The sequence below is a fragment of the Phacochoerus africanus genome, chromosome 4 (assembly GCF_016906955.1).
Source record: "Phacochoerus africanus isolate WHEZ1 chromosome 4, ROS_Pafr_v1, whole genome shotgun sequence".
Classification (NCBI taxonomy): Eukaryota; Metazoa; Chordata; class Mammalia; order Artiodactyla; family Suidae; genus Phacochoerus; species Phacochoerus africanus.
In genome coordinates this window covers 45,682,557-45,754,645 of record NC_062547.1, presented here as the reverse complement: position 1 = coordinate 45,754,645, position 72,089 = coordinate 45,682,557, and the positions used below count along the sequence as shown (strand labels likewise).

The window sequence follows — 72,089 nt, the reverse complement described above, 5'->3', positions numbered from 1 at the left end:
AAAAAATATGGGCATTAGAGGAAAACATAGGTAGAACACTCTTTGACATAAGTCACAGCAATATCTTTTTGGATCCACCTCCTAGGGTAATGAAAATAAACAAATGGGATCTAATTAAGCTTTTGCACAGCAAAGGAAGCCACACACACACACACACACACACACACTCACACAACCCATAGAATGGGAGAAATTATTTGCAAATGAAGCGACTCAAAGGGGATTAATCTCTAAAATATAGAAATAGCTCATACAGCTCAACATTAAAAAAAATGGTCAGAAGATCTAAATAGACATTTCTCCAAAGGAGATAGACAGATGGCCAAAAAGCACATGAAAAGATGCTCAACATCACTAATTATTAGAGAAATGCCAATCAAAACAAAAATGAGATAGCACCTCACACCAGTCAGAATGGCCAACATCAAAAACTCTACAAATAGGAAGTTTCCATTGTGGCTCAGTGGTAACAAGCCATCCATGAGGATGCAGGTTTTATCCCTGACCTTGTTCAGTGGATTAAGGATCCGGTGTTGCCATGAGCTGTGGTATAGGTCGCAAACACAGCTGCAGCTCTGATTCGACCCCTATCCAGTGAACTTCCACATGCTGCAGGTGCAGCCCTTAAAAAGCGAAAAAAAAAAAAAAAAGTCTACAAGCAATAAATGCTGGAGAGTGTATGGAGAAAAGAGAACCCTCCTACACTGTTGGTGGGAATGTAAACTGATGCAACCACTATTGAGAACAGTGTGGAGGTTCCTTAAAAAACAAAATATAGAACTACCATATGATCCAGTAATCCCACTTCTGGGCATATATCTGGAGAAAACCATAATTCAAAAAGATACATGCATCCCAATGTTCACTGCAGCACTATTTACAATAATCAAGATATGGAAGCAACCTAAAAGTCCATCAACAAAGGAATGGATGAAGAGGACATGGTACATATACACAATGGAATATTACTCAGCCATAAAAAGTACAAAATAATGTAATTTGCATCAACATGGAGACACCTAGAAATTATCATACTAAGTTAAGTAAGTCAGACAAAGACAAGTCTCATTTTAGATTACTAAACTGTGGATGCTAATTAAAAATGATACAAAAGAATTTAATCACAGAGCAGAAACAGACTCACAGACACAGGAAAAAAAACTTATGGTTACCAAAGAGGAAACATTGGGGGAGGGGTAAATTAGGGGGTTTGGATTAACATATACACACCACTATTTATAAAATAGATAAGTAACAAGGACCAACTGTGTAGCACAGAGAAATCTATTCAATACTCTATAATAACCTATGTGGGAAAAGAATCTGAAAAAGAACAGATATATGTATATGTATAACTGATTCACTTTGCTGTACACCAAAACTAACACAGCATTGTAAGTCAACTATACTCCAATAAAATTTTAAAAAATTTAAAAAAAATTTAAAAATAATACCATTTGCATCAACATGGATGCAACTAGAGATTCTCATACTAAGTCAGAAAGAGAAAGACAAATACCATATGATATCACTTACATGTGGAATCTAAAATATCGAATCTATCCACAACTCAGAAATAGACTTATGGACACATAAAACAGACTGGTGGTTGCCAAGGGGGAGGGGAGATGAAGTGGGATGAATGGGAGCTTAGGGTTAGTAGATGCAAACTATTACATTTAGAATGGATAAGCAATGAGGTCCTGCTGTACAGCACGGGGAACTACATCCAATCTCTTGGGATAGACCCTGATAAGAAAAATTATACATATAAAAAACTGGGACACTATGCTGTACAACAGAGACTGACACAAAAACATACACATCCTTTGACCAAGTAATTTGATTCCCTGTAATTTAAACTGAGACGATAATTCAGAAAAAGGATAAATTCCTATGTATGAAGCTTTTCTTTGTAGCATTCTCTAAAATAGCAGAAATTGAAAACACCCAAACATAAGACAGTAGAAACTGTAAAAACAGTGAAGGAAATTACAGTACAATAACTGTTCAGATTATTCTCTATCTTTCACAATAATAACCATAAAGAATACAAGATATGGCAAGGGGTTGTTCAAAACACTGTTTCATAAAACCAAATATCCACTAGTTTTTTTTTTTTTTACTATAATTATGTAAAACATGAGAGAATGTAGGAATTCTCTGGTGGCCTATTGGTTAAGGATCTGGCATTGTCACTGCAGTGGCTTGGGTTGCTGCTGTGGCATGGGTTTGATCCCTGGCCTGGGAACTTCTGCATGCCCTGAGCACTGCCAATACACACACACACACACACACACACACACACACACACACACATACACACACACATATATATATATATACACACACACATATGTATATATATATATATGTAGACAAGGACTATATAGGAGGAGAAAAAATAGATTGTATTTGCTCCTGCTTCTTTTTTTCAAAATATGAAGTTAGTAAAGTTTCTTTCTGACAGCTACACATCCCTCTAACATCATTGCTACCTCTTTTTCACAGCTCCTTCTTATTTATTGAGTTGATTCATACTGCTTCTGGGTACCTGTGTCACACATACAAAAAGGCCACAGATAAATTTATTCCTTAATTATAGAGGCTTTATTTTGCGTTTAGCACTGGGATTCAATCATAGTTAAGATCCCTCCCCTCTGCCTAGTGAGCCCACACTTTGCACACAGGTGGATATGGAGATATTTGCATTACACTATGGAAGCTCACAAAGTTGTACAATTAAAAACAAAAAAAGAAAGAAACCAAGTGGGAACCAGGATCCTCGGGAGTCAAATATTTTATCTCCTTCAAGGGATTCTACATTTAAAGGGGGCTTAGGGAATTTGTTTTAGTAATTCCACTTTTGTCCACATCACTGAATATTTCCCTTTTCTGTCTCCTCCCTGAGAGACATAAACGTACTCAAATCTCTCCTCCAAGGCAAAAATAACTGTTGACTCCACACTCCTCTCTTATCATCTGTTCTATAACTCTCCCTCCTTTTCACTCACATTCCATACTTCTTATTTTTAATTATGTACTGATCAGTAACTGCTTAGCCTGATATTAGTTGTGATAATTAAAACCACAAGAAAAAGGAGTTCTCTTGTGGCTCAGCCAGTTATGGATCTGGTGTTGTCACTGCAGTGGCATGGGTTCAATTCCTAGCCTGGGTAGCCTGGAAACTTCCACATGTAGCCAAAAAAAAAAAAAAAAAAAGAAAACAAAAAACCCAACAACAACCCACAAGAAAAGGTAAATTACATAGGAAAATATGGGGCTCATGTAGTACAGGTGGAGGAGACAGAAACTGCACAGGGAAGGAGGGACTCAGTGTGTCCAGACCAGAGAGCAAGCCAGTGTGTCTACAGCACGGTGAACACAGTGTGGAATGGCAGGAATTGAACCTCAGATGTAAGCAGGAGCCCCGCCATGCAGGTGGGGTCCATAGGTCTGAGTAGAGTTTGCACTTTATTTTAAGGGCAAATGAAATGGCATGGGAGCCCTGGAGCAGAGAAACATCTCTGCTGTTTCTTCTCTCCCCTCAAAACTGCGTGCATAGCATCTTCATGAACCCTGATCTTTATGGCAATAATAGAAAATGAGCAGATTAGGTGACAAACCCATTTGATAGGTAAGGAAACTGATATTTCACCAAAAGTACGTGACTAGTAAGTGCAAGAAGAGTGCAAATGGAAACATTAACTGGTCTGGGAATCCAGGGATAAAAGTTTTGGCCTTTTCTTTGTCACTAATCCAGGGAGGTGACCTTTCCCACAGGGTCTGTTGCTTCACCTGAGAACCTTGCCCTGGAGGGGTCCTTCCAGCTCTCCACTATGAAATGATAAGATCTCTCCATTTCCTCTCACAGCCTCCTCACCAGGGGAGCTTCACAGCCCTGATACACAAGTCATAAACCAGACCTATTTAATCAGCATGTGGAGGAGAGGGTTGAACTTGGGTATCTGCATTTTGTTAAGATCCCATGAGATTCCAATGAGCATACCAAGGTTGAGAACCAATGTTTAAGAAGTCCCTGCAGGGCAGGCATGAATGAGGGCCACCCTGATCTGCCTTGTTCTGCCCCTCCCTCCAATATCCTCAGGTGCCTCCTCCATGTCCTAGGGCTGCTGCTGATATCAGAAAGATGATACCAGAATCTGGGTTCTTGTTCACAGCAGTCGAAGAATGAACTCCTTGAACACACAGGCAGCAAGCAAGCAAAGTTTTTATTAAAGGAAAGCAAATAGCTCCCAGGGCTGTTGAGAAGGGGGAGAAGAGCCCTCTTTCTCTATTGTCCTATAGGGGTTTTTATTCCTTAAATGTGGGGAGGGTATCAATGTGGGGTCCAGAAAGATGTGGTTTTCTCCCATCAGCCTTGCCCAGTTACCTATATCAGTCCTTGTCCAATAGGGTCTTAGGGGTGGAAATGTCTCATAGTTCCTTTGTCCTTTTCTTCCCATAGACTGAGTCACAGGGCTTTAAGGATTAATGTCCATCTGGGCTGTAGGTACACTCCCTATAGTAAACAAGGCCTGTGGGGATGTCACTCCCCAGAGCCCTTAAGCCACAAATGTTAATCAATGGCCATATCAAAGAATGTGTCGAAGCCCATGCTCCTACACTGACTACCTGAGTTAATATTCTGCCTCATTACTGAAGCTGCAGTCAGGCCACACCCCTTAACTACTTTCCCACAATATTCACTGTCCCCTCTCTGTTGACAGTTCTAATGGATCCTGGAGATTAGATAATCCCAGTCACCTTGAGATGCCCTGGGATTACCCTGTCAGACAATGGAAGAAGCTGCCCTCGCTCCCAGTTCTAATTGAATAATAAGCTGAAAACATCCTCCCTTTCCCAGAGGAGCCCAGGACCCTTAGACAAATGGAGGTGAGCAAGGGCTGCCTCTACTGGGATGAAGGAACAGAAATGATCTTTCCAAATGGAGTGGGTGTCACAGCAGCTGCTGTGACAAGTGAGAGACACTGAAGACTTCAAGTTCTTCTTGTAAACTAGCCACTCTGGTGGGTGGTACAGGCAAGAGCCCAGCAGAACCCAGACTGCAGGTCCAGGGTGGGATTTCCCATTAGGACAGGCCCCAGGGAAGGTGATGAGTTTTCCTCTTCTCTGTTCACTTCTTATATCTTTCTTCCTCTTCCCCCTTTTCCCACCCTTCCTATACATCCTCACCTCTTCTCTGCCCTAGTATCTGAAAAAATTTGTTGGAGCCTTATCCCTACTCAGTTTAAGAGAGAAGTTCTATTCTAACCTTTGCTCTGGGCTCAGGTGTCCTCTGTAGCGTATGGGAGGATCTGAGATTAAGATGCCTGATTCTACCTGGCACTGGTACCTTCCTGGGGACCAGGACTCTGAGGAGTCACTGACCAGGGAATATTTTCCATCAAGAGGGATGCTGCACAGCTTTATCTTATTTATTTATTCATTATTAATTCATTCATTCAACAGATATTTATTTTCAATAAGAACAAGGTGAATCCCGTGTTTCTTTTCCAAGTTGTGTACAGCCCAGCAGCAGAGATAAATATGTGTTACGGCAGGACACTCACTGGAGTTGTAGCTCAGATGCCACATAGATTGCCTTGTGAACATACTCAAGTTCATGTTCATTTGGTCATTGGAGACCATATCAGTTGACAGAAGGAGACTTCTGGGAATAAAGAGAATTGGGTTATGGCCATTCCCTTGGTGCATGTTCAAACACATTGGTTGGACTGGGACTGTCCTAGTCAAGATCAGAAAACAGGAAAAAGACATGGCAATGAGAATGTATGTGAGCACCCAGAAGTGACTTGGCCTGATGGACTTGGCCAGCAGGAGGAAATGCTGCTTCTGAAAATTGTGTGCTACTGGAAACAGAAAAACCCTAAAGGAGCACCACAGTGCACACTTGGGGAAGTGAAGAAGCTGTGTGAGGATAACTCAGAGTTGTTACAGCAGCACCTTAAGTTTGCATCTCAGAGGAGAAGTCTTTCTTGCACTTAGAAAAAAGACATCAGTGGCTCCTCGATGCCTGGAGCTGTGAGTTACAACCAAGGCAGCCTCGCTCCCCAAGAGGAAGGTGCAGGCAGCCCCCCTAGGAAATATTATTCATGCCCAATCTTCAGGTTGAGAAAAACAGCCATGGTGACTCACTTTTAAATCATGTTTCCTAATGAGAATGCCTCAGAATCATTAATTATGTTGTCACAGAAATAGGGTGAGTACCACAGTTAAAAGATAAAGTCCACTTAGCAAGGCATAGAGAGCCCCTCACAATTAATTTCAGTCTACTTTAGCCTCTTCTCAAGCCTCTGGAAAGTTTTCTCCCTAATGTCCATGCTGCTCAGGAGCTTTGTGGTTTGGGTGAAAATGGTTCTCCCTCCTGAAGCTGTAAGGGTGAGTGCAATGGATTTTAAACCATCACAAATTTTTATATATCTTCCCATCAAGGGAAAGGACTTGATCTGACCAATATAAGGTGACAGAAATTAAGTCACACAGGTCTCCAGTTTGGATGTCAAGGGGCCGTCAGCCTCTGTTCTCACCCTCATGACGTGCTCTGGGCATGAGCGCATGCCCCAGCTGACTGGCTGGGAGGACACAAAGAAGAGAAGTGAGGCAGCCCAGACAACTGGCAGATGTAGGACTGACACCATTCAGGACCAGCTGGCCCAGAGCTGACTTGCCAAGTGACCCTAAATGCATGAGTGGACCCAGTCAACACCACATGGAAAAGAGTGAGCCCAAATTCTTGACCCACAGATTCATGAAGAAATAAAATGCTATGGTTCTGAGACACTAAATTTTGGAATATTTTGTATGTGGCAAAGGCGAAGCCCATTAGGGTGAGCCCTACCTCGTGTCACAGTTGATCCAGAACACAGGCCAAGTGATCAGTGCAGGCTCAGGGGAGATGCAAACAGTGAGAACCTCAAGAACTTGGCTGGAGTTACCTGGTAAGATTGTTCCTTGCTATTCTATGTGCCATGAGGTGATGCTGGACTGTGTGACTACTTTGCCACTGTAACAGAAGCAGCCCCAGGAGGAACACTTACATGAGAACTCCTCCAGAAAATGCCGGAGAAATGGCGTGAAGGTTCTTGACCAAAATCTCTGTCAAACTACATGGGAACCTCACATCTTCTCTAGGCTTTCAGAAATCCTTGGATTACTTGGAACATTTGACCTCAGCTTTGGTTATTTGCAACTGAAAAGTATCCAGCTAATACACTAACAAAGCTCTCTACCTGTGGTTTTCATTGTTCATTTCCCCAGTGAAATCCTGCTTTCCAAACAAAATTCTGAGCTAGGATAAAATGAAAGAGAAGGTGTTGAAGTAGCAGTGAGCAGCCCCAAATCCTGAGGGCAAATTCTTAACTCCCTGTATTCAATCCCTAGGGCTGCTGTATGCAAGTACCACCAACTGGGTGATTTACAACAACAGAAATGTATTGTCTCCTAGATCTGGAGGCTAGACCTCAGACAGCAGTGTGTCAGCATCGCTCTGTTCCTTCTGACACCTGCAGGGGAATCCTTCCTTGCCTCTTTCTAGCTTCTGCTGTTTGGCTGGCATCTTGGCATTCCTGGGCTTATAGATTCATCACTCTAATCCTCCATCTTCATATGGCTCCACAGGGTTATCACTGTGTCTTTTTCCATCATGTAACTTCTGCGCCTGTCTGTTTGTATCCAAATTTCTTTTTATAAGGACACAGGTCATATTGGACTTGGGCCCACACTAAGGACCTCAGTGCAACTTGATTAGTTCAATAAAGAACCTGTTTTACAATAAAGTCACATTCTTGTTAAGACTTTAACTTACCTATTTTGCAAGACACAACTCTATCCATAACACTATCCAGCTCACAGAAGTACAAATGGCAGCCATACAGGACACTGGCCAGGTTCTGAGGGAGACACTATGTTTTCATCCATCTCTACCACTTCACATTCTGAACCTCTTCCCAAATATTCTCCTTCTTCTTCTAAATTCAAGGCTGAGATTGGATGGCACCTACTCTTTCTGCTTCCCTGTCAAAGGCAATGTTCCCTCTGTTGTGTCTCATAGCATTTGTTCATACCTCCAAAGACTTATAACATCTCAAAGGTTAAATCTGTATTTATGTGCTATTTCCATACTGGGCAATACCAATGGCAGTATTGTCACCTGCATGTAACTTCATGCCTGGCATATAGTAGATATTTGGTAAGTGTGGAATGAAATAAAATTGGCCTGACAAGTTTTATTAAGTTTTAGCATTATTTATAAAGTAGAAAAATTGGTCTTTTCTATTGTCTTTTAAAGGATAATGACATGGCAATAGACTCAGGATTGCTGGCTTCAGACCATGACATCAAAATGGTTCTGGAAGTGAGTAGGTGGCAGAGCTATTGGAATGCTGAGTGAAAGTCGCCCTTGTCTTAGATTTCCCTCCATGCGACTTTTCCTTGATTTAGGACCCCCTCATTAGAATGCCTAAACATCAAGTGTACCACCTTGCAATTTTTTTCTACTTTTTTTAAATTTAAATTTAAATTTTTGTTTTTTGTCTTTTCTAGGGCCAGACCCGCAGCATATGGAAGTTCCCAGGCTAGGGGTCTAGTCCGAGCTGTAGCCGCCGGCCTACACCACAGCTCACGGAAACGTCAGATCCCCAACCCACTGAGCGAGGCCAGGGAGCGAACCCGCGATCTCATGGTTCCTAGTCAGATTCGTTAACCACTGAGCCATGACAGGAACTCCAACAGTTTTCTATTTTGTGACTTATAATTTTTGTTCATTGGTGCTCTTGTGATATTCATGTAAGGGTTAGTATGAAAATGGCAAATTCCAACTTGCAGACATTGTGCTTCTGCCCAGTGGCAGCTTCACAGTGTTTGGGGAAAAAGAAGGGACACACTTTATATCACCTTAAGGAATTAATCCTGAAGAATGAGGTTTAAGAGTGCTGAGAGGAATGGGGAGGGAAAAGGAGCATCCACACTGGAATTTCTCTTTCAACCTAAATGAAAAGTCTTTGTTCACTGGATGCTCTAGGATCAGTTGTGCACCTTGCTGATCTGAGCTTAGGAAATAACTCCAGATCCCTCTTTGTGGTTAATAGAGTCCTCCAGCTACCCTGCCTGCTCTTCAATTAATGGAATATCAAATCTGTTTTACATGCTAACCACAGTGAATAGCCCAATAAGCCTGCAACAGGCAAACACTCATTCATTCAAAACATATTCATAGTAAATCAGCTATAATGGAAAAAATAAAAATCATTATAAAAATATTCATAATATCTGTCCCATAAAGTGTTGTGAGGTTTATGAAGTTTAAGGTTTAAGAGTCTGCTAACTTACTGAATGCCAAATGCCTGGTAGATGTTAGTTTGAATTAATGATACAAATTCTTCTACCCTGTGATTTATATATCTAAGCCATTTGGCAGGTGGTATTTGAGTACTTCCTTCTTGAGGTGCATTGCATGGCCCTGTCCCACTAACACTGAGCTTGCTCCTATGACTTGCATTGGTCAAAGGAATGCGAGTGGACATAACATATGCTATGTCAGACCAAAGACTAAATGTACTGGAATTTTTCTTTTTCTGGTTTCTTGGTGTTTCCAACCTGTGCCATGAGAAGAAGATGTCCCAAGTGGTCATTCTCCTCCAGCCTGGGTACGGGAAGGAACACAAGTGGAGCATCCTAACCCAAGCCAAAGTCTAGGGTTCATCCTGGCCAACCAAGCCCAGCAGAGATCAGCCAAACCACAGCTTCTCTGCACAGTCATCAGCAGCAAAGATGAATGATGTTATAAGTTACTGTGAATTTTGTGGTTGTTTGTTTACAGCATTAATGTAGCAATAATTGACTGGTAAAGGGGTGAAGATGACGATGATCTCTGCTCGAAGGAACATTTCGACCTCAGGACTCAGAGCTCAGAATATTGCAGACTATAGTGTATAATGTATGATGGAGCGCAGAATATTACAGACTATAGACAAGTACCTAGCTTCACAGAATATCATACTTCTGTGAGGTTTTATATGAAAAACTGATATCCAGAGAGCAAAATAATCATCCAGAGGTTCACAGCTATAACTACCATCTGCCTCTGTGACAGGGGAGAAACACATCCCAGTGTCTCCAAGGATGGTCCTAGTTGCCACTTGTTGCCAGCATGTAATGACTAATAGCTCTCCCTTACTCTGTCAAAATTCCTAATTTGAACCATAAATTACATGGTTACCCTACTCACTGACTGACTGTCACAAAAGTTACATTGTAAGTTGTCAGTGAAGAGGATTTGAATTGCAAGTAAGAGATGGTCCCACTGGAATTGGATTAAATAATAAAAGGGATTTACCAGCTCAAGGGGAAGGTGGGAACACCAAACTTGGTTTATTTGGACCTGTCTGACACACAGGGCACGTTCTCCAAAAGCTGACTCCACTTCACTGGCACAAAGTGAACAGTGACGACATGCTTCTTCATCCATACCCCTGTGCTACATGATTCCTAATTTCATTCCCAGAAAAAAAAAAAAAAGAAAAGAAATCTCTGAAACCCCTTCCTGCCCCCCACTTAAAAAAAAAAAAAAGGAAAGAGACACATTTCTCGGAGGATCCCAGTAAGGGAATACTATGCTTTCTTTTTTCAATTGAAGTATAGTTAATTTACAATGTTGTGTTAATTTCTGCTTGACAGCAAAGTAATTCAGTTATACATATATTTATACTCTTTTAAAAATATTCTTTTCCATTATGGTTTATCATAGGATATTGACTATATTCCCTGTGCTATACAGTAGAACCTTGTTGTTAATTCCATGATTCTTCACCTAATTCTGCCTGCATATTTATCCTGTCACCTAAATCTGTGACCAGAGAATATCAGTCACATTGGTCTGAATCAGATGTCTTTTCTCAAGGGCCAGGGGTGGAGTCAGCTTCAGCCAAAGTGCTTGGGCTGGGCAGAGTTGGCACAAATATTTTTTTAAAATCAGTGTAATTACCTAGAGAAAGGGAAACTAATATTGGGGAGTCACCTTCTTGTCCATTCACATAGGGACTGTTGTCTTCAAAAGGCAAGTGGGGTTTGGGCCTTTAATTGATCAGTGCTCCAAGAGAAAATCCCACAGAGCAGTGATCCAGTTTTTAATCAGGAGTCCTCATCAAACAGGATAGTTAAAGAGCACAGGGGTGCAGTGGGCATTTTCTCTGTACCCACCCTCTGGGTCTGGAAAGGGACTGATTAAGGCATCAGACATACCTGCGTTTGAATCCCAGCTCTGCTATTAAATTTAACCAAGTGTGTGGCTTAATCTCTATAGGTCTCTGATTCCCACATATGATCTGGGGACAATAATGCCTACTTCAGAGTGTTTTGAGAGAATTCAAAAAATATATATATATATATAAATAAATGATAAAAAAACATTAAGCATTTAAATTATCTAGCAAAGAATGTAAGTAATCAATTTTCTTTCTTTGTGCTTTAATAACTTGTTCAGAGAGAACAGAATCAGGGCAAAGGAGCTATAACAGCCTGAGTCATTGATCTTTACCAAAGAGAAATCCTATTATCTTGGTTGATGAGACACAGTTTGCACCTACATCCCCCGGTCCTTGCTGCAAATGTGACTAATTCTTCCAGGATTGTGTTTGGCTATCCTATTTCTGGACTTGGTTGCCTGACACTTCTGTGTGATTCTTTCATTAGTGTGTTAATTAATAATGTCACAGTCTTGGAGTTCCCATTGTGGCAGAGCAGAAACGAATTTGACTAGTATCCATGAGGATGCTGGTTTGATCGCTGGCCTCGCTTAGGGGGTTAAGGATCCAGTGTTGCTGTGAGCTGTGGTAGGACACAGATGAGGCTTTGATCCTTGTTGCTGTGTCTGTGGTGTAGGCTGGCTGCTGTAGGTCTGATTCAACCCCTAGCCTGGAACATCCATATGCCACGGATGCAGCCCTAAAAAGCAAAAATAAATAAATAAATAATAATAAAATAAATAAATAAATAAAAGTCACAGTCTTCTTGAACATCAGTTCCTTTTAGAATCCACACTTTGGGGAGTTCCCGTCGTGGCTCAGTCGTTAATGAATCCGACTAGGAACCATGAGGTTGGGGGGTTCGATCCCTAGCCTTGGTCAGTGGGTTAAGGATCTGGCATTGCCATGAGCTGTGGTGTAGGTTGCAGAAGCAGCTCGGATCCCCCGTTGTGTGGCTGTGGTGCAGGCTGGTGGCTACAGCTCCGATCTGACCCCTAGCCTGGGAACCTCCATATGCTGCAGGAGCGGCTCTAGAGAAAGGCAAAAAGCCAAAAGAAAAAAAAAAAAAAAAAAGAATCCACACTTTGGTCTCTACAATTCCTAATCCCAAACATTATATGGGAGATTATGCATTTTAACACAATCCTGGAAGAAGCTCACTGTATAGTTCCCATGATCCTAAACACCTTTTTAGCCCATCCTTCCTCAGCGGGGAAAACCGAATGTATTTAGTGTGAAATCCTTCCAAAAACTGAAAACACTGTGTAGGTAAGGGCAGTGCTATATACATTGCTAGAGGGCCAAGATTTCATGGACTCCAAATCAGGCAAGCTTCCCTGCTCCCCTCACTATACTCCCCTAAATGGACACTGCATCCAAATCTTGAGTGACCACTTTTTTTTTTCAAATTTTATTTTGAAATAATTTAGATTTTTCCATATGTGATGCAAAGATAGTACAGAATTTCCATATACCCTTCAGCCAGCTTTGCATAGTGTTAAGATCTTACCCCAGTATAGCTCATCTATCAAATGAAGATATTAACATTGGTAGAGTGAAATTAACTAAACTTTAGAATTCATTCAGATTTCACCAGTTTTCCCACTATTATCTTTCTTCTGTTCCAGGATATGACATTGCATTTAGCTCTTTTGTCCCCTCTGATTCTTTAACAGCTTCTCAGTTCCTCCTTGTTTTTCATATGCTTGACACTTTGGGGTACATTAGTCAAGTATTGCTTATACTTCTCCTCAATTTAGGTTATCTGGTGTTTTCTTGTGATTAGACTGAGGTTAGGGGTCTTAGGAAGAATATCCCAGAAATGAGGTGTGTTTCTCAACACATCTTATCAGGGAATTCATGATATCAACATGTACCACTGGTGATGTTAACTTTGATTGCTTGGTTATGGTAGTCCCTGCCAGGTTTCCCCTGTTATTAAAGTTACTCTGGTTCACTTTCCATATTCTGTTAGATGGGAATCACTAGGTTCAGCCCACACTTGGGGCCACCTGAGCATGCCTCTATTTTCTAGTCCTATATGATGGTTCAGACTCATATTTCACCTGTTCCAGCCTTAGAATCAGAATTTCCTCTAAGGATTTTTGCTCCATGTTATTGGAGAATGGTCTTTAGAAACCAAGATCTGGGTGCTGGATGTCCTGCATCTTTTAAGTGTCAAAGAACACAAGATCACTTTGTGATTCATTTCTTTATCTCTTCACTCCTGATCTTTCCCCTGAACAAGAGTCTACCCTGAATCTCCTCAACATACCTTCATTTGCTCACTCGTTCACTTTTTTATTCAACAGCTTTCACTGAGCACCTACTATTTGTCAAGGACCCTTTTCCTTGACATTGGGAATATGACTGTCATTTAGATATTCTAGGTACACATTGTCTGAAGTGATAGCCATGCTGACATGTAGGAGATGGATAAGAATTAGCCATGAAAGAGAGAAGGGATGAGAAGTAAGGTAAAAGAAAGAAAAACAAATACATGTGCTCTGTAGAGCATGTGCCCAGAAGGACACTGAGTGAATCAGAACAGTTATTTTAATTCTCTCATTCAATTAGATAATGTCATTTTATATTTGAGAGTAGTCTCAATTCCTGACCAATTATACTCAGCCTGGAAAGAGAAGGTAGGGAATTTATAAAATCTCTAACCACCCCACAATGCTACATGAAAGAAACAAATGGCCAAAACAAAATGCCAAAGCCACGAGAAACATAAATCAAATATGTATCCTGACTAATTGTGGGTATAATTGTGGATATAATAAATAAATATATATAATATTTACATATATCAAATCATTACATTGTATATCCAAAGCTAATACAATATTATATGTCAATTCTATTTCAATAAAACCAGGGGCTTTTTTTTGCTATTAAAAAATAAATAAATAAACATAAAGAGTAACTACCAGTACTGTTTATAATGCTATGCACTGAGGACTGAGAAGCAGATAAGAAAAAGACATAAAAATGTATGTCATCAAAGTATAATGAGCATTATAGAAGGTATGTGTTTATAGGTAGCTCTACAGTACAAAGCAGGGTTTTTGACCACGTTGGGAGCTGAAAATCTTCCTACAAAAAGTGACACTGGAGTTCCTGTTATGGCTCAGGAGGTTAAGAACCCAACATAGTCTCCATGAGAATGTAGGTTCAATCCCTGGCCTTGCTTAGTAGGTTAAGGATCTGGTGTTGCCACAAGTTGTGGCATACGTCACAGATGTGGCTTGGATTTGGTGTTGCTGTGACCTAGAGTGGCAGCTCCAATTCGACTCCTAGCCCAGGAACTTCCATGTGCCACATGTGGGGCCCTAAAAAGAAAAAAAAAATAAAGAAAGTGGCACTAATGCTGAGGCTTGAAGGAAAAGCAGGGACTAGCAAAGAGAAGACACCAAGATCTGAGTGCTAGATGTGCTACATTTTGTGATGAATAAGAACTTATCTATTATATTTTTGTGATTAGTTCCCTAATCCCCTTACTACTTCTAATCTTTCTGCTGACCAGGTTCCTATCCTGACTCTCCAATATACCTTATTCAGTCACTCATTCACTCGGGGACTCATTTATTCAATGGTTAATGAAAAGCACTCTGCATCTGAGAACAGCCTGTGGAAAGAGGGGTATGAAAAGGGCATGGTGTGTGCAAAGGAAACTGAAGGAAAAGCATTATACTAAGAGAGAAGAGAGAAGGAGAGAGAGAGACAAGAAATGAGGCTGGAGACTTGGGGAAACATCAAGTCTCATAGTTTCTTAGTTGCTTGAGGATTTTAGACATTATTCCAAAGCCAGTAGAGAGTTGGAAGGCTGCCAAGCCAGTGGGTGACCAGATGAGGTCACCTGGCTGCAGTGGGAAGGATGGGTGAGGAGGGTACATTATACTAACTTCTATAAGGCTTAGGATCTTCCTGCCTTATGGGATTGGGGTGAAGATTACACAAGGAAACAAACACAAATTTCCTAGAATGATGTTTGGTGCATGGTGGTCAATCAGCAAATGTTGGTGCCCTGTTATGCCCAACAATTCCGATTCTTTTCATCTAATCTCACTTTCCTTTTATTCCCTGACCAAATTTTAGAGAAAAAAATTACAGTTTAAATTTTCTGGTATAGGGAAGGTGGTTAAGGAATCCAGGGCCGCATCCATGGCATGTGGAGGTTCCCAGTCACAGCAACAGCAACACAGATCTGGGCCACATCTGTGACCTACACTGCAGCTCAGAGCAATGCCAGCTGGCTCCTTGGCCCATGGAGGGAAGCCAGGGATGGAGCCTGCATCCTCATGGATGCTGATCAGGTTCATTTCTGCTGAGCCACAGTGGGACCTCCCTAAAGTATCTTTTCTAGGAAAGGAACTCTTTACCCCTAGGCTAGACTGTAGCCCAAGTAGCTTGTCCTGCCTGAACCTGGAAAAGCTCCTTGGTACCAGAAGTAAGAAGAAGGGAGGCTGCCTTGCTCAGAGTTTCCACAGCTGCGGGAGTCTGGCAGGTGGTAATTCAGTTCTGCTTCACTCATGAATATTTGCTTCCCTGACAAGATCCCTGTTGTCTCATCATGGAAGGGTAGGTCATTTCACAAGAAGGACAATTCGCCTCTCAAGACTCTGAGCCAGTGCTCACTTTGGCAGGACATATACTAAAATTGGAACATTACAGAGAAGATTAGCATGGATGACACGTACATTTGCAAAGTGTTCCATATTTTTAGACAGAATGGCCATCATTAACAAGTCAACAAACAACAAATGCTGGAGAGGATGTGGAGAAAAGGGAACCCTCCTTCACTGTTGATGGGAATGTAAATTGATACCACCACTATGGAAAACAGTATAGAAATACCTCAGAAAACTAAATATAGAAATACCATATGACCCAACAATCCCATTCCTGGGCATACATCCAGACAAAACTTTCATTGAAAAAGATACATGGGGAGTTCCCATTGTGGCTCAGAGGAGACGAATCTGACTGGTATGAGGATGTGGGTTCAGTCCCTGGCCTTGCTCAGTGGGTTAAGGATCCAGTGTTGCCATGGGCTGTGGTGTGGGTCACAGACGTGGCTTAGATCTGGCATTGCTGTGGCTGTGTTGTAGGCCAGCAGTTATAGCTCCAATTTGACCCCTAGCCTGGAACCTCAGTATGCCACATGTGTGGCCCTAAAAAGACAAACAAAAAAAAAAAAAAGAAAAGGAAAAGATACATGCATCCATATGTTCATAGCAGCACTATTCACAATAGCCAGACATGGAAACAACTTAAATGCCCACCAAAAGATGAATGGATTAAGAAGATATGGTACATATACACAATGGAATCCTATTCAGCCATAAAAAGGACAAGATAATGCCACTTGCAGCAACATGGATGGAACTAGAGACTTTCACACTGAGTGAAGTAAGTCAGAAAGAGAAAGACAGACACCATATGACATCATTTATATGTGGAGTCTAAAATATGGCACAAATGATCTATCTACAAAACAGAAAAGATCACGGACACAGAGGACAAACTTGTGTTTGCTGGGGGGGAGTGGGGGGGAGTGGGATGGACTGGGGTTAGTAGATGAAAACGGTTGCATTTGGAGTTCCCATCATGGTGCAGTGGTTAACGAATCCGACTAGGAACCATGAGGTTGCGGGTTTGATCCCTGGCCTTGCTCAGTGGGTTAAGGATCCAGCTTTGCCGTGAACTGTGGTGTAGGTCGCAGATGCGGCTCGGATCCTGCGCTGCTGTGGCTCTGGCGTAGGCTGGTGGCTACAGCTCCAATTTGACCCCTAGCCTGGGTACCTCCATATGCCGCGGGAGTGGCCTTAGAAAAGGCAAAAAGACAAAAAAAAAAAAAGGAAACTGTTGCATTTGGAGGATAATGTGAGAAAAAGAATGTATATTTATGTATGACTGGGTCACTTTGCTGTATAGCAGAAATTGACAGAACATTGTAAATCAATTATAATAAAAATTTTAAAAAATTGTCTGGTACAATAAAAATGGACTACTGTGCTTAACACAGTGAGCAAATGTGAGTAAGACCTTGGACCCTTCCTTAACACATATAGAAGGACCCATATCATGATTGATAGGAACTGTACTGACGACATGAGCCAAAGCTCAGAGGGCAAGGACAGCATCCTTCACCTCTCTGTCCTTAGCATCAGGCAAAATATGTGGCACAGTGGACGTCGACACAGGCTTCTTGACCGAATGAGGCATGCTCTGTGAGTTCAGGGGACAGAGCAGGAAGACTGCATGCACCGAAAGTTTAATCTCTGAGAATATCGTATGAGCTCAGTGAGGATGTATATGGCTTCTTTCTATGTTGTTGATGAATATTTGGGATTATTATTAGCAGGATTTCTTTTTTTTGCTTCTGTTTTTCATTAAAATTTCCTCAGAGAGATTGTTTTGTCATCTTTTCAAATTAAAACTTTCCTATCATGAAACACAGTATGATAACAAGAAAACATCAAATCTATACTAAGATGCATGGTTTGATAATATTTAATTTCTAATTATCTACAGTATTTCCATCTGAATCACAGAAAATAGGAAAATAGGAGGCTAATTTCATTTTCTATTGTAGACCTTCCCCACCACCATCCTGTACCCTGGCCACCTATCCTAACCTCTAGCTGATGTGTGTTTAGATAATAAGAGTAATTTTAGCCTTAGTCTGAGCAATATAGCAGTGAACAGATAATGAGAATTCTGTAATGTCAGTAAAGTACATGACTGTGGGGTCATAACTAATGCATATTCCCTTAATGTGAATATGGCAACGTTTTTAAAAAACATGTGGGATGGGAATTATTTCAGGCAAGACTGGAAAATGCAATTTGCCACAGTCAAAATTTATCCTCTTCAATTACAGATATGAAAAGTGGTTGAATGCTCCAATGAGTTATCAAGAGGATGATTCTCCAAAGACTGTTCTGTTACTATCTGGCATTTTCCAGAACCTCCTAGAAATATATAGAAGGCTTTTAGCATGTATTCCCCAATCCTATAGTGAAGTAAGCAGGGTTCCCCAAAATCGTGTTGAGGATTTTCATACTGCCCTTACATTTTTTAATCTTAGAGGAAATTCATTCATTCATCCAGAAGTTTTTTTGAGCATATGCTACACTCTAAGCACCAGATACAAGGATGAGCAAAACAGATATCATTTGTATTTTAATGGTGCTTACAGTCTCATATGAAAGAAACATAATTATATAATCTGGGTTGTAATCATATAAAGCAGAAGTAGGAATAAACTTTCTCAGGAGTTCCCGTAGTGGCTCAACAGTTAATGAACCCGACTAGTATCCATGAGGACGCAGGTTCGATCTCTGGCCTCGCTCAGTGGGTTAAGTATCTGGTGTTGCCGCGACCTGTGGTGTAGGTTGCAGATGTGGCTTGGATCCTGTGTTGCTGTGGCTGTGGCATAGGCCAGCAGCTGCGCTCCAATTTGACTCCTAGCCTGGGAACTTCCACATGCCACATGCATGGCCCCTATTAAACAAACAAATGAACAAACAAACAAAAAAACTTTCTCAACAACCTCCCCCTTAACCTACTTCATCACGTGCAGGAACCTGGGATCTCTATCATGTTAGAGAGAGAGAACAGAAAGGATTTCTTAGTAGCATTTTGGCTAGTGAAAATTCCTAAACTCCTGAGACAAAGGCAAAAAGAACAAGTCACCCCAGATTGACCTCAGGGCAAAACAGGAAAGGAAGAAACCAATGCTTCTCTAACCTATGATCTCTGCTCATTCTTTACATTCTCATTTTAACCGGAAGTGGGCCGTGGATGGCACTTATTGGTGCTAAAGAGAAGTTAGGCATTGATTGCTTCAGTGTACTTAAGGTGTTATGAGGACAACTGGCCCAGGGCTGAGGGGTTTCCAAAAAACCTCTGAGATCCTCTGGGTCTTTGACGCCACAGGGTCACTTTGATCTAGACATTCGAAAGCTGACTGACCGCTCGCATCACCTCCAGGAACCAATTACGTATTTGCCTGGAAATGAAAAGACAGTTTCTGCTCATGTCCTCAGAGCCCTGTTAACCAGGACACACTCCTCCCCAGACTGCAGCCTGGATCGCTGAGCCCTTCCCATATCACACTTTTTTTTTTTCTTCATTATGACTGTGCCTCTTGAAAGAAACTACAAAACATCCACTCATCACGTGTCTTGACTGATGACTTCCTTTAAACCAGACAGGGTTGAGAAGAAGAAACTAGGAAAAATAGCCTCTGGATAATTGAGCCAGGTATCACAATGGTTCATTACTGCCAGCCTGACCATTACTAAGTTCTAACTCAGTATCTGTAGGCTCTTCATTCTCACACAGCTCTGACTTGTTCGGCTGTTTTCTGTTTTTCCCCTGAGCACAAGGTAGCTGAAGGTGTTGTTATAAAAGACCATGAAATTCCTGCCTGTTACTCATAAATGCTCACTTGGTATCTATTTACTCTGTGCTTACCCATAAATTGGACCAGCTTTCTTTCTGTTCGCTTGAGTACAGATTAGTTGAGTAAATGTCCTAAAAGACATTTTCTTGATATACATACAATAGTTCTTGATATGCATATAAAGTATATAACAATGAATTTATAAACTATATATTACACAAAATAATACATAATAAATATACAAGTATATAGTGATGTTGACAGGTTGGCATTAAATGTCTACAGATAATCGTTCCCTTACCATTCTACCAGGTTTGGTTTTTGTGGTTATTGATTTGTTGCTTATTTCACTGCACACCAAATGAAAATGGGAGTGGGTGGATGGTCGCAAAAAACAATTACAATGATACCAGAAAGAAGTGATAGTTGACAACCTGATAATAAGAAATAAAATGAACTAACCATAAAACTATATTAATTTGAAGACAAAAAAATTCATATGATATCATCTCGTTCAGGGATGCTGGCCATACATATCTTATAGCCCTTGAGAGTGGACAGTATTAATGTCCAGCATGTCACGTTCCTATCATGATGTAAGCGAACTCAAGAAAGGATTAAAATTATATGCATTATGTTCTTTTAAGAAGCAACAGGAGTATGTGAAGCATTTTATGTAATTTTCCATACAAGTTGATATAGTTTGGCACTTGATGGGTTAGGGGTAAGCTTTTGTTATAATGACAGTAAAAGACACCATTCTTAAGTGCCTTCTCTAGGCTACTCAATGTGCCACGTATTTAACATAAATTGTCATTTACCTGCTGGGCAGTGATGCTGCAATATGACTGGGCATGGTTCTGTGAGCTTTAGGGAAGGGAGATTTATTCTGTGGTGACCTTGGCAATTAATTTTATCTTGAGAATTAAAAACATCAAGGGAGCTCTTGTTGTGTGTGGTATCCATGAGGATGCAGCTTCGATCCCTGGCCTTGCTCAGTGGATCAAGGATCCGGCGTTGCTGTGAACTGTGATGCGGGTCACAGATGAGGCTTGGATTCTGCATTGCTGTGGCTGTGGCTGGCAGCTGAAACTCTGATTTGACCCCTAGCCTGGGAACTTCCATATGCCTCAGGTGCAGCCCTGAAAGCAAAAAGCAAAAAGCAAAAAGCAAATGCAACAACAAAAAACATCAATTGCCTTCTTCTTATTTTAACCTGATGTAATTTAACACTTAAAGGGAAAGCCTTGTTTATAATAATAACAGCCACCACTCTTAAATATCTGCTTCTTGCCAAATATTGTGTCTGGTCTTTAACATAAATATCTTCACTTCTCTCAGGTAGTTATTATTATTCCCCCTTTACATGTCGAGAAACTGGCCGAAGGAGATTACTGTCTGCTTGAAGACCAAAAGTGAGTGGTGGAACCAACTCAAATCCAGTTGCCTAAGACACCAAAGCCTTACGCTTCCCAATCCCAGGCGACGCTAGTTACAGAGTAAATCCCCTTATGTGCACCTTATGGTTTCCTGACCATGTCCATTTCTATAAAGAACTTTCTGGTACAATGAAAAGCTTCCTATTTCTAGCTCTCTTCCCCATGGAACCCTACTGTCAGTCTGGGGGGTGGAGGGACATTCTGTATCTGATGAATCTGGGCAAAGGCAGAATTTTAATCACCTAAGAGGAACCCACCCAGAATAATTCTTCAACATGACCCGTTGAGTCTATCTGCTTCTCAGAGTAACCAGCTTGGCCCTCCTTGGCCATACTCATTTCTTTCCCAGGAAGCTGATGTCACCCTAAAAATACCCCTTTGACTTTGGAAGGAGCCTCTCCGGGTGCCTATAGCAAGAAGGAGCCTGCAGGGTTGGGAAGAGCAGCCCCCAGGGCACAAAAACTCCACTCTGCAGGAAACAGCGAGGTTCTCTCATTTTCCAAGAATGAGAGCTCGTGAAAACCTCAGGTGCGCAACATCCCATTTCTCCCTTCTGCTATAAATGGCTTTCTCATTTCTTGCCTAACCTGAAGTCTACTGACATTGTTTCCTTCATTTGGGGCTTTAATGGTAGTTGGTGTATCCCATTGAGGGCTCAGGGAATCCTGTATCAAAGCTCCACATGCCTGATGCCTCAATAATCATCATATTCTCTTTGGGAAGCATGGACTCATTAGGAAGTTTCTCAAAGTTCACGTGGTGAAAAGTCCCAGGGGGGTCATGTGCATCTTCCATGTGTTAGCAATTCCCTATTTAGCTTGCCCAACGTGTGTGCATCATTAAATACTGGATACAAGTTAAAAAAAAAAAGTAGGATTTTTCGCATGGGTTTGACTCTAATCCTCCCTTAATTAAAAGTCTTGATGTTTGGTTATTGTCAAAGGAATCAAGTAGATGTAAGGCATGGGGCTCAAAGTCCAAGTACCAAACTTTAGGATTTAACTGCATCATATTAACCTGTCAAAGCCTGGAGATATGTGATACAACACATTTCTTTTCCCAACTGTATTGGAGTTTCACCAAACGTGACACCAGTTTGTTTAATAGCTCCTCTTTCTCTGGAACACTTATGAACAGGAATATTGAAGGACACAAATAAATTGCAAGCTGCTGAAGGAAGAATATCTGATACTGGAGATTTCGTGATTCCTAAACAGAGCTGCCTGAGGAGGAGGGAAAGCAGTCAGCCACACAGGCTGTATTCTGGGGGCTCCAGTCCCCACAGCAGAGGCACAGAGGATGGCAGCTGATATAAAGAGTTGTCTCCTCACCCCCAGACCAACACCCATTAGAAGCACCCCCTTTTCAGGGACTCTGTTACTTCCCCTCTATTTAGCCACCTCCTGCCTCGGGCCCACCTGCTGTGGGAGGCTTGCTGAGTGCTCCAGCTCACAGCAGTCTCCTTCTCCAAGCCCCAGCACTCACTGCCCTTGCCAATCAGCCCAGAGCTTACTTCTCCTGGTAGGTAGATTAAGAACTCCCTCCCCCACCTGTCCACATCCTAATCCTTGGGAAATGCAGATCTGTTACTTTACATGGCAAAAGACACTTTGAAGGTATGATTCAATTGAGGACCTTGAAAGAGAGAGAGAGAGAGAGAGGAGCCTGGATCTCCCAGGTGAGCCCAATAAAATCACAAGCAGGAAGAGAGAAGGAGAAGAGGAGGTCGGACTGAGGTGATATGAGAAGAACTCAACTCACCATTACTGGTTCTGAAAGGGAGGGAGGGAGCCGGGAGCTGAGGAACGTGGGTGGCCACTAGAACTGGGGAATGGGAAGGAAGTGGATTCTCCTCTAGAACCTCCAGAAAGGACACATGCCTGCCAAGATTTCCTCACAGTGAGACTTGTGATGTACATTGGACCTCTAGCTATAAATGCGTAAGTTTATAAAGTTTTGTTTTATGCCACTAAAGTAGTGATAATTTTCATGGCAGCACTAGTAAAAGTGATTATTCTGTATATTTTATTTTTTAATTATTTCATTTGTGTGAGTCTCATCTTCCTAACAGACTATAATCATTCTTAGCAGACTGGTCTTATTCATTTTCCTTTCTTTTTCAGGTTCAATTAGATATGTGCTTTAGGCTCTAGGTGAACTCACCAAGCAGCCATATTACAAAGCTTCTGCTGACAACTTGGATAAAGCACGGCATCCAGGCAAAGACCAGGGGTCAGTTGTAGACCTATTTGCATTGACTGATTGATTGACTGATTGCTTTTTGGGTCGCACCCGCAGCATCTGGAGGTTCCCAGGCTAGGGATTGAATCAGAGCTACAGCTGCTGGCCTACATCACAGCCACAGCAACACAGGATCCGAGCCATATCTGCAACCTACACCATAGCTCATGGCACTGCTGGATCCTTAACCCACTGAGCAAGGCCAGGGATTGAACCCAAATACTCATGGATCCTAGTTGGGTTTGTTAACAACTGAGCCATGAAGGGAACTCTGTGACCTATTTTTATGAAGAAGAGAAAACCAGGCCAAATGGCAAGCTCTCTCTCCCATCTCAGAGGGCACTATCGCATCTTTTAGCATCAGGGATACAAGGGCAAGGTATCTGCCCTCCTCTTCTATCTATTTTTGAAAATCCTTCCCTCTTCCTATTGAGCAGCAGGTGGAGGGAGGAGCCTGTTCTGATTGCATCACTTAATAGAACGATTTTCTTTACTCCTCATGTTGACCCACTTCAGCTGGTCTTTCAGAGGTCAAGGGTACCTCCCAGGGCAAGTGGTGGAAGCCAAAGAGTGAGAATGCTGGTGTTAAATATAGGTACTATAAAGACACCACGAAGTTGATAGCACATTTAGAACATCAGAATTAGAAAGAAAGTTCAAAACCTTTCAATCTAAGAAATTTGTTGGACAAATGTGGAAATAGAGGTCCAAATGAATTTATCAAAGTCACGCAGTTTAGGGTTAGGGGTAGGAATCAGAACCCTGAATCCCAGCACTCTTTCTACTTCCCCTTTCCTCACTGCCTCCACTGGCAGAACAAAACACTACTGAAACAACCACAATTTCAGACAAGGTGAAACAATGCATACTGCCAGCTTAAGAAGGTAAGTTATTGGATTTTTGTTTCTTTGAACTTTGAAGCATTTAAAATTGTTATTTTATGAATCTTGCTATGGTTCTGTGTTGGTTTTGTGCTTTAGCAATTTACTTAAGCGGCAGCAGCAACCTTTTCCCGCTGCAAAATTGTCCATCTCCTAGATGCTGGTACAGGGATTGTAAATAATTCATGTCTGGTCCCTGAGCCTCTAACTACACATCACATTAGCCCAAAGCAGGAGGATGTGCCCATGTTCTCCTCAGATTCAGCTTCATGTCCAGAGGACCAGACCTTTTATCTGATGTGCGACACATAAACCATGTTCCATCAACTCAGAGCCTCAATGGTACCTTGAAAATATATTCAATTCAAGTCAAATTCTTTTACTATTTCCTCACCTGTGAAACAAAGATAATGATACCCATCTTATTAAATAGATGGGAGTTTGAGAGAGACCATATAGATAGTGAATAACACAGAGCTGGCAATTGTTCAATTGTTCATAGTTTTAATATTAATAATTTTTTGCTTTGTTTTATTTTAATACAATTTTTATATAATTTTAATACTTACTTTACATGCAACATTTTTTTCAGATAACTTTATCTCTATGTTATTAATTAAACATCAACATCACTCTCCACCAATGTTTGCATAAATCCACTTGTTAAAAGGTCTCAGTAAAATCCCCACCAGGATTCATTTCCTGCCTCTTTTTGGCAGCTATTTCTGTCCTGTACCCCCAGTAGCAACTTCATTGCCTGCTGAAAATGTCTTAGAGAAATGATTCACAATCAGTTGATTCTCTTCCCATCTACTTCAGTAAACTCACTGATGGAAAGCTTTGGCTTCTCCCCTTCTTTACACAGTACAATATAAAAATTACTTTATATTTTTAGTGCTGTCCTAGATTCACAGCAAAATTGGGAGGAAGGTACACAGAATCCCACATACCTCCTGCTCCCACACATGCACAGCCTCCCCCATTATTACCATTCCCCACCAGAGTGGTATATTTGTTACCAGTATCTTTCTGTTAGTGATTTTTAATTCAATCCATTGTGGTCTGAGAGCAGACATTGTAGGATTTCTATTCTTTTAAATTTGTTAAGGTTTGTTGTGTGGCCCAGAATGTGGTCTATCTTGCTGAATGTTTCATGTAAGCTGGAGTAAATTGTGTATTCTGCTATTGTGGAAGAGTCTGTAGATGTCAATTATATCCAGTTGATTGATAGTGTTGTTGAGTTCAACTGTGTCCTTATTGATTTTTGTGCCTGCTAGATATTTCCATTTCTGATAGAGGAGTGTTGATGTCTCCAGCTGTGCAGTGGATTCATCATTTCTCCTTGCAGTTATATCAGGTTTTACCTCACATATTTTGTTGCTCTGTTTTTAGGCACCAAAATGTTGAGGAATATTATGTCTTTTGTAGAATGATCCCATTATTATTACATAATGCCCTTCTTTAGCCCTGATAACTTTCCCTGAAGTCTGGTCTGTCTGAAATCAAAATATCTACTCCTGTTTCTTTTGTTAGCATGGTAGAACTTTCTCTACCCATTTACTTTTACTCTTTTTACTCTGTATCTTTATATTTAAAGTCAGTTTCTTGCAGACAACACTCAGTTAGGTCCTGATCTTTGATTCGCTCTGTCAGTCTCCGTCTTCTAACTGGTGCCTTCAGATCATTGACATTCAAAGTGTTCATTGATAGAGTTGGGTTAATATCTTCCATATTTGTGACTGTTTTTTATTTGTTGCACCTGTTCTTGTTGCTATTTTTATCTTCCATTTATTTTCTGCCTTTTATGGTTTTAATTAATCATTTTACATGATTCCATTTTTGTCCTTTCTTAGCATATCAGTTATATTCCTTTTAAAAACTTTTTAGTGGTTTCCCTAGAGTTTGCAATTACATTTACAACTAATCCATGTCCACTTTAAAATAACACTATACTACTTCAGGGGTAGTGTGAGTACCTTATAATAACAAAATGATCTGAATTCCTCCCTCCTGTCCCTTATATCATTGCTATCATTCACTCTACTGATATATATCATACCTCAGCATATAGACAGGTGTATAGTTATATATATCATAATCCACACTATTGAATATATCATGGCTATTATTTTGGACAAATTATTACCTGTTAGATCAATTAGGTATAAGAAAAAAATTGATCTGATGCTTACTGTGTATTGTGTTTTTTGCCTTTTAGTACACTTTAAAATTTTTGGATAGCTGGACCTGATATGCCAGCTCAAAAGAACTGCTGAAAATAGGCCTTTGGTATGGTGGTGGTAAGGTGTGGGGGTAGTGGAAGGTTTCCATTATTCTATCACTAGGTCTTGGTCTTTTATTGATTGACTGTTTGATTTATCTATCATTTTTGGTTTCCCTGTGGCATATGGACCCCCTGGGCTAGGGATCAGATCTGAACTGTAGTTAAGGCCTAAATGTAGCTGCACCAGTGGTGGATCCCCAGCCCACTGTGCTGAGCCAGGGATCAAACCCTAGTCCTGCTGCTCCCAAGATGCCAATGATCCTGTTGTGCCACAGGGGGAGCTCCTTGGTCTATTCCTCCCAAGTGTGTGCTTCACAGTTGTTACTCATTTTTTTTTTCTCTCCCTTCCCTAGGTGAGAGAGGTGACTAAAAAATTTGTAGTTAGGTATTTCCCTTCTCCTACTTGGAAGGCTAGGAATGAACTTAGAAATTTCCCTTCCTCCCAGGTCGCCAAGGCTCTGAAAATATACCAGCAAAGTTAGGCTCTGGTTAACTAGTTTCTCCTGAGTTAATAAGGGGAAGCTATATTAAGAAATACAGAATGCTCTGGTCTATTTCAAAATGGTTCCTTATTTCTTCCCCTGCTAAAAGCACCAGGGGATTTTTCTCCCATATTTACTGTGAGAATCTGGTTGAGCTTGGAGGTAAATCTCAGAGAGTTTCAGGGAAGGAAGGTGCACTTTTAATGTTCAGAAATTGTCCACACTTGGAGTTCCTGTTCTGGCTCAGAGGAAACGAATCTGACTAGCATCCATGAGGACACAGGATCAATTCCTGGCCTTGCTCAGTGGGTTAAGGATCTAGCTTTGCCATGACCTGTGGTGTAGGTCACAGATGCAGCTCGGATCCTGCATTGCTGTGGCTGTGGTGTAGGCTGGTGGCTAAAGCTCTGATTTGACCCCTAGCCTGAGAATCTCCATAGGGTGCAGTCCTAAAAAAAAAAGACAGAAATTGCCCACACTGAGCCTCCAGCAATTCATCAGTTACAGTTCAGGTTGTCCTACTCTGTCTGTACAAATTCCAGGTGTGTGTCTGGTGAGTGTCTGCTCTGGGAAGCCCTTACTCCCTGCATTCACCTCTCTGTCTCCCCAGTCTTGAGAGCAGAAATTTGCCCATTCAGTCCTTATCCCTCATAGAACTCCTACAAGAGTTGTTGATTTTTCAGTCTATTCATCATTCTATTTGTTATTATGGCTTATAAATTTATTGTAAGTGGAACCCTGTAAATCAATTTTCAGTTAAATTTCACCAGTTAATTTGACAGCTCTGAATTTCCCCCACTCTGAAGAGAATGAATTTGTGTTGTTGTTGTTGTTTGTACTGCTGCTGAGATTACTGCTGCTATGGATTTTGCTGTTTTTGTTGACTCTACATCATACACAAATTATACAGAATTACAGGAGTAACCTAGAAAAGAACACTGGCAAAACATTCTTTGACATAAATCATAGCAATATTTTCTTAGATCAGTCTCCCAAGGCAAAAGAAATAAAGCAAAAAATTTAAAGTGAGAACTAATCAAACTTAAAAGATTTTGCACAGCAAAGGAAACCATTAACAAAACAAAAAGACACCCTGTGGAACAGGGGAAAATATTTACAATGATGTGACCAACAAAGGATTAACACCCAAAATATAAAAAGAGCTAATAGAACTCAATATCAAAAAACAACCCAATCAAACAATGGGCAAAATACCTAAATAGACATTTTTTTTTTTTCCAAAGAAGACATACAAATGGGCAATAGGCACATGAAAATATGCTCAACATTACTAATTATTAGAAAAGTGCAGGAATTCCTGCTGTGATGCAACAAGATCAGTGGTGTCTTGGGAGCATTGGGACGCAGATTCAGTTCCTGGCCTGGCACAGTGGGTTAAGGATCACTGTTGCTGCAGCTTCAGCTTAGGTTGCAACTGCAGCTTGGATCTGATCTCTGGCCCAGGAACTCCATATGCCATGGGGTGGCCAAAAAAGAAAAGTGCAAATCAAAACCACAATGAGGTATCACTTCATACCAGTCAGAATGGCTATCATAAAAAAATCTATGAATAATAATTGATGGAGAGGGTGTGGAGAAAAAGAAACCCTTATATACACTGTTGGTGGGAATGTAAAATAATGCAGACGAGACAGAAAAAAAAAAAAAAAAAAAAAGGAGTTCCCATTGTGGCTCAGCAGTTAACGAATCCGACTAGGAACCATGAGATTGTGGGTTTGATCCCTGGCCATGGTACAGTGGGTTAGGAATCCCGTGTTGCTGTGAGCTGTGGTGTAGGTCGCAGACGCTGTTCAGATCCCGCGTTGCTATGGCTCTGTCTTAGGCTGGTGGCTACAGCTCTGATTAGACCTCTAGCCTGGGAACCTCCATGTGCCATGGGTGTGGCCCTAGAAAAGGCAAAAAAGACTAATAATGATAATAACGCAGACACTATTGAAACGGTATGGAAATTCCTTAAGGAACTAAAAATAGAGCTACCACAAGTCCAGTAATCCCACTCCTGGGTATATATCTGGAAAAAACGAAAAGCATAATTTGAAAAGATACATGTGCCCCAATGTTAGCAGCCCTATTTACACTAGCCAAGACATGGAAACAACCAAAATTGTCCATTAACAGACGACTGGCTTATGAAGATGTGGTATATATACATATGTAATATATATACAATAAATTATTATCCAGCCATAAAAAAAGAATGAAATGCCATTTGCAGCAACAAGGATGAACCTAGAGAATATTATGCTTAGTGAAATGTCAGGCAAAGACAAATACTATATGATATCACTTATATGTAGAATCTAAATAATAATACAAATGAATCTATATATAAAACAGAAACACACAGTCTTTAAAATTACAGTTATTAAAGAGGACATGGAGGGGGAAGTGACAAATTTAATAGTACAGTATTAACAGATACAAACTACTATACTTTAAGAAACAAGGATTTACTGAATGGCACAGGTGATTATATTCAATATCTTATAGTAACCTAGAATAGCATATAATCAGGAAAATAAACGCTGAATTATTATGTTGTACACCTGATACACAATATTGTAAATCAACTATACCTCAGTTAAAAAAAAAAAAGAGGGAAGCCTTTAGGTGTAACACTTAATTGCAAAGAAACTTAGGTAAGAATTTTCAACTACATGGGGTCTCTGCCATACCCTGATAAATTATCTTTTTAAAAGAATTTCAATCAAAAAGCATAGGAGTCTAATTTATCATAATGGATAAACATTGCAGTTAGAGTTTATTGGAGTGCTATAAATTTTTTCCATACTAAATTGTTTTTAACTGACATTGATTTCCAGAATTAAAGGTTATAAAATAAGATCATAAAATCAAGTGCCAAAGTCTCAAGTTTTTATTTTAAAAATCAGAACTTTCCTTGGCAACATTTGCTAGATCCTGTTCTGTTTCTCTTGAAGTTTAGAGAAATTTCAGGGAGGGCTGAACCCATTCTAAGCAATCTACACAGGCAAAGGTCAAAATTTCCTCAGTTCACTTGGTAAATAGGGATGGGCTCAGAGGAGAACAATCTTATGTTTCACACAGAGACCCTAGGGTTTAGTAAGAACTCAGGGGTAACTCATTTTCCTTCCCTGTCTCATGCCTGGAAACTTCTATCAAAAAACAAATAAAATCCAAGGAGTATGAGTGCAGTATAAGTGCTCAAATTTCAGAATCCAAATAGAATGCTGCATTACCTACCTAGATCTGGTTTTTATCCCAGAGGTTTAGGCAAGGACATGGGTCTGAGAGCCATTGTTGTTGCACCTCCTCTCATCCTAGCAGGCTCTTCTCTGCCTAAAATAACTGCCAGAAGATTTAAGGACCAGCGCCCAATTTTTCTCCTCTTCAGTTTTCTCTTTTGCCCATGGGAAAAAAAAAAATAGTGAAGAGTAGGCTATTCAAAAACAACCAGAGGAAGTCCTACTGTGTCCTAGCAAGTGAAGGCTCTAGCAGTTGTCACTGCAGTGGCTCAGATCACTGTTGTGGTGCAGGTTCAATCCCTGGCCCAGGAACTTAAAAAAAATTAAAAAATAAACTTAAAGGTTAAAAATAAAAAAAACCCTGCATATAGAGGCCAAATTAGAAAGTGACCACTCATGCACAAGGAAAAATTCAGAAGAGACCTGAGAAGACCTTAAGTGTACCTGAAGTTGAGCCTCAGCATAGGAACTAATGCCTTGGGGCACAAAATGTGTAAGGATATAATTCTGTCACATCACCAGCTGAAAGGGGTGGGGACAGAGATGCAAAGGAGATAAGTTTTTGTATGTTATTGAGGTTTTCCAGGTATATATTCAGATTAGAGTGTACAGCTTGAGGATATTAAAGGTAATCCCTATGGCAGACACAAAGAAAATAGCCATAGAATTCCAAAAAAAGGAAATGAGAAAGGCATTGAAATATATAATACAAAATGAAGTTAACACAAAAGAAAGCAGTAATGTAGGAAACAAGGGAAAGAAAAATTATAAGGAACACAGAAAACAAATAGTAAAATAAAAAGAAGTAAGTTTCTCCTTATCAGCAATTACCTTCAAGATAAATAGATTAAGCTCTCCAGTCAGAAGACAAGGATTAGCAGAAAGGACAGACACATGATTAACCTACATGCTAGTTATAGAAGACTCCCTTTAGATCTAAAGACACAAGAAACCTATACATAGAACTTCCATATGACTCTGCAATCCCACTCTTGGGCATATATCCGGGCAAAACTCTCCTTAAAAGAGACACATGCACCTGCATGTTCATTGCAGCACTATTCTCAATAGCCAAGACATGGAAACAACCCAAATGTCCATCGACAGATGATTGGATTCGGAAGAGGTGGTATATGTACACAATGGATTACTACTCAGCCATAAAAAAGAAGGACATAATGCCATTTGCAGCAACATGGATGGAACTAGAGAGTCTCATTCTTAGTGAAATGAGTCAGAAAGACAAAGACAAATACCATATGATATCACTTATAACTGGAATCTAACATACAGCACAAATGAATCTTTCCACAGAAAAGAAAATCATGGACTTGGAGAATAGACTTGTGGCTGCCTGATGTGAGAGGGAGGGAGTGGGAGGGTTTGGGAGCTTGGGGTTATTGGATACAACTTGGAATGGATTTACAAGGAGATCCTGCTGAGTAGCACTGAGAACTATGTCTTGATACTTATACTGCAACAGAACAAAGGGTGGGGGGAAAATGTATACATGTAAGAGAAACTTGGTCATCATGATATACAGCAGAAAAAAATTAAATAAAACAAGAAAAAAAATAAAGACGTAAATATGTTAAAAGTAAAAGGATAAAAAAAGATATTCCATGCAAATCGTAACCAAAAGAGAGTAAGCATGGCTATCCTAATAGTAGAGAAAATAGACTTTAAATCAAAAAAAGTTACAAGACATAAATGAAGATGTTACATTGCTATAAAAAGCTTAGTAGAGCAAGAAGATACAATAATTATAAACAGTTACATACTAACAGATCAGCAAACTAGACGAAGCAAAAGCTTACAGAATGGATGGTAGAAATCGACAGTTCTACAACACCAATTGAAGACTTCATATCCCACTCCCAATAATGGCTAGACCCTCAGACAGAAGATCAGCAAGGAAATAGAGAGTACTTAATGCAATAAACCATCAAGATCTAACAGGCATTGAGAGAGTTTTCTCCCCAGCAACAATAGCATACACCTTCTTCTCAAGTGCACATGGACATTTTCTGGGACACACCGTAAGTTAAGCCACCAGTTAAATCTCAATAGATCAAAAGATAGATACCATAAGAAGTATCTTCCCCAATCACAACAGAATAATGTTAGAAATCAGTAACGGCAAAAACAAATCACAAACTTGTGGAAATGAAACCACACCTTGAAACAAACAAACAAAAAAACAAAAAACGGATCAACGATGATGTCATAATCAGAAATTAGAAAACATTTACAGATGACTTAAAATGAAAATACAACATACCAAACTTAGGGGATGTTGTGAAAGCAATGCTAAAGCCTTAAATGCTTCCATTAAAAATCAGAAAGATCTCATATCAACATCCCAACTTTTTACAACTTACACCAAAAAAAGAACAAATTAAACTCAAACCTATGAGAAGGAAGCAATAACAAAGGATAGAGGAGTGGTAAAGGATAGAGGTTAGCGAGACACCAGAGATGGTTTTTCAAAAGCATCGGCATAAGTGACAATGTATTAGATAGAGGGACAAGTTAAAAAAGAGAAGGCTCAAATTCCTGAATCAGAAATGGCAGAGAGGACATTACTACCAAGCCTATAGACATAAAAAGAATAACAACAGGTACAATGAATAAGTGTACACAAAGTTGGATGTTCTAGATAAAATGGACAAATACCTAGAAACAGAAGACCTACCAAGATGGAATGATGAAGAAATAGAAAATTCAAATACACCTATGACTAGGAAGGAGAATGAAGCATTAATCCAAAATCTTCCAACAAAGAAAAGCCCTGGATACGATGGCCTCATTGGTGAATAGTACCAGACATTTAAAGAAAACGAAGACCAATCCTTGTCAAAATTTTCCAAAAACCTGAAGAGAAAGGACACACCCTAACCTATTCTTTTTTTTTTTTTTGGTCTTTTTGTTGTTGTTGTTGTTGCTATTTCTTGGGCCGCTCCCGCGGCATATGGAGGTTCCCAGGCTAGGGGTTGAATCGGAGCTGTAGCCACCGGCCTACACCAGAGCCACCGCAACGCGGGATCCGCATCTGCAACCTTCACCACAGCTCACGGCAACGCCAGATCGTTAACCCACTGAGCAAGGGCAGGGACCGAACCCGCAACCTCATGGTCCCTAGTCGGATTCGGTAACCACTGCGCCAGGACAGGAACTCCTTTTTTTTTTTTTTGGTCTTTTTGTTGTTGTTGATGTTATTGTTGTTGACCTAACCTATTCTATGAGGCAGGCCAACATCACTCTGATACCAAAGTTGGAGAAAGATTCTGCAAGGAAAAAACCCCTACAGACAAAATCCTTTATGACATGGATGTGGAAACCCTCAACAGTATGCTAGAGAGTTGAATTCAGAAGCATATTAAAAGGATCCCACAACATGACCAAGTGGGATGAATTTCTGGAGTCCAAGGATGATTCAAAATGTGAAATTTGATCAAAGTGTTATATCACAATAATGGAATATAGGGGGGAAAACACACCTGATTATTCCCACTGATACAGTAAATTATTTGGTAAAATTCAATACCTTTTCATGATTAAAAACAAAAACTAGGTATAGAAGAAGACTGCCTCAGCACAATACAACTATATGTGAAAAACCAACACCAACACCATAATCCATGATGGAAAACTGAAAGCTTTTCCCATAAGATCTGGAAGAAAATGGAAAAAAAATTTTTGAGAATTTTCAGACAGATATGGGTCTCCGGTACACTCTGATAAATCATCTTTTAGAAATTTTTTTAAATAAGCACAAGAATTTCATTTAAAAGAAGGGAAATAACATAGCCTTCAGAGTTTATCAGGAGGTGTAATTTTTTTTTCCACACTAGATTGTGGTTACCTGATGCTAATTTTGAGGTTTAAACATAATGAAATAAGATTGTACAGTCAAGTGCCAGCTAGTCATGTAACTTTTACCTCAGTACTGTTTAGTGCTTCAGTCCTAAGAAGTTTCAGGGAGGGCTGCATGCAATCCAAGTAATCGGTACTTGCTGAAGGTCTAAAATTTCGAGTGCACTTGGTAAATCAGGGATGGGCGCAGAGGAGACTGGTTCTGTAACTCAGACTAGTGAACCCTAGAATTTAGAAAGGGTACTTTTGCGCTCCAAGCAAATCCTGTTCTACCTAACTAGGTCCAAATGCTCTGCAGGCTGTAGTTAGAGCCCTCTCATAGCAGGGAGACTGCCTTGGTGAATCTGCCAGAGGAAATGAATTTCCATTCACATTCATTCAACAAACATTGGGCGAGTGCCACCTCATGTGCAAAATATGGTGCTAAGTGCTAAAGAAAAGATGTTGTTTTGTAAACTTACCCGCAGCTCAGAGCCAGGACTTCTTGGAAAGTCAGAGGACTTGAGGAAGGAGTTCATCTCAGCCCCTCCCTAACTGGAGAGACTGGCTTCTTTACTTCTTTCCAAGTAAAGCTTAAAACTGCTGGAGGCTAAGTGAGCACCCTCTGGGGGCAGACCCTGATTCCTGCCTCTCATCCCCAGCCCTTTGTGTGTAGGCGCCCAAGATTTCTGAGTGAGGAATGAATGTTGGCTTTGAACACGAAAGGCACAAGTGGCAGCCAAGGGTAGAATGCTGAGCCTACAAATTAACATAGTTACAAATTTGTCTTCTAAAGGAGTGTTTCTTAGCCATAGTGCAGCCACCTTTGCACTGATCAAAGCTGTGGTTCTTCCAATGAAAAAAGACATCCCCAGACACACATACTTACAAATGATTTCAGAAGAGTGATAGGTCGGAAATCTCAGGTTTTGGATTTTATTTTGCAAAAGCGTTTTGCGCCTGAGTTTTAAACTTTTTTTTTTTTTTTTTTTTGGTCTTTTTTCACTTCTAGGGCGGCTTCCGCGGCATATGGAGATTCCCAGGCTAGGGATCTAATCAGCGCCGTAGCCATCGGCCTACGTCAGAGCTACAGCAACGCTGGATCCGAGCAGCATCTGCAACCTACACCACAGCTCACGGCAATGCCGGATCGTTAACACACTGAGCAAGGCCAGGGATCAAACCCGCAACCTCATGATTCTTAGTCGGATTCGTTAACCACTGCGCCATGACGGCAACTCCAACCTACCACACTCTTAAGTAGCAGAGTCCAATTTACATGCCGCACCGCATCTGTTTACCCCGAGTTAGCGAACTTGGTCTTGGAACTAACTCCTCACGGAAAGCCTAGCCGAGTACTCATAATTATAGTGCTGAACCCCCAAACCCTGGTCTGGCCTGTGCACCCAATTTCTGCTTGTAGAAGAAACCAGGATTTACGGAGCCCAAGCGGTCCGCCATCCTGAACTCTTTCTCACCGTGCCTTTCTTGGCTCCATCCGGGAGTGCACTTGCCCTCTATGAACCAGTTTTTCCGTTCCCTTGGTCTCCCGATCCGCTGTCTGTCCTGAGGAGAGTGAGATGCAAGCACCCGATTCCCTAGCCCCAATATTTTATTCTCTTGCGAAGAAGGAGAAAAGTTGAATAAGGGTATCTTGTAAATTAGATGTTCCGAGTCCAGAGAGCACAAACCGGCAAGGGGAACAAATGTGCCGCGAGGCAGGTGTGCGGAAAGATATAGAGAAGGCTCAGGTTCGGACCTGTGGCTCGGGTCACACTCATGGCAGAGTTCGGTTTAATTTCGGCTCTGCCTGGGGGAACCACTTAACTGGGGTCCTTGCTGCCCTCCACCGGCCCCCGATGCTGTTGCAGCGTTTGCCGCGCTGGAGGGTCTGTACAGGCTGCTGCGGTTTATCGCTGTGTGCTCCGACACGGTGATCCTGGGCAGCATCAGAACTGGACTGGGGTAGATGTGGGCACAGGGCTGGAATCACAGGTCACTGGAACATCTTGGCAAACAGCAGCCGGAAGCAAGGGGCAGCTGGGCAAATGGTTCTGGGACATTGATGGCCTTAGATGATGAATGGTGGGGCTGGAGGAGTGGGGCTGGAGGTCGCTTGGCGGCTTGGGAAGCATCTATGCCGTGCACGTCCCTGCCCAAGCCCAGTAGGGCACCATCTTTCCCCATATGGTGGACCGACCACCCAGCGCGACTCCAGACATCCGCACAGAGGTGGGGATTGGGCAAAATGGATCGCGATCGCACAGAATCCCCTCTGCACGTCCCTGGTAAGCTCTTCTCGATCCCTCCCTGGGTGGAGAGCAGGTACATGGCTACTAATGATACCACTCCTTCAAGACGGGAATATGATGCCCCCGCTTCAAAAATTAATATATTGAGGTGCTAGAAGACACTAGCCCGATGACCTTACTACCTAGAAAAGGCACAGCTGGAACAAAGTTTCCGTGTGACAAAGACTGTGATCCTGCCTCTTGCTTCCCACAAATCCTGCCTTCCTGTGCTTGATTCCAGCTGCCTGAATCAGACCCCCTGCTTGGGCACAGAATCATCAACCTGCTGCGCATTAACCTCCCAAACCGCACTTGGACATGGTAGTCTTAGGGGACCGGGGATGCCTTGTAATGCTGGACTCTGCTCTACAAAGATCGCATAGCTGGGGATGGAGAGGGATGCGAGCCTGTGAAACCGAACAGGTAAAGTTTACCATGACGTCAAACTGTCCTTAAATTCCTGCTCACTTTGCGTGTGTTTTTCGTTGGTGCCCACCAACCTCCCCACCCCCTCCCACCCCCGCCATCAATGACCTCAATGCAAATACAAGTGGGGTGGTCCTGTTGGACGCTCCAGGTTCTGGACGCAAGTAGTGACACAATCCTGGGGCTCAGGATCTTTCCTCTCATTGGTTGCCTGGAGCTCTGGGACCACCCCAGATTCAGAGCGGCGGGAATAAGAGCAGCTGCTGGTGCGGGGAAGGATTAGAGGCACTACCCACCTCAAGTGTCTCTGCCACTTCTTCCACAGTGCCATCGCCTGACGCCAACGCTGCTGCCTCTGCTCCCTCCTCTGCTCCAGTCCACCTGGTTCCTGCTGCCCGGTAAGCCCGGAGATGCCTGCTAAGCTGTGGTTCTGTTTCTCTCTCCCTCTCCTCCCTTCCCTCTCTCTCCATTGGATTTTCTTAGCTGATCTCTTTTCCCGTCTCAAAGTTCCTGTCCACTTCTCTCTGGGTCTCTTCATCCTGTAATATGCCTTACTCTGCAATTCATTCTAGGCTCCTTTCACAGGTAACTCTGGATGGTCTCAGTTCGGGGATTCCCTGCTCTACTCTTCCTGAGCTGAGCTGGGCTCCAGTCTTGTCCCCGCAGCAGACGTGCTTAGGTCCGTGTTGGGATTTTGGAGCTCTCCAGGCACTTCAGGGAGAGGAGGATGCAGGAATAGCTTTGAGCAGAAGAAACTTTCATGGATCCCATCTCCTCTTACCTACAAGGATCGCTGGAAATGGGGTCGGGACCTGGGACAGTGCAGATGGGTGGCAAATAGGTCTAATGACTGAGGGGAAAGTAGCTATTAAACGCAAGCCCCAGTCGAAGGTTCTGGGAACTCCCCCTCCCGCACCGCCACCCCATTTAATCTTGGGTCCCAATTTAAGACTGTACCGGCTTGATTCTTACAGGGTGCTCTTTGCCAGAGTATGGAGCAGCTGGACGGTAAAATCTGGTTCTTCAGAGTCTCAGGGATTCCAACTGCAGAGATATGTCCTCCCAACTCCCCTTCCCCCCAGCCAGGTATAAGCAAAAATCAGGCATCAGGAGAGATGCTGATGGGTTGCACTATGGGAAAAGCTGTGGTGACAGGTACTGCGAGTCTGTCCTCCAGGAGTCCTGGCCAACAGGTTGAAGGTGAGAGTGTGGGTGTGCTGGGCAGGGGGCTATGGACTGAGACCTCCTCACCCAGTTGTCCTGCTAGGCTTCTTTGCTAAACCAAGCATGTTGCAGGCTCACTGGATCTTCCAGCAGTCCACTTGGCTGAGGAGGAAATGATGGTGAAAGGAAAGGACACGAGCAGCCTGAAGCCAGGAAGCCAGGGAGTTGGAGGCAGAGGCAGGAGCAGAGCCCAGGTCTGTGGGCTCAATGAACTTGGAACTGCTACAGGTGGTGACATTGTTCTTCCCTTGCATAGGGGCACCATGGGCTTCTGGAAATTTCCGCCCTTCCTGGTTCTCAGCATCCTGGTCCTGTACCAGGCAGGCATGTTCCACACAGCACCAATGAGGTAAGACAGCACTGGTGGCGGTGTTCTCGCTTCCCACGGCCCCCGGAATCATATAGTTCTGTATTGTGAGTTGTGCTGTGCTGAGTCTGGCTCTTGGTGGGCTTCTGTGTATAGGGGGTGTGGGGTCCTAATGTATGAATATAGTCATGTATATAAGTTTATTATAAATATTTTGTGAGTCCAAGATAATACCACAAAGTTTACAAATAAATAGAAGATATACAGTATTCACTATAAATTTCATAAAACTCACTGAATCTTACAGCATTTTTTGTTGCTTTTTATGAAATGTTTATAACTTTAGCAAACCTATATAGTAATTTAGCCATAATTTGAGCAATGAATTGCATTCTAATCTAAGTAATTTGTCAATAAATTTGTTATTAAATCTGAAAGGTAATCTATACAATTTCTCACCCTCTTTCAAATTATATTAATATGAAACCATTTTCATATTCAAACTATCATCATTTAATTTTTTTTTGTCTTTTTTGTCTTTTTTGTTGTTGTTGTTGTTGTTGCTATTTCTTGGGCCGCTCCCGCGGCATATGGAGGTTCCCAGGCTAGGGGTTGAATCGGAGCTGTAGCCACCGGCCTAAGCCAGAGCCACAGCAACACGGGATCCGAGCCGCGTCTGCAACCTACACCACAGCTCACGGCAACGCCGGATCATTAACCCACTGAGCAAGGGCAGGGACCAAACCCACAACCTCATGGTTCCTAGTCGGATTCGTTAACCACTGCGCCACAACCGGAACTCCCATTTAATTTTTAATAATGGCTGTATTTAACACTAAGCTCATACAATTCCTGAAGATCTAACCATCAGCTTTCAAAAGCCTACATGATGCACTTTCAGCAGAACTACTTTGTGGACACCCCAGAGCCTAATTCATGGTGAAGCAGCATTTTTGGATGAACACTAGCCTTATGCCCTGACCGTTGAGAATTTCGTCAGCCTTATTCTCAGAGGAAGTGGCAGAAACCAGGAAATCTGGCTGCTTATCCTAGGGCTGTGGTAGGCTCAGAGCGCATGTTGGGCTTGCTTTCCCTTCCCAGATTGCCTTTGGAGAGCAGCTTTGATTCTGCCACACTCACAGAGGAGGAAGTGTCCCTTCTACTGGTTGCAATGGTGCAGGATTATGTGCAGATGAAGGCCACTGTACTGGAGCAGGAGTCAGAGGACTTCAGGTCAGTCTTTGCACCCCTCCCAGAATATGGCTTACCCTCTCCCTAGAGTACCAGGAAGGCATATCCTTAAGAATGAGATTTGTTATAGTGCCATAAGCCTTGATGTCCCATCTCATAAGCCTTGGTTTATTTTTAGTTTATTACACAGGAGAGATTGGCTATTACAGTTCTGATTTCCAGGTCCAGTAATGCAGAGCCACCTTTGGGTTTTCTGACACCCCTGAAAATGTCTATGGGGAGTGATGATGCATTTTCCCAAAAGCCCTATGGTTTTCTGTTGGGATTTTGTGTTTAGCAGAAACATTTCAGGTTCACTGGTCCCTCTCAGAGCTGTAATTTTCCACTGATGGTCAGTCCTGGGGGGAATCACTTGCCCTAAAGCTCTCATTGGCAGGCCTTCTCCTTGTCTCCATCCTGAAAATCAGCATCACTGCCCAGGAGAGATCCTGTAACACTGCTAGCTGTGTGACCCACAAGATGACAGGCTGGCTGAGCAGATCTGGGAGCGTGGCTAAGAACAACTTCATGCCCACCAACATGGGCTCCAAAATCTTGGACTGATGCCGCAGACAGCCTCAGGCCTGAGCTGTGAAATGACTCCAGAAAGAAGGTGACTGCTCTAGAACCTGGGATAGCAGGGCAAATGGCTGGGTATTTCAGGGGTGCTGGCTACACTCTAACCCTCCCTGAGCCTGTACTGTAAAAAAAAATCCACAATGAAGTTGCTGACCCCATTATCCTCAGAAAGAAAAGAGAATCCCAATAGCCAAAACCCCTATAACTTAGGTTCATTTCTATTTTTTCCAGTGTCTCCCAGTGACTCTGAGGTCATCTGTCAGGAAACATAGATTCTATTCTTTTTTCTTTTCTTTTTGGCTACACTTAAGGCATGTGAAAGTTTTTGGGCCAGGGATTGAATCTGAACCATAGCTGTGACCTATGCAGTACCTGTGGCAACACTGGATCCTTAACCCACTGTACCACATCAGGAACTCCTAGGTCCTATTATTTTAAACACTGTTCCCTGCAGTTATAATTGTGATTATTCTAGTTTTTGAGTTTGAAAGGTAATGATCTTATCCAGTGAGTTTGAAGTATAACTACAATGTCACATACATTTGAATTCAGAGCATAGACTTGGTTTCAAATGCGATGTCTGTCTTCTACTAACTATACAACCATGGGCCAGACCCTCTCTGAACCTCAGTTCTACATGAAACTTTAAGGCAACGATAATATTTACCTGTTATCATTAATATAAAAAGTAATTGAGATAATTCATGGCAAGAGCCTCACTATTAATAAGTAATAATATTCTAGCTCTTATTTTTTTTTCTCCTAGGTCACCAAGGAACTGAACTCTATTTCTTTTAATCTGCAGTGAAAGCAATTTATTTGAAAAATAGCATGGAAGACACACATATATGCATGCTTCTTGCTTGAAATACAGCTTTTAGCTTGAAATAAACTAAAACTAAATGCAGAATAAAATCATTGCAGCTACCTGATATGTATCATTTTAATATTTGATTCTGTATTCTATAAGTATGACTCATGTCTCGCTGGCTTATCTGGTAGCAAATCTGGACCCTGTCAGCCAAGCTGTTGGTGGTGGCAGCTCTGCTAAACCTCAGGGGCACATGAAATTGCTGCCTTATCAGTGTCTGTGGACATATAGTCATGCTTAGCCCCTATGGAACATATAAAGAAATGTTCTCATTTGTTCACTTCATCAAGCCAGAAAATATATTTTCAGTACACTTAAAAGGAGTCCCTGCTGCTATTTATGCTGTTTCCCCCATAGAACCTCAGGGACCTGTGAACACTCGGTTGACCAGGTTGGCTCAAATGAGGCAATAACGTGCTTGGGGTGGGTCCTCAGTATCCTGTACCCTCAGTGTCTAGTGAAACATCCTTATGGGATTAGAATCCTCAGCATCTCAGAGAGACATTCACATTCTCAGAGGGCACCCTGGTTCCCAGCCCCAGAAGTTATCTGTTCTCTCTCTCCTTGACTCAGGTTTGCCCTTATCCATCCCTGCCTTTCCTCCCAACAGCTCCTCTTTACACACCCTATAGCCTGCAACCCTTTAGAGCAATGGCTCACAGCTTGAAAGGGTATCACAGACTGGCAGACCTGGAAAGGTCCTCAGATGCCATCCAATCCAACTTTTTACTCTTGAAGTTGCAGAGAAGGAAAGTATGTTGCTCAGGGTCCTGCAATAACTTTATCACAGACATCCCTATATTTAAGAAATAATAATTGAGTGTCTGCTATCTGTTTGATACTATCTGAGCTCCAGGAATAAAGCAATGAACAGAACAGACAAAACCCCCTGCATTCAAGGAGCTTATATTCTAACTGGAAGAGACTGAGGTGATACATGCTGTGGAATCAGATACTCAGTATTGGAAATGTATCTGCGATGTCAAAGGGCCTAATGGTTCATGTAGTATAGGAATTTCCCAGTATCAAAATCCCTGGCATCTACTGGTACTGCCAATGGCCAGCAGCTCATTGTAACATCCAACGTGACTGGACAGACAGTTTCACTGGTAGACAGTTCAGTGGTGTTCCTTAGTTGGAAAAGTCATATCCTTTTTCCTACTGACTAGTTATTTCTTTAAAAGCATAGAGAATTATGAACCTTGTTCCCATGCAGTCTACATTCAATAAATAGCCCTACCTTAGCCATAAAGGTAGATCAGACCATCTCTCCCTTAGGGAAAAAATATTCCATTAACGCCCCATCTCAAGAAGTAAACACTAGGGGCACTACAATGACTTATAAGGTCCAAGTTTATTTTCCCTTCCTCTCATAACTAGTCCCATTACTGGATGGTCTCATATCATACTTCTTCCTCACATTGGCCTTCTCGCTACACCTCATTCTGTATCCATCAGCATCCTGAAGTATTTGTACCTGCTGGCATCTCTCTGCAAAATGCTTTTACCCAACAACCCCTTCTTCTCCAGATCTCTAATGTCACCTACCCTGACTATCCTTTTCTGAAACTGTATCCCAACCTGCCAACACCCCAACCCTCTTCTACTTTGCTTTATTTTTTCTCTTTACTATTCATTATTTACTATTATAGCATATATGTTTACTTATATAGTTTACTGTTTATATCCTATGCTGTGAACAGTGTAAATTTCACATAGATAGGAATACGGCTATTGTGTTAATCTGCTGAATGCCCTTCACAGAACAGTATGTTTGCACAAAACAGAACTCAAGAAATATTTATGTATACATGTATGTGAAAAAAAATTTAAAAAGAAATATTTATTAAATTAATGGAGTCAAGTCATCTTCTCTTTTGTGTTTGTGGTCAATTCTCTGGTTCCTTCTAGGCCCGATTTTCTTCAGGCTTAGTTGTGGAAAGGCTTTCATTTTCAACAGTTACATCAACCTGATGGTCAACCCCTCAAGCACCTGGAGACTCCTACAATTCCTGCCTCAGAGCCTCTACAGGGACCATTTCTTCAGCTTAAACATAATTCTCACACTCCCTTTTTTCTTCCCTGCCAGGTGAGGACACAGCAAGTAGAAGGACACTTGTAAGACAGGAAGAGACGTCTTACCACACACCAACACTGATGGTACTTTCATCTCGTAATTCCAGTATCCAGAACTAACAGAAAATAAATATCTGTTGTTTAAGTCATCCAGTCCTATATTCTGTTATGGCTGCTCAAATAGACCCTCATAGGAGGCATTCATGGATGGAGTTATTTTTGCTACTATAGCATGTTTTTCTTTTTACTGAGATTTTGGGTTTTGGGCCAATCTGTTGAATAGATAATTTGGCAAATTCACTTGTTTCTTTCCTTTTTTTTTTTTTAAATAGGGCCACACTCACAGGATATGGAATTTCCCAGGCCTATGCTACATCTACAGCATCAGGGGATCTGAGCTGCATCTGCGACCTATACTATAGATCACAGCAATGCTGGATCCTTTAACCCACTGAGTAAGGCCAGGGATAGAACCCATGTCCTCATGGATACTAGTTGGGTTTCTTACTGCTGAGCCAAGATGGTAACTCCTAAGTACAGGTCTTTTTAAAGTTAAGACAATAATCATAATTTACAAGGAATGCATGACTTTAAACCTAGCAAAGAGAATCTATTCTATTCAATGGAAAGTGGAAGGAAAAAAAGACCTCAAATCATGTAACAAAATGTACTATGTGTAAAAGGATGGCATAATAAATGCTTATATAACTTTACAGTACTTGTAAGTTAAAGTCACCAATGAAAAAACACATACCATCAGGTTGAGTTTTGTTTTTTTTTTTTAAGGCTCCATCAATGTCTTTCTACATGAGAAACATTAACAGCATAAGGATTCAGATTGGATGAAGATAAAAGGGTAGTAAATATACACAAGACAAATATGAATAAAAATAAGTTGAGGTAATATTCTATATGGTCAAAATAGAACTCAAGATGAAAAAACGTATAGGGAAAGTGTGATATACTTTAGTATATAAAGGAGTGATGGCGCATGAAGACATATTTATTATGAACACATACATGTGCACCCAACCATGTGGCCTCAAATTATGTAAAACAATTGACAGAACTATAAGGAGAAATATATATAAATCAAGAATTGCTCTTAGAGAATTAATGCACTCTTCTCAGTAAGCCACGGCTTCTAGTATCATCTCCCCAGTACCAGATTCCACACTGGCTCTGCAAATATTCCCTGACAATATGGTGAATTTCAGACATCATACAGTGGTTACACCCACAAAGGGGTGATAGATTTTATTACTGATCAGATTATGCCTACTTGTCCCAAATACCAGTAAGTAAGCCAAGTCATCCCACATTGATTTGAAACACCACCCTTATTTTTACTGATCATCTTCCAGCCTTTTCTTCTCTATTTATGTTTATATACCAGTAAGACAGTTTAATAACTAGCAGGGCAAAGGCACCCTTATATTTCTCTTTTTCAAAATGCTCTTGGCAATTCTCACACATTTATTTTTCCAGAGAGAAGTTAAGATAATTCTCAATTTTTAAAAACCCCTATTGCATTTTAATTTGCATTGGGCTTTCCAGGTAGACAACTGTAACATCTATAAATAATGGTAAATCTTATTTCATATTTGTGGTCTTATTATATCAAGTAGAACTTCTTTCATATTCAAGAATATATATATGTATATATATGAATAAACTTACTGGATATTCAGATATTTAAAAAAATCAAACAGATACTAAGTTTTATCAAAATATCTTTTGTTAGATAAAATATTATCTCATGGCCTTTTTCCTTTGACTTATTAATTTACCTAATATATTTCTTTTTTGCTGTTTTTGTTTTTGTCTTTTTGCCTTTTCTAGGGTTGTTCCTGTGGCATATGGAGGTTCCCAGGCTAGGGGTCGAATCAGAGCCGTTGATGCAGGCCCACGCCTGAGCCACAGCAATGCCAGAACTGAGCCATGTCCGTGATCCACACCACAGCTCATGGCAATGCTGGATCCCCAACCCACTGAGCGAGGCCAGGGATCAAAACTGCAACCCCGTGGTCCCCAGTTGGATTCGTCTCTGCTGTGCCATGACGGGAACTCCTGAAGTGATCTTTTTAAAACAGAACTCATACCACATCTATCCTCTGCTCAAATCTTTCCACAGGTTCCCCACCTCCTCCAGAGTAAGAATCAAAATTGTTATGGTAGTCTAGAAGGCACTACATGATCTGACCTCATATAGTTTCTCTAATCTCCCTTCCTGTCAACAAACCCATTGCTTACTCTGCTCCCAGCTTCCTCAGAGTCTTTGAACTTCCTATTTTCTCTGTCTTGTACACTATCCCCTCAATGTCAGTATGATGGACTCCTTCTCTCCTTTCAGAGCTCTGCTAAAACACCACCTTCTCAGATTTGGCTTCCCTTACCACTACATGCAAAAAGGCATCCCTTCTCTGATCTACCTTATTCGGCTTTATTTTTTCCAAAGTACTTATCAAGATCTGAAATATTATATATTTATACTGGCTTTCTGATCTATGTACTTCCACTACAAAGTACATTCATTCTATGAATGAAATTACATGGTTTTGAATCTATATCCCTGGAGTTTAGAATAATTTCTGGAACATGGTAGCCCTTCAATAAATATTTGTTGAGTTAATAAATTATGAAACTATATAAGGCTCTGATTTTGATCTCTAAGTTCATCTTTAACCACGTGACATATTATGCAATGGAAAGATCTCATTTTTTTAATAGTCTATAATTTGTGTTTTGATTTCCTGCCTTTAAAAATATACATCAGTTATTTAGTTCCAGGTATTTTGCACTGAGGTTATATAAAATGATCTCCATACTTTTTTTTTACTTGTGAAAATTATTGAGATTTATATGACACTTATTAGGTGATCCTTTCCAAAAAATTTTGTTAATTATAGAAAAAAGTATTTCCCCAACGTAAAAAAATTTATATCTTTATCTACCTATAAGTCTACAGGTATGAAATTAATGTGATTAATGATATTGTTCATGATTTTTGTCTTGTGGTTGACTTTGCAAAGACCAAGACAGGGCAAAATAGTTTCCAAACACTATTGTTTTTTTCTAGTATTTGCATTCTAAAACTTTTAGTTTACATAATGTTAATTTTTTCTTACCTTTATAAACAACTTTAATAAGGTATAAATATAAAATTATATACTTTAAACCATATTATTTCCATGAATTTTACCAAGAATATGCCATATAAACCGTGTAACAATTACCACAAAAAATAAAGTTCCATCATCCCAGCATGTTATTTATGCTACTTTGACATCAACAGCTCCCAAACCACTGCCTCAGACAATCACTGATATGATTTCTATCATCACGGATTCGTTTTTAAATAGCTATGTGATATGTATTCTTTCTTATCCAGCTTCTTTCACTGAGCATCATGCTTGGGAGATTGATTTATATCGTTGTAGGGGATTAAATGGGTATTAATTAGGTACTAATTCCAAAGGATTGGGGAGAAAGAATTAAGTAGCATTCCATGTATACAAAAGATGTATTGTTAGACAGATGTATTGTTTCTAGCCCTAGTTATTATGTGTGACACTCTTAGGAACATTCATGCAAAAGTATTTCTATGAAGAGCTGAAATCATTTCCCTTGGATAAACAGCCAGAACTTGTATGGTAAATGTCTGTACAACCAAACTGATTACGCCCGTTTACAAAAGGCTCTGCCATTTTATACTCGCGACACAAATTTCAGATCATTTAACTTGCTCCACACAACCTTGACAATGACTGGTATTTTCAGCCTTTACCATTTTAGCCATTCTAATGACATTATAACTCATTATAGATTTTGATTTGTATCTCCTTAAGTAATAGTGATAATGTACTACAGCCAAATGTACCTATTGGCTATTTGTTTATACTATTTTGTAATGTTCCTGTTTCACTATTTTGCCCATTTTTAACTGGACATCTTCTTACTATTTAATAGTACAGATCTTAGTATGCCCTAGATACTAGTCCTGCTTCCTTTGAGGGTATTATTTCACTTACCTTCTCACATTTCTCTCCCTCTGAATCACTTCCTCTGTGGGAAACCAGGTACCATGAAACAAAGGCCATTCAAGCAGATTGTGGAGGAGTCTTTGTGTCAAGGAATGCAGGTCTCTGACCAACAGCTATTAAGGAATGGAGGCCTGTCAACAACCAAATAAGTGAGTTTAGAAGTGGTTCTTGGAGTTCTCTCAAAATCCAGGGTTAAGGATCTGGTGTTGTCACTGCTGTGGCTCAGATCATTATTGTGGTGTGGGTTTGATCCCTGGCCTGGGAACTTCTGCATGTTCCAGGAATGGCAAAGAAGAAGGAGAAGAAGGAGGAGGAAGAGGAGGAGGAGAAAAGGACGAGGAGAAGGAAGAAGTGGTTTTTCAGCCCTATTTGAGCCTGGAGATGATGCAGACCTCGCTGCGAGCTGGATAGCAACCTCAAGAGAGACCCTGAGCCAGAACCACCCAGCTAAGCTTCTCCCAGACAACCTACCCTCAGGAACTGTGTGAGACATTAAGTATTTGTTCTTTGGAGTTGCTAAGTTTTGAGATAATTTGCTAAATAACAATATATATCAAAACAAAAATCAACAGCAATAGATAGATAACATCCATCCAAACTATGATAACTTGCTCAATACCAGGTTTTTTTGTTTTTGTTTTGCTTTGTTTGGTTTTTTTTTGTTTGTTTGTTTGTGCACCCATAGCATATGAAGGTTCCCAGGATAGGGGCTGAATCAGAGCTGTAGCTGCTGGCCTACACCACAGCCACAGCAACGTGGGACCCAAGCTATGTCTGTAACCTACACCACAGCTTATGGCAGCTCCAGATCCTTAACCCACTGAGTAAAGCCAAACTGCGTCCTCATGGATGCTAGTCAGATTCGTTAACCACTGAACCATGACGGGAACTCCTCAATACCAGTTTTGACAAAGCACACTCAGTGAAGTTGACTGTATATGAAGAACTGATTTCAAGTTACAGAAAGGACGCAATGTCAGATTTCCTCCATCTGGCCCGAGGCCCAGATCAGTTTGGGTGCATCTCCATAAACTGCTTTCACTCCAAATAAAATTAAGTTCCTATGTTCTTCTTCATTATTGAATGCTTTTTACCAGCAGCCTCTTTCTCTCCGTAATGTCTCATTTCTCTGCAAACTATAGCTACTGTTTCACATCATTTTTTCTGCCTCCAAGATTCTCAGGGTGGGCAGAAACCACTAAGGCCATGTAGACCAAACATGCATGCTTGAATCTACCTATAGTATACCCTGAGTCATCTTCTAGTTTACTTTTAAATTATGAGGTCACTGTCTCCTGAAGTAGCTCATTATATGTTTGGATCATTCTGACTCTTAGAAAATTCCTCTTCTATTAAGCAGAATTCACTTTCCCAGCTCTCACTTGGTTCTCAGGAAACCCATAAGGGACAGACTTTCCAGAGATAGTTGGCTGTGACTGAGACCAGATTTCTGAAGAAAGGATTGGGTATTAATTGCTGGAGTTTTAAAGTAAATCATATTTTCTTTACTATTAAGTCTCTGGCTGGACTTGGTCTTCTATGGGCTACCTCATTAGCTGGATCCATCCTAGACAATTATTTATTTACTATCAAGAATGTATCTGGGGTAAGGGAGAAGGCTCTTTGATTATTTGGATCATCAGATATTTCTACCCTTGGTGAAACTTTTCTGGATATTCCTGGAGCAGTTGCTGCACATAAATGATTGGCAGAGCTAACAAATGCCTTGCCTTTGTTTCTTGTAGGGCCCCGAGCCAAGCATTAAAAATTTGGACCTCATCTCTCCTAGTCAGGCTAGCCAGAACAATGATGAGATTGTTTCCATAAAGAGGAGTACTCTAGGAAATTCCTGGAGAGCTTGGCTCATGTATAGATCTAGGAAAACTGTAGAAGTAGTTTCTTGCCTACTTAAATGCAGCCTACAATGGCCATGTCCTAAACAAAATCTTTCATGCTATGTATGAAGTGGCACCTGACTATTGTTCCAGCCTCATTTCTCACTATGCTCTCTCATTCTGACCTCAAATTACACTGGCATTCTTTCAGTTTGTCAGAATCTGCACATTCTCCCTACCACAGGGCCTTTCTGCATTCTATTTCCCTGTTTCAAATTTCCTTTACCTACTCTATTCTCAGTTAACTCTTACTCATATCTTAGATCTCAGGTAAGTGTTGCTTCCTTAGATAGGTCTTCCCAGGAAACCACCATGAGTCTAGGATATACTTCTTTCTTACTTGATTTCCAAGAGTGTACATACCTTTACTTACCTTACTATTTCAGTATTAGAATATGCAGTTATTAGTGTGAATATTTGATTACTATCTAATGGTGTAGCTAAAAGTTCCATTCACACAGGAACTGCATCCATTTTGCTCTCCCCTGTAACATTTAACATAGAACAAAGCAGAGTAGATGCTCAGTGTTTGTGATATGAAGAAAGACAGTAATCAAAATACATTTTGGCCAGAGCAATCTTAAGAAAGAAAAACAAAGATGGAGGCATCACATTGCCTGATTTCAAACTACATTACAAAGCCATAGTAATCAAAATTGTTTGGTACAGGCACAAAAACAAACACATAGATCAATGGAAACAGAATAGAGAGCCCAGGAATAATCTTGTGCTTATAGGATCAATTTATAACAAAGGAAGAAAAAATATACAGTGGGGGAAAAGATAATCCCTTCTATAAACAACTGAACAGCCACATGCAAAAGAATGAAACTGGACTACTTTCTTGTACCATATAAGAAAATAAACTCTAAATGTATTAAAAGACTTAAACGTGAAAGTTCCAGCTGTGGTGCAGTGGGTTAAGAATCTGACTGCAGCGGCTCAGGTTGCCGCAGAAGCATGGGTTTGATACCCAGCCTTGTGCAGTGGGTTTAAGGATCCAGTGTTGCTGTAGTTGTGGTGTAGTTTCAGATATGGCTTGGATTCAATCCCTGGCTTGGGAACTTCCATATGCTGTGGGTGTGGCAAAAAAAAAAAAAAAGAAAAGAAAAGAAAGAGGAAAAAAAAACACCTATATGTAAGATCTGAAACCATAAAACTCCTGCAAGAAATCATAGGTAGTAAACTCCTTGACATCAGTCCTAGTATAATTTTTTGGGGTCTGTTTCCTCAGGCAAGGGAAACAAAAGCCAAAATAAACAAAAGGTACTATATAAAATTAAACACCTTTGCACGACAAGGGAATCCATCAACAAAACAAAAAGTCAACCCACTAAATGGAAGAAAACAGTTGCAAATGATATAGAACTGATAAAGGGTTAATAGCCAAAATACATGAAAAACTTACACAGCTCAGTATCAAAAAACCCAGACAATCCAATTAATAAATGGGCAGAGGACCCAAACAGACATTTTTCCAAGAAGGACATACAGATGGCCAATAGACACATGAAAAGATGTTCAACATCACTAATCACAGGGAAATGAAAATCAAAACCACAATGATTTATCACCTCACAACTGTCAGAATGACTATTATAAAAAAGACAACAGAGGAGTTCCCATTGTGGCACAGAGGAAACGAATCTGACTGGGAACCATGAGGTTTCAGGTTCAATCCCTGGCCTCACTTAGTGTGTTAAGGATCCAGCGTTTCTGTGAGCTGTGGTGTAGGTCGAAGATGCAGCTTGGATCTGGCATTGCTGTGGCTCTGGAGTAGGCTGGCAGCTGTAGCTTCCATTAGATCCCTAGCCTGAGAACCTCCATATGCTGCAGGTGTGGCCCTAAAAAGCAAAAAAAAAAAAAAAAAAAAAAAAGACAACAAATAACAAGGATGTGGCAAGGATGTGGAGAAAAGGGAACCCTTGTATACTGTGGAAACAATATAAATTAGGACATCTGCTAAGGAAAATCATATGGAGGTTCCTCAAAAAATTAAAAACAGAACAACCATATAATCCAGCAATTACACTTAGGTATATTTATCTGAAGTAAACAAAACCATTACCTTGAAAAAATATATGTACTCCTATGTCCATTACAGCATTATTTAAAATAGCCAAGATAAAAAAAAAATAGCCAAGATATGGAAAGAACCAAGCACCCATTGACAGATGAATGGATAAAGATGTGGTATATACAGACAACAGAATATTACTCTGCCATTAAAAGCATGAAATTGTGCTATTTGTGACAACATGGATGCATCTATAGGGCATTATGCTAAATGGAATAACTCAGATGGAGAAAGCCAAATAGCATATGATTTTACTTATACATAGAATCTGAAAAAACAAATGAACAAACAAAACAAAACAGAAGCAGACTTGGGATAGAGAGAACAAATGAGTGGTTGCCAGAAGGGAAGAGGTGGGGAGGCTTGGATGAAATAGGTGAAGGGGATTAAGAGGTACAAACTTTCAGTTACAAAATTAATGTCATAGGGATATAATATACAACATGGGAAACATAGTCAATAATATTGTAATAACTTTGTGTAGTGAAAGATGGTTACTAGACTTATCATGGTGTTCAGTTTGTAATATGTATAAATGTCAAATAGCTATATTGTATGCCTGAAACTAATAAGATATTGTATGTCAACTATATTTCAATTTTTAAAAAGGTGATAAAAAATGGGAGAGAATATTCACAAAATCAGAAGTATTCTGAAGTTCTCTGGTGGCTCAGCAGGTTAAAGATCCAATGTGTCCTAGGTTCGCTCCCTGGCCTGGGACTTCCCACGTTAAAAAAAAAAAATGGGGGAAAAAGGTGATAATATGATAGCCAAAACAAAAAACAAAAAACAAAAAACAAAAAACACTTCAACAAATGATATCTTTTAAGTAGCACAGTAGCTATTTTCTAATCTAATCTAGAGAGAGAAACCTTTCCTGGAATGTGATATCACATCAGTAAAAATGAACAGCATTCTGTCAGAAAAACAAAGCAACCACAAAAATAAATAACAAAAGCCTCAATGAGCTCACAAGTCACTGGATCCAGGTCGAGTTAATTATGTCTCCTCTGGAAATGAGAACTATCAGTCATTCTATCTGGACACAGGAAGTTCCAGAAGTTCTGAAGGTCTTGTGAAGAACGGTAGGAGCTTCAAAACTGAATGGGAAATGACCTTGTAAAGTGGCAGGTGATTGCCACACAGCTCTGATGAGATAGCCAGATCCCTTCCCCAGCATAGCTGAGGAAGACTACCTTTGCGGGAAAGCTGCCTACTCAATCACTTGCAACCAGAATTCTGGAAATGGCAGAATACCCAACAGCCAGAGCTGAGGATTTGAAAAGGAGAAATTGTGCTGCAGGTAGGGCAGGATCACTAAGGCTATTTGTCCTCAGTCTCTGGAAAGGTGGGCCCAGGACAAGATCCAGGAATGCAAATGCAACTCCACAGAACCCCAGAGAAATCACAAAGCACTGTCACATACACAGAACCTGAGCAGCTGCCAAAGCATGCTGGGCTTACCTACAAGGCAGGTACGTAATCTTGTGAGGTGGTGCTGAGCTCAGCTGATTTCCAAGAGTAATCAAATAATTCAGCCTCATTCAAACTAAGTGTTGAAGACCTAATCTCTAAGTAACGATATCTATAGATAGGTTCTTTAGAAAATAACTAGATTTAGATGAAGTCATGAATGTGGGACCCTCATATGGGATTTGTACTCTTTATAAAGAGACATCAGAGAGCTTTCTGCATTACCTTTGTCCCCTCTGTTCCATGTGAGTGCATAACAAGAAGGTGGCTGTCTGCAAGCCAGGATGAGAGACCTCAACAAGAACCTAATCTCCAGCGTCCAATCTCAAGAGCTGTAAGGAAATGCATGTCTGCTGTTTAAGCTACCCAGTCTACAGCGTTGTCATGGCAGGCCACAACTAATATAGTGGCAGTGATATAGTAATGAAGAAAACACACAGTCCCTACTCTCACTGGAGGATGAATAGGGAAGTTTGACATCAAACATTAACACAAAATATGAGTAATAATCAGAGTGTGCGGTGCAACACAGGTATATGTAACAAAGATGTAGCCTTGCCAGGAATGAAGGGAAAGAGCTACCTTAAGAAATAAATTTTAATTTGAGATCTAAGGATTGAAAGGCAATGGGAGGACATTAAAGGGCTTTCTAGCATAGGGACCAGGGGCACATTGTAAAAGTCAAATGGTGGAGCCTGCTCTTACCAGCTCGTGCAAGCCACTGCTTGCATCTCTTCCCAACTTTGTGTTCTGTGATGTTGCATTGCAGCTTGACAGTAGACATGTTGGGAGGATTTACACAGTGGAATTTCCTAAGGGCTGCAAATCAGGCCTTTTTTTTTCCCCCAGAGAACTACCAGTTGTTAAATATTTACCATACACAGCTGTAAAGCATCTTTAAGACACAGGGAGTAAGGTAGGAAACGGTGTAAAAGAGAAAAGTGGAAAGAGATGAGGATAATAAGCTTTCAGGAATGATGTGCAATCATCAATGTCTTAAAAGAAAAAACCCCCAACTTTCCCAGTTTTTATAAACAAGGGTGGGAACCACTTGGTAAGATATAGAGGGCCTTGGTAAGCTATGGTTAAGAGGTTGGATTTTATATTAAGATCAAAAGCGGGTAGAGGATTCTGAGAAGATGGCTGAACAAGAAGATCCAGAATGAAAAGATTAAAGCCACTGCACATTCATCTAAGGAAGTGGTAATTCTCAATGTGGTACATTTCTATTCAAAACTGCCTTTAAAATGAATGTATAAGACTTGAGGACTGATGCCAGCCTTTCAAGAATTGTAAGGGAAAATTGAATTTACAGACTTCATAAAAAGTAGGTATCACTTGAAGTAACTAATTTCTCACAAGCAATTTTTTTTTTTAAATTTATTTGGCCAGGCCTGCAGCATGCAGGAGTTCCCAGGGCAGGGACTGAACCAGAGGCACAGCAGTGACAATGTGAGATCCTTAACCCACTAAACCACAAGGCAACTCCCTCTCATAAGCAATTTTAACATTCAGTTTTTCTTTTTTATTTCCCTGTGAGCACACATCTCCAAATCGTAACATATGATGGTGGAAAAATAAGCCATACAAACAACTTTCCACAGCCTTCCAGAAGTAAAGGAGATAACAGTCTCCTCCCATTTCCTAGAAAGATGTACTATTTTAACAACTCACATCAACTTTGAGACTTTGTCAAAATTAGAAAATACTTCTAAAACAATGGGAGACCTGTACCCATGTTTCACAACTAAGATAAAGGGCAAGTAGTTTAAAGCATTAATATGTTAGTACGTTGAAAACCACCTAAGGCAGAGTTAGGCAAACGAAGTCTACTCTTCAGTGCATACATCCTTTCTATTTTTGCTCCTTTCTCTTTTTCCTCTGACCCTGATAGCACAGTTTAGCCCTATTAAATTTATAGTAAAGAGCCATCTTTGTAAAGAGCTACATTTGCTTCAGGTAGTTGTACCAGCAATAAAATTGGTTACTCATGCCAAATTCTTTTTTTCCCCCCCCAGGGCCACACCTGTGGCATACGTAAGTTCCCAAGCTAGGAGTCTAAACGGAGCTATGTAGAGCTGCTGGCCCACCCCAAGGCCACAGCAACACCAGATCTGAGCTGCCTTTGCAACCACAGCTCAAGGCAATGCTGAATCCTAAACCCACTGAGGGAGGCTAGGGATCAAACCTGCAACCTCATGGTTCCCAGTCGGATTCATTTCCTCTGCGCCACGACGGAACTCCACCCCCCTTTTCTTCTTTCATGCCAAATCCTTATGCATTATACTAGACCTATATTTATAATCTGTAATCTGTTTTAAGACTTAAATTACCCCTTCCCCAAAAGAATTTTTATAGTAAATAGAGTTCCTTTCACTTCAAATATCTATGTATGAGAAACAATTTCCTATTCTGCGTGACACCACTTCACACAACTGGTTTAAAAACATTTTTTACTTTGTAGGCCTAATAAACTGTTCTGTAATTTTTAACCAAGAACATCTGAGTAGCACTTAACCAGGTTCAGTTATTATTATTACCATTCGGCATATGAGGAAAAATTAAGATTTAGACAGGCGAAGGTCAAGTTTTATATGATGAAAGAGGACTCAATCTCGTCTTGTGCTTTCACATGTTATGATTTCTCTAGAATACTAATGATGCTTCATGCCAACATACCAGAGATCAAATATATTTGGTGAAAACTATGGACATACACTCAAGAACTGGAGGATGAAAAAATAAAATCTAAGAATTATATACATTTGCTTAAGTCCAGCCTCCCTTTAGCGACATAAACCATCAGTGAACTGTAGAAATCTAAAATAATTCTTATAAAAACTGGTTTAAATATGGATATAAGACCAAACCTGAAGCATCGCAATTGCCAAACAGCCTTGCTATACTTTTTCTTCATAACAGGCACAATTTGGGGTCTATCGTTTGATTTTTTTTCTCACTAGACTGTAACTCCATAAAATCGGGTCGTAACTGCCTTCTTCACCTCTTCATTCCCAGCACCTGACCGAGCCTGGCTGGTTGTTTCCTATAAAGGAGCCGACTCACTGGGTCAGGGCCAGTGTTCTGGAAACTTCCATCTCCGTGAGATCAGAACACCCCTCCAAGCGCAAGCTAGGTTTGTGGCCATTCCCCTGCTAGCTCGCAGCGGCGTGGGGCCTGCAGGTCACTCAGCAGGCCTGCGTTGCAGTTTCCTGCTCTGTAAAACTGAGAGAACCAGAGGACCTGCCCTTGGGTGCCCTCACTGCAAGCGAGGCCGGCCCAGCGGCGCAGCCTCAGTGTTTGCTGTGAGGAAGCTCCTAGCTTCGAACAAAGTGAATGGCAGTGGGACACCACACTGATTGATTTTTACTCATTAATTCATTCGCTCTTTCAGTCATTTCCCGGAGGCCGTCACCTGCGTTCTCATCCTCACATCTGACGCCTAGACCAGCCATTCTCAAATGCAAACATCCAACAACCTCCTGTTGACTATCAATGGGGTGCTACAATTCGGATGCCTCGTTTTCCCGAGAAGCCAAGCCGTTCGTGAACGCTGACCTAGCGGCTGTGGGCGGCTCAGCAGGGACCAGAACGTAGGTCTTGCCCTGAGGGTAGCTACTGTCCCGCGGGACTGGAAGGTTGACGGCGGCCGGGACCTACTGCGCAGGCACAGGAAAACAAACTAGTGCCCTTGAAGGCGGAAGGATACTTTCAGTGGCCGTCGAATGGCCTGGGCTCGTGGCTGGGCGGGGCTCGTGGCTGGGAGGGGCTCGTGGCTGGGCGGGGCTTGTGGCTGGGCAGGGTCGTGTCTGGGCAACACCCCGCCTCCACCGAGGCTGCGCCGCGAGCGGATCTCCTCAGCTCCCTGCGCCCCCTGCAAGCGGGCTTTTCTCCACGTCCTAGGCGCACTGAGGAGAATTCTGACAGCTCATGTCCTCTAGCGTTTTACCCCACCTGGGGAATGCCCGGGCCCTCCCCGCAGGAGGCCGGTCGGGTTGTACCTCACATATATACGAGGCTCCGCTTTTTCATGTACACTTGAGGGAGCGAGGCGCCTAGTGAGTAGGTGTTGACCATAAAAGGCTGTCCCTGAAGGCTGTCCTAGTGGACCCCCTACAAAGAACAATGGGAAGAGAGCGCCACTGAGGGCTGCAGTGAACGCCTCAGCTCCACGAGGTGTTCCATGAGGCTCCTACATGGCCCAGGTTGGAGCTGCAAACTCCCGTTGCATCCCATCTGGATATCCCAAGGTACGGCCCCACTGGCATGTCCATTGGCTGAGTATAGGGTTCTGGGGCCCAGTCACTTCTGGTTTTTCCCAGCTCCACAGTCCTCTGGGGGTGGGCTGAAGGCATGGCTGTGCTGAAGGCCTTTTACAGACTGTTGACACTAGGGCTCAGAAGACATGACAGCACGGCCTCCCTCACTGGGCCGGGGCAGATCCTATGTCCCTGTTGGCCAGCCCTTTTCTCTGGGTATCTTCTTAGGAACCAGGTCTGCTTATTTCAGAATAGAAAACTGGGGAGATTATCAGCACTTGAGTTTTTTAGCTGATTGGGATAATCTTTAGAATCTCCATTAGAGAACTGACCCATCAGTGTAAAAAGAAGCAATCATACAGTTTTGCCTCTTTTACTCATCTGATTTTTCCTCTTTAGGTTATGAGGCATTTTTGTTTGTGATGCCTTAGCAGTTGTGATGATTGTGCAGTATTTATGTATGAACTCAGGTTACCTATCGTTTCACGCTGGTCTTCTAGGAAAATGGAAAAAAATGTATGAGATGATTGCTAAACTTAGTCCTCAATGTCTAACTAAAGGTCAGTGGAGATGGCCTAGGATAGTTACTGGCATCGTAGGAGGAGCCCAGTGATGCCGAAGTCCACCCTGACTGCCTTTCTCAACTTCTTCAGGCTTTTATTGACTGGCTGGCCACAACCGTTACACAGTATGGACCTTGGCTCAAGTGTGAACCTCTTCTATCATTTATTTTCAAAAAGGATTATAAAAAATCCTCCCATTTGCTTAAAGTAAGGAGCATTTCTTCTTTGGCATTCTCCCCCTGCCTACATTAGCAGATGAGAGCTGGAGCACTGACAGCAGCCTGACTCACTAACTGTACTGATCAGATGCCTTCTCCCCACCCCCACTGCACCTTGGGGACAGTGTGTGTGGGAGGTCGTCTTGACTCACTAAAAGTCTCTCAGAACACAGATCCTTTCCTGTCAACCTTTTCATCATTTATCGTGTTCACTCAGCACTCAGCAAAGAGAAATAGCTTTCTTTGATCCCCCCTCCCCTGTATTTGCTCCTAGAGTGATAGGAAACAACCAGTATTATGTTTGTGAATTTTATCAGGTCAGGGATGTTTGGTAGAACAGGAAATGAAGGGTTTCACGCTTTCATGGCAAAGATCCCATCTTCAGTATGCTGGGCAGAATAGGTACCTAGAGAAATGTAGGCACTGACATTTCTGTATGCAGACAGTGATGGTTTCAGCAGAGTTGCTGTGTTCCAGCTAGAGCCTCTTTCCTGGGCTTTGGGAGCCTCTCTCTATTCTGAGGGGTTCCTGCCACTTGGATGACTGCATCCCGGGATTGAGCCCTGGGTGCTCACCCCAGGGCACAACGATGCAGTCAGGACACAAATTTCTTTATGTGAACTCACAGTTGTGTTTCATCAGAATGGAAGGGAGTGACAGGGAAGTGCCTAGCAGAACCATATTGGAGCCTGAGGCAAAAGAAAAAAATCAACAGTTCTTACATTGCCTTATTAAAAATGTGATATCTTGAAAGTTCCTGTTGTGGTGCAGCAGGAATGAATCCGACTAGCAACCGTGAGGTTGTGGGTTCGATCTCTCGTCTTGCTCAGTGTGTTAAGGATCTAGCATTGCTGTGAGTTGTGGTGTAGGTTGCAGACACTGCTTGGATCCCAAGTTGCTGTGACTGTGGCTGAGGCCGGCAGCTGTAGCTCTGCTTCAATCCCGAGCCTGGGAACCTCCATATGCTGTGGGCGTGGCCCTGAAAAACAAAACAAAACCACACAAAAAAAGCGATATCTTGTTCATCATGGATTTTTGCATTAATTTTGATTTTAAAGTGTTATGTTAAAATGTTGTCTTGATTAGTGAGCATTTTGGTGCCCTTTAAATTTTGCTCACAAGGTAAATGCTTTACATGCCTCACCTATTCCTAGTCCCGGGATGTAGGGTACCCAACTGATGATTCGGTTTCAGTGATGTGTAGGAAAGTGATTGTGCACCTGGTTTTTCCTGCACTTCTAGGAGCCACCATCAAGGTGGCTGGCAGAGCAGTGGTGCCTCTTGGTGGGAGTTAAGAAGCTTTATGAAACTCTCCTTGACCGTTAAAAAAAAAGTAGCCCCCTTGCCTAAAATCCAATCTTTGTGAGTTAAACATTCCTTAAAACAAGTTGAGTTGGGATATGCAAAGTTTGATGGCAGGAGGGTAAAGTGTTAAAAAGTTACTAAAACTGCATTTATAACATGAATATGTTTATTTCAGCATTTTTTTAGAAGCAGGACAGCATGGGAGGCATGATGACACTGATTTGTTGAGTTGGTTATGTTGTTGGTGGTAGCTGTGGGGATTGAAGGAAAGGATGCAGAAAGCAAAAGGAGGTTAAACTAAAGAGAAACTTTTTTCTCTTCACAATTTTTCAAAAGGCTAGATGGCTGTAAAGAAATCACACTTCTCCCAGGAGTCATTCCTGCCATTTCCTGGGGATGCTCAGTCCACCATCCTCTGCCCCTGCCTCTCCTCCAGCACCCTTGTTCCTTTCCTTGTATTTAAAGAGATTAGACGTGGATGAACACTTAGTGACCATCTTGTTGAAGACCTTCTTCCAAATGTCTGAGTGGAAATATAATTCTCTGTCCAAGGTCATACAGGGCAGCACGAATAGAACCAGAAATCTGGGCTCTGGATTTGCCAGATGTTCCTTCAGTCATTCATTATGGGATTATTGATCACCTACTAGACTAGATGCTGGGGATGTAATAGTGTGCAAAATCAGTCATGGTCCCCACTTTCCTGGGATTTATAGTCTGTTGAGGGGGTGTGTACACAAATAATCACAGAATAAACATATTATTACTAACAGCTAAGTTTCCTGATGTAAAGAAACAATTCTATAAGCCTGTATCACACAGGAAATGTGATGTGTTGGAGATCAGAAATTGCTGTTTGGGTTATAGAACCAGTTTATATCCAAGAACTTATTGCCCCCATGATCATGTTTATGGCAAGTGTTACTGAAATATTTCTTAAGTTACTGGTCCTGTATGGGACATTGTTTTCCAGGTAAAAAGGGAAAGAAAGTGGATGTAACAAAATCCATTCTTTAAAGTCATTAAGGGTACACTCAGAAATAATGTTTTACCAACAGTCTGAAAATTCCTTGGCCCAGTCAAGTTGACACATGAGATTAACCATCACATAACAGTGTTCCAGATCCCTAAGTAAAATTCCCACTTGGGTACCCTGCTACCTGGATTTGTCAGATCCCCAAAGACAGTTGCTATTGATCTCTCTGATAATATCCTAATATACACCAGGCTAGCAAGCACTTCATTCTTTCTAGTTCTCTCACAATATGTCCTTTGATAGAAAGCTTTTGGCTCTTGACTTCAAAAACTAGGAATTTCCTAAGTGGTGGGAATGATAAGGATGATTTTGTTATGTTAATGAGGTGATTTAGGAACACTTTCAAAGATGTAAGCTCTTTGCCTGTGCAGCCAACCCTGTGATGAAAGGTTGAAAGTTTTCACCTCACTCCCTGATCTGGCATGGGTGAGGGTTTGGATTTGAATTTAATCACCAGTGGCCTGTGATTTAATCAGTCATGTCTATGTGGCAAGCCCTCCATAAAAACCCAAAAAAGATGGGGTTCAGAAACCTTCTGTGTTGGTGAACATGCGGGGATGCAGGGAGAGTGTCTTGAATGGAGAGAGCATGGACGTTCTGTGCCTCTTCCCACCTGCCTTGCCCCATGCATCATTTTCTTCTGGCTGCTCCTGAGTTATGTTCTCTTATAATAAACTGGTAACTCTAGTAAGTAAAATGTTTTCCTGAGTTCTGTAAGCCACTCTAGCAATTAAACAAACTCTAGTAGAAGGTCATGGGAACCTCTGTCTATAAGAAGCACAGGTGACAACATGGACCTGTGGTTGGCATATGGATTTTGTGTGGAGGGAGCTCTGACTTGTGGGACTGAACACTTAACCTGTGGGGTCTGATGCTGTCTCCAGGTAAATGATATCAGAATTTAGTTGAATTGTAGTACACCCAGCTGGTGTTGAAGAATTGCTTGGTGATGTGGTAAAACCCCATATGCACTAGAATTGGTGATTAGAGTCAGAGGCTTCTTATTACTCAATTTCAGAACTTCATAATAAGCTCTCAGCTATGAATCTAGTGATAGTCTAGAGCTTACACATGAATTTAAAATAAAATTTAAACCATTCATTTTGTCTCTCCAAGGTTTTGTGAGTGTATTTCTGTACTACTGGTATTAAATTTCCAAAGAGAACAAACATTTACTTAAAATATATTTAGTTAATCATCTAAGGTAATTTTAGAATATATTATAAAATAGAACTTTTATTTTATAAGTAAATTTTGAGATTTGGTTATTTCTGCCCCCCTGTTATAAAAATAGTTAAATACAAATTACAAGTAAGGTAGTTATGGAAAGAATACTTTTACTATTAAAAAAGCTCTTAAATTTTTCTAGAAAATGTTGGAAACGCTAAGAAATTATTAAGCAAGTAGCATGAGTAACTATATAATTCATTAAAGAGATTAAAATTGGTAGATAAATATAATGAAAATGCACAACCTCACTCATAATACTAGATGTGAAAGCTCTGGAACTCATAACAATTTTATTCATAAAAAACAAAAAATGGGCAAAGCCCAGTTGTCCATTAATAGGAGCATCAATAAATACTTGTGGAATATTCATGCTATGGAATACTACTCCACAATAAAAAGGGGAAAAAAGCCCTGATCGTACATGAAACAACAGGGATGAATCTCAGAGACATTACGCTGAGTCCGGCATGGCTGTGAGCTGTGGTATAGGTTGCAGACATGGCTTGGATCTGGCACTGATGTGGCTCTGGCATAGGCTGGTGGCTACCGTTCCAATTTTTTACTCCTAGCCTGGGAACCTCCTATGCTGTGAGTGTGTCCCTAAAAAAAAAAAAGACCAGTAAAAAAATAATGAACACTGTTTAGTGATACACATGCTAAAGTGAGGGGTAAAGAATAAGTTGAATACTACTTACTTTGAGATAAATTAAAAATAATCTGTATTGATGGATAGACAGAGGGATGGTAAGATATCAACATATGTGTTAAAGCAAATATAGCAAAATGTTTAAGTCCAGGTGTTGGGTATATGGGCATTTGCTGTACAATTCTTTCGATTTTTGTGTTTCAGTTTTTTCATAGTAAATTTTTGTCTAGTCTTTGATGTACTATTTTCCCAGTTAAATGAGAAAAAAAATTTAAAACATTTAAAAAATGTGAGCCACAAAATATTTTTTAAAATAATACAAAATGACGGCCATAATGCTGTGGATGTGGTACTCTCTTATCTATGGGTATGTAATTGATATAATTAAAAAAAAAACTTGGCAGTTTGTATCAAAAGCCATAAAATTGACCTACCTCAAGTAATAATTCTACATATAGAAATCTACTATATTAAGGGAATTGACCTCAATCATGGAAGATCTTGAATAAAGGAAGATGTTCATTACAACTTTCTTTCTTTCTGTCTTTTTTTTTTTTGGCTTTTGTCTTTTTATGGGCCACACCCACAGCATGTGAAGTTTCCCAGGCTAGGAGTCTAATCAGAGCTACGGCTGCTGGCCAAAACCACAGCCATAGCAAAGCAGGATCCGAGCCACGTCTGCGACCTACATCACAGCTCACGGCAACACCAGATCCTTAACCCGCTGAGGGAGGCCAGGGATGGAACCTACGTCCTCATGGATGCTAGTCAGATTCATTTCTGCTGAGCCATGACAGGAACTCAATAACATTATTTATAGAGCAGTAAGTTGGAAACCTAAATGTTCAACAGTAAATCGGTAGAGAAGTTTGTATTTCATTGTTTCCACTGAAAATTTGAAGTGCTGGTGAGAAAATTACATACCCCTCACTTTAGCTTGTGTATCACTAAGCAGAAATAGTAAAATAGATATAGAAACAATGACCGATGAGGGAAATGAAATCATTAAGTAAAATACATCATTAAGTAAAATATTACATATAATTTAAAAGAATAGCTATGAAGATAATGTAGTTTCTCTGAAAATGTCCGTGATATGACATTAGGTGTAAAGTAGACTCAAATCTGACATATGCTGCATAATTACAACTGTGTAAAAGTGCTACATATTGGAAGCTCTTTGTAGTGGTTGCTGTCATTTGCCCTCTAAATCTTGCCTTCAGGACTGAGGCTTGCATTGTTCCAGGTTGCTAGACTATGGGTAGCTGTTAGCTCCCTGATGAGTCCCTTTCTGAGAATGGCTCTCAGCCAAAAGGGGTTGCCTTGGTCAAGGCCTGGGTCCCTCCCTGGGAATGACTCTCATCGAATGTGACAGGATGATGTAACTTGCAGGGCCCAATGAAAATGTGGGGCCCCATGTTCAAAAATTAAGAAAGTGACAAGTAACTGTGACAGGTGATAATTAAACCAAGATATGAAGCTCTTCTGAGTGTGGAGGGGCCCTTTGTGATTGCATAGGTCATATACCATCAAAACTGTGCTAGTCCAGGGAGGCTTAAAGGCCCAGTCTCTTTATCTGAAGGAGATAGAAGTCTGAGGTCCTGGGCCAGCTTTAGAGCTCCTTGGGGGATCAGGCTTCCTTGTACAGTTCAACTTGTCTTTCTGCCCGATACCCTTTTTATACTCCCTGACAGGTGTTGATCTAGGAGTACACCCCAATCTACTTTCTCCATGCAAAGCTCCAACTCAGTCTGCTTCCTAGGGACCTTGACACAGTACATTATTGTCAAAGAAGAAAATAAATGGGAATAAAATCCAGTAATTATATAAAAATAATTTTTTTCTCCTTTTTGAATTTCAGTAATGTGTTTATATGACATTTAAAATAAAAACAAGTTTAAATTTAAGAAATGATACTTCTAGTTATATACCCCCAAAGAATTGAAAGCAGGGATTCAAACGTTTTGTATACCATTATTCATAATAGCATTATTCACAATAGCTGAAGAGTGGAAACAATTCAAGTGTCCATCAACAGATGAACAGATAAATGAAATGTGGTATGTACACACAGTGGAATATGATTCAATCTTTAAAAGAAATGAAATTCTGTCACAAGCTACAATATTGATAAATTTTGAGGAAATTATGCTAAGTGAAATAAGTCAGACACAAAATGATGAATATTATATGATTCTACTGATACGAGGTGTGTACCTAGAATAGGCAAACTCATAGAGACAGAAAGTATAGTAGAGGTTACCAGGGGCTGGAGGGAGGAAGGAATGGGCAGTTATTATTTAATAGATACTGAGTTTCTGTTTGGCTAATGATCATATTTTGGAAATGGATAGTGGTGGTGGTTACTTAACATTGTGAATAAACTACATGCCACAGAATTGTACAATTAAAAATAATTAAAATGGTAATAAAAAGTTCTACCCCTACTTAGGATTTAGAAAGCAACAAAAGTGTCACTCCAACCCTAACAATGAGGAAAGTTTGGATAAGCTACAAAAATCATAATTTTTTGAGCCCACCAGAGAGCTGTCGGAGGGGGGAGCGGTCACAAGGCAAACCAGGTAAGAAATGAATCATGTGAATTGATCCATCTGTGTAAGAGGTGGTACTTGTAAAAGCTGGTAAGCAGGACTGGGTTAGGGTGAACCAGTGAGGCATTCTTCTCTGGAGCAAAATTTAAGGGAGTGACAAAAACAGAAATCAAGATAAGTAATAATGAAATACTTAAAAATAAAAATGTAAAAATCCATGAGGAACAAGATAACAGCATTTCAAATGAAGGCACGATGACAGTTACATGAGTCTGCCTCACCCATCTCAACCTATTCCTTGCCCTGTCAGATCTTGTCTTTATTCAAAATTTAGATGTTTTATCATGGATCTTTTCACATTAGTTTTTATCTTCATAAACATACTAAAATATTTACCTTGATTACTGAGATTTTTTGGCACCCCCCTAAGTTTTACAATAAAGCAAGTGCCTCACTTGCCTCACCCTATTCTTGGCTTCCCAGAAAGGACGTCTCTATCTGGAAGTCGATTTTGTTCAAATAGAACTAGGCAAGTCAATGCCCCAGTAGTTTGCTTTCTCACTAAAGAGAGGCCAAATAGAAAATGCAGATGTGGTCAGGATTTACTCTTGGTTGGGAATGTATGGGATAGTGGCAACAATTGTTCGTTTTGTTGTTGTTTCAAACTTTTTAAAATGCGGTAAAATGCACATAACAAAATTTACCATCTCAATCATTTTTAAGTGTATAGTTCAGTGGTGCTAAATATATTCATAATTTCGTGCAAACATGATCACTATCCATCTTCATAAGTCTTTTCATCTTGTAAAATAGAAACTCTGTACCCATTAAACAATAACTCCCCATTCTCCATTCTTCCCAGACACTGGCAACCACTTACTCTATTTTCTATTTTCAACTACTCTAAGAATCTCACATAAATGGAAAGAAATCATATAGTATTTGATTTTGAGGTACTGGCTTATTTCACTTGACATAATGTCCTCAAGGTTCATCTTCATCCATGCTGTAGTATGTGTCACAATTTCATTCCTTTTAAAGACTGATATTCCATTGTGCGTTTATACAATATTTTTCTTATTCATTCATTCATTGGACACTTGGCTTGATTCCATGTTTTAAACACTGTGAATAATGAACATGAGTGTGCAAAAATCTCTGTGAGATCGTTTTCAATTCTTTTGGGTATATACACTGTAGTAGAATTGCTGGATCATATAGTAATTCTATTTTAATTTTTGAGGAACCATCTAACTGCTTTCCACAGTGGCTGTACCATTTTACATTCCTGCCAATAGTGCACAAAAATTCTAATTTCTTTAAATCTTCTCTAACATTGTTTTTTTTTTAAATTTTTATAGTAACCATCTTAAAGGGTGTGAGGTGGTATCTTACTGAACTTTTGATTTGCCTTTCCCTAGTGATTGATGATGTTGAACATCTTTTCATATGTTTATTGGCCACTTGCATATCTTTTTTGAAGAAATATCTATTCAAGGTCATTGCCCATTTTTAAATCAGGTTATTTTTGGTTTTTTTTCACATATCTTATGTGATCTCTATATATTCTGGATATTAATCACTTAACAGATATATGATTTGCAAATAGTCTCTCCCATTTAGTGGGTTGCCTTTTTACTCTGTTAGTATTGTCTTTGATGTACAAAATTAAAAAATTTCCATCCAGCAGTTACCACTGTGGCTCAGTGGGCTATGAACCTAACTAGTATCCATGAGGATGCGGATTTGATCCCTGGCCTTGCTCAGTGGGTTAAGGATCTGGCATTGCCATGAGCTGTGGTGTAGGTTGCAGATGCAGCTTGGACCCCATAGTTCCTGTGGCTGTGGCATAGGCTAGCAGCTGCAGCTCCGATTCGACCTCTAGCCTGGGAACTTCCACATGCCACACATGCAGACCATAAAAAAGAAAAAAAAATTTTTTTTCATCCAGTCCAATTTGTCTATTTTTTCTTTTGTTGTTTGGGCCTTTGATGTCATATCCAAGAAAGCATTGCCAAATCCAATGCCATGAAGATTTTGCCTATGTTTTCTTTTTAAAGAGTTTTATAGTTTTAGGTCTTACATTTAGGGCTTTGATTCTTTTGAGTTGATTTTTATACGTGGTGTCAGGTAAGGTTCCAACTTCATTCTTTTGATGTGGATATTCAGTTTCTCCATTGCTAAAAGGACAGTCCTTTTCCCATTGAATAGAAGTCTTCACACTCTTGTCAAAAATCATCAGATTACTTCTGATCTTTCTACTTTTTTTTTTTTTTTTTTGTCTTTTTAGGGCTGCACCCATGGCATATGGAAGTTCCCAGGCTAGGTGTTGATGGAAGTGCTGGCCTGCATCACAGCCACAGCAATGCCAGATATTTAACCCCTGATCAAGGCCAGGGATGGAACCCCCATCCTCATGGATACTAGTTGTGTTCATTACTGCTGAGCCACAATGGAAACTCCTGAGTTTTCTATTCTATTCCATTGTTCTATTTATCTGTCTTTATAATGATGTCTCCCCCCCCCCCCTTTTTGATTACTGTAGCTTTGTGGTGAGTTTTAAAATCAGGAAATGTGAGTTCTCCAGTTTTGTTCTTCTTTTTTCAAGATTGTTTTAGCTATTTGGGGTCCCTGGAGATGCCATATGAATTTTAGGATGGGTTTTTCATTTCTGAAAAAAACATAGTTGAGATTTTGATAAAGCTGCATTAAATTTATGGATTAGTTGTGTTGCTGAATTGGTCTCCTGGACCTGCATTTGTAGGTCCTAGCCCAGGCCAAGACCTCTTGTCTCAGCCAGGGAGGTTCTTTTTCTGGTCGGATTTGCACAGCCTGTAATGAAATCAGTGTTAAGGCTAAGCAACACAGGCTTTATTCAATGGCCAAAGAACAGAGAAGAACTTTGTTTGCAAATCAACTTCTTAACCTGATTTGGGTGGAGATACCATATATATATATGTAGGGCTGAGGTAAAAGGAAGGGATTTGGAAAGAGTGGGTATAATATTCGGGACTTATCTGAGAACAGGCATGTGTTATCTGTAATACCAAAATCCTTTTTGGTCCTTATTGGCCATCAAGGCTGTTGTCAACTGTCATGGCACTGGTGGGTGTGTCATTTAGCATGCTAATGTATTTCCCTTTGCAGCTTCCTCCTGAAACTTAGATAAGAGCAATTCGTTTCTATCCAAGGGAGGGGCAGGGGTATGATTCTGGGGCAACAGCCTTGGTGACAATTGTGTGGTATTGACATTTTAACAATATTGTCTTCCAATGTGTGAACATGAGATATGTTTCCATTTCTTTATATCTTCTTCAATTTCTTTCAGTAATGTTTCGTATTTCCATTATACAAGTCTTTCACCTCCTTAATTTATATTTTATTCTTACTGATTGTGTTATAGGTAAAATTGTTTATTGTAATTACCTTTTAAAATGTTAGTGTGTAGAAATGCAACTAGTTTTTGCATGCAGACTTTATATCCTGCTCATGTGCTGAATTCCTTTATTGGTTCTAACTTTTTTTTTTTAAATCTTTAGGGTGTTCTACATATAAGCTCATATCATCTCTGAACAGTCATAATTTTACTTACTCCTTTCCAATTTGAATGCCTTTTCTTTTTCTTGCTTAATAGCTCTGATTGGAATTTCCAGTGCAATGTTGAATAAGTGATGAAAGCAAGGATCCTTGCCTTGTTCTTGATCTTAGAGGAAAAGCTTTCAGCCTTTCATCAAGTATTGTTGGGCCTGCAAGCCCTGTACTTGCGTAGCCTGAAGACCAAAGAAAGAGCCAAGGGAGTTCCCGTTGTGACACAGTGCAAAGGAATCTAACTAGTATCCATTAGGATATGGATTTGATCCTTGGCCTCGCTCAGTGGGTCAGGGATCCAGTGTTGCCATGAGCTGTGGTGCAGGTTGCAGATGTGGCTTGGATCCCTCATTGCTATGGGATCTGGCAGCTGTAGCTCTGATTTGACCTCTAACCTGGGAACTTCCATGTGCTGTAAGTGTGGCCCTAAAAATCAAGAAAAAAGAAAGAGAGAAAGAGCCCAGAGTCAGTGACAGATAACATCAGTGGTTAATGGATGAGAGATCTTACATGTCTGAAGCAAGGTCCTAGAGCAACACACCACTGTGTGTGGCAGATAGCAGGCAGGATGTGGCAGTAGTCTTTGCTACCAGGGAAGGAGAGAGGTTACCGGTTTTAGGGGGAATTGACATTAGGTTTATCAGGATAACCGCAGAGGGACACACGCCTTTGATAAACTATCATGGTGGAGAAAGTCTGATCTAAAGATTAGAAGAATCTGGGTAGGCCAGGGTAAGTACATAGGCATTTACTGATTAGGCTCTATGATGAAGAGGGAAGGTCAGCCAGGTGACTAGGTGAGGCAAGTACTATTTAAGTAAGAGATGTACAGAGAGCAAGAGAACAGCCATCCTCGGTGCCCTGATCATGCAAGTATTGTGTTTGCTGCATGTATAGCTTTATTATGTTGAGGTAGTTTCCTTCTATTCCTGGTTTGTTGAATGTTTTCATCATGAAAGTGCACTGAATTTTGTCTAATGCTTTTTCTACATTAATTGAGATGATCATGAGGGGTTTTCACCCTTTATTTTGTTAATGTAGTGCATTACATTGATCAATTTATGTGTGTTAAACTATTATTGCATTCCAGTAATAAATCCCTAGTTGTTATGGTGTATGATCCCTTTAACATGTAGAATCCAGTTTGTTGAAATTTTGCTGAGGATTTTTGCGTGAATGTTCGTAAAGAATATTAGTCTTTTCTCCAAGTCCATGATTTTCTTTTCTGAGGAGATGTTCATTTGTGCTGGATATTAGATTCCAGTTATAAGTGATATCATATAGTATTTGACTTGGAGAAAAGACTTGTGGCTGCCTGATGGGAGCGGGAGGGAGTGGGAGGGATCGGGAGCTTGGGTTTATCAGACACAACTTAGAGTAGATTTACAAGGAGATCCTGCTGAGTAGCATTAAGAACTTTGTCTAGATACTCTGTTGCAACAGAACAAAGGGTGGGGGAAAAAATGTAATTGTAATGTATACATGTAAGGATAACTTGATCCCCTTGCTGTACAGTGGGAAAAATAAAAAAAATAAATTAATTAATTAAAAAAAAAAGAATATTAGTCTTGGAGTTGTCTTGTGGTCATTGTCATTGCAGTGGTTGCTGCTGTGGTGGGGGTTTGATCCCTGGCCTGGAAATTTCTGTATGCTGTGGGCACAGCCCCAAAAAAGAAAAAAAAAAAAGAATATTAGTCTATAGTGGTTTTTGTTGTTGTTTTGCTTTTTAGTGTCTTTTTCTGGCTTTGCTATCAGGGTAATGCTGGACTCATAAAATAATTAGTAAGTGTTCCTTCCTCTTCAATTTGGTGAAGAAGTTTGAGAAGAAATTATATTAGTTCTTTAAATATTTGGTAGAAATCACCATGAAGTCATCAGATCAGGGCTTTTCTTTGGGAGATATTTAGTTATTGATCAGTATCCTTGGTTACAGGTCTATTCACATTTTTTATTTCTTTTTGATTTAGTCTTATAGCTTTTGTGTTTCTAGGAATTTTTCCATTTTGTCTTGTTCTCCAATTTGTAGGCATTCAGATTTTTCACAGTGCTCTTATAATCCGTTTTGTTTCTGTAGAATCTGTATTAATGTCCCCACTATCATTTGTGATTTCAGTTACCTGAGCTTTCTTTTTTTCTTAGTCCATATAGCTCAAGTTTGCTAATTTCATGGATCTTTTCAAAGAACTATCTTTCAGTTTTGTCAATTTCTTCTATTATTTTTCTATTCTTTATTTCACATTTCCACTATAGTCTTTATTATTTCATTTCTTTCCTTTTTCTTTTTTAGGGCTGCACCTGTGGCATATGGAAGTTCATGGGCTAGAGGGTCATATCAGATACTATAGCCACAACAACACTGGATCTGAGCCACATCTGTGACTAATGCTGCAGCTTGTTGCAATGCCAAATCCTTAACCTACTGAGTGAGGCCAGGGATCAAACCCACATCCTCATGGACATTATGTTGAACTCTTAACCAACTGAGCAACAATAGGAACTCCTATTACTTCATTTCTTCTTATATTTGAGTTTAATTTGTTCTTTTTCTAGATCCTTAAGTTGCAAAGTTAGGTTAATTGATTTAAGATCTTTTTTAATATAAGCATTTATAGCTATACATTTTGCCCTTAGCACTGTTTTTTGCTGCATCCCACATCCCATAAGTTTTAATATTTTGTATTTTCATCTTCATTTGTCTCTAAGTCTGTTCTAATTTCTCTTGATTTCTTGAACCAATGGTTATTTCAGAATGTGCTCTTTAATTTTCACAGATTTGAAAATATTGCAGTTTTGCTTTTGTTATTGATTTCTAACTTCATCTCAATGTGGTTAAAGAAATTACTTTGTATGATGTCTATGTTTTAAAATATATTAGGGGAATTCCCATTGTGGCTCAGTGGTAACGAACCTGACTAGTATCTATGAGGATGCGGGTTTGATCCCTGGTCCCACTCAGTGGGTTAAGGATCTGGCATTGCCGTGAGCCACTTGGATCCAGTGTTGCTGTGGCTGTGCCTAGGCCAGCAGCTGCAGCTGATTGGACCCTTAGCCTGGGAACTTCCATAGGCTGCAGGTGCATCCCTAAAAAGAAAAAAAAAATCTATTAAGAAGAATGATGTCATCATCATGGCAGAATAAGATTTCTACAATCTTCCCCCCAAGGAACACTGATTTAGACAGTCACGCATCAGTGAGAAGGATATTGTGGACATCTACGAGCCCAGTGGACAAGTTTGTGCATACCGTTGGAGAAAAAATATCTGAGAGTGGATGCCCTGCAAAAGGTAAGTGGAACAGTTTCAGTTTACCCACATCATACTTCTCCCAAAGCAACACAGTTAAACACAGAGACAACTTCTTGGCCTGTGATTTCTCCTTCTGGGGAAAGTGAGTATTTGAATGCTTAGCTTTTCCAGCTGTGTGCAATGCTGCCAAAGAGACCCACTTCCTTCTCCATCCATCATGCCAAGGCCTGTCATATAACTGGTGGGTGTGGAGAGGCTGGGAAAGCAGCTGATAGGACTAATTAGTAACATGAATGCATATAAAAACATACAATGCACTGATAAAGGTATTTAGTTAAATTCAGAATACTCTAAAATGGTAATATGGTGATGGATTAATCACTTAACTCTAGAATAAAAATTAAGGGACAAAAATATTAAAAATAAGAATAGCTACAATAATTTATTAATAGATATTCAATATAAAAAGAAGTAAAAGGACATAAAATAGGAGTTCCCATTGCGGCTCAGCACTAACGAACCCAGCTAGTATCCATGAGGATGCAGGTTTTATCCCTGGCCTTGCTCAGTGTGTTAAGGATCTGGCATTGCTGTGAGCTATGGTTGCAGGTGCGCCCCAGATCTGGTGTTGCTGTGGCTGTGGCAGCAGCTGTATCCGATTCAACTCCTAGCCTGGGAACTTGCATATGCACAGGTGCAGCCCTAAAAAAATAAATAAATAAATAAAATGTGTAGGTGAGGAAGTAAAAAATCATAAGGTTAATGTGTATATCAACATCCACAAACTGCCCAATAGCCCAGCCACATCACAAATCTAAACTCAAGTCAGCCTGCACTTAACAGGAAAT

At 40.6% G+C, this 72,089-nt stretch overlaps 1 protein-coding gene and 1 pseudogene across 1 annotated transcript; both read left to right on the top strand.

Moving 5' to 3' along the window:
- The first annotated feature begins 15,897 nt into the window (after positions 1–15,897).
- LOC125126555 (uncharacterized) lies at positions 15,898–15,991 on the top strand (annotated as a pseudogene).
- Positions 15,992–36,615: 20,624 nt separating this feature from the next.
- On the top strand, positions 36,616–40,177 carry LOC125125346 (uncharacterized). Its single transcript, XM_047776216.1, has 6 exons — positions 36,616–36,821; positions 37,150–37,628; positions 37,799–38,024; positions 38,121–38,397; positions 39,457–39,588; positions 40,014–40,177. The coding sequence occupies exons 2-6, from the start codon at positions 37,371–37,373 to the stop codon at positions 40,147–40,149; spliced, it is 1,029 nt and encodes a 342-aa protein (XP_047632172.1). The 5' UTR covers positions 36,616–36,821; positions 37,150–37,370; the 3' UTR covers positions 40,150–40,177.
- The last annotated feature ends 31,912 nt before the right edge of the window (positions 40,178–72,089 follow it).

Bases quoted from the DNA above. Each gene is read 5' to 3' on its own strand.
- LOC125125346 (XM_047776216.1), top strand. From the start codon at position 37,371: ATGCCTTACTCTGCAATTCATTCTAGGCTCCTTTCACAGGTAACTCTG. The intron at 38,025-38,120 runs GTGAGAGTGTGG...AGCATGTTGCAG, and splicing joins TCCTGGCCAACAGGTTGAAG to GCTCACTGGATCTTCCAGCA. The intron at 38,398-39,456 runs GTAAGACAGCAC...TTCCCTTCCCAG, and splicing joins TTCCACACAGCACCAATGAG to ATTGCCTTTGGAGAGCAGCT.